We start from the raw sequence: 72,089 nt of genomic DNA on the forward strand, positions 1-72,089 counted from the left end.
ACATACTGATTTCATTTCCTTTGGATCTGTACCAAAGTGGAATTGCCAGATCATATGTGTTATGTAACCTTGAAATATTCCAAACATTTACATAGTTTGCTGCATCAGTGATACGTTTTTCTGTAACGAGAATGAGCAGTGTTTTCTTCCCTTCCTTCTGGAATGTAAAGACTTTTCAGACTCCATGTGTAAGAACTTGAAGCTACTCCCCCACCTCTCAGAAACTCCACCTCTTCTCAGGAATGTTACCCCACATTTCATCAGCCCTTGTATGTTAGTAACTGACCTCAACTACTGTATTTCAAAATATATATAAACTCAAGAGTTTGATTGACACTTTGAGAGCTTAGGCCTTGACAGGCTTACACTTGGCTGGATGCTTCTCCACATAGCTAGAGCTCAGGCTGTGATAGGTCTTGGGGCTTTGAAGCCTTACCCACGAACATCGGAACTACCCCCTAGTATCAAGGGAATGTGTCTTCATGGATCTCTGCTCTATTGGTCAAGCCAGTATCTCCTGAGAAACTGCTCATAAAAAGAAACATTTGAATCTTGAATTGGACTTCACTTCCAGTAAAGGACTGCTTCCATCCTAACTGAGCAAGTAAATTTTAGTAATTTTGGAACTCATTGACTATGCAGCTAATATACCTCATCTATAAATTGTATTCCTGAGAGGTCTTATTTTCTTTATTCTCCCCCTCTTTAAGTCTTGTGAACAAAAGAAAACAAATTCTTTCTGTTTGGCAATAAACCGTGTGTTCCCTGAAATCATTTTTTGATCATCTCTTTATTTTCACCATGCAGAATAATATGATAGTTCTGTTTTTAATTGTCTGAAGAACTTCCATACCATTTTCTATAATGGCTGTGATAACTTACATTCCAAAAACTGGTGCATAAGGGTGCTCTTATCTCCACAGCCTCACCAACATTTGTTGTCTTTTGCCTTTTGGATAAAAGCCATTCTAATAGATGTTAGGTAATATCTAATTGTGGTTTCAATTTGCAGTTCCCTGATAATTAGTGATGTTGAGCATCTTTACACATAGCTGTGCCATTTGTATGTCTTCTTTTGAGAAATGTCTATGTATGTCTTTTAACCATTTTCTACTGGGGTCATTTGCTCTTATTCTATTGACTTTTATGAGTTCCCTATATAATTTAGATATTAACTTCTCATCAAATAGATGGATTAAAAATACCTTCTTCCATTCTGTGAGTTGTCTTTACACTCTGTTGATTGCCTACCCTGTTGCGCAGAAACTATTTAGTTTGATGCGAACCCACTTATTTTTTCTTTCATTATCTGTGCTTTTGGTATTATATCCAAAAATTAATTCCAAGATGAATATCAAGAAGCTTATTCCTTAGGATTTCTCCTAATAGTTTTATAGTTACAGGTCTTACATTTAAGTCTGTAGTCAGTTTAGTTTATTTTTGTGTATGGTATAAATTAAAGATACAGTTTTCTTCTTCTGCATATGCATATCCAGTTTTCACAACATTGTTTATTGATGAGACTCCCTTTTCCCATTTTGTGTGCTTGACAATGTTGTCAAAGATCAGTTGACTAAAAATGTGTGGATTTATTTCTGCTCTATCTCTTCTCATCCATTAGTATTAAATGTCTGTTTATATGCCAGTACCATACTGTTTTGATTACTGTCCTGTGAAACATATTTTGAAATCAGAGGTGTTATGCCTCCAGCTTTGTTCTTCCTGCTCAAGATGTCTTAAACTATTCGGAATCATTGTGATCCATATGAATTTTAGAATTTTCTTTTCTATTTTTGCAAATAATGCAATCAGATGTTGATAGGAATTGCATTGAATCTATAAACTGAATTGGGTGGTAATACGATTTGGCTGTTTCCTGACCTAAATGTCATCTTGAATTGTGATTTCCATACTCCCCATGTGATGTGAGAGGCACCCCTTGGGAGGTAACTTAATCGTGGGGGTGTTTACTCTCATGTTGTTCTCCTGATAGTGAGTGAGCTCTCACGAGATCTGATGGTTTTATAAGGGGCTTCCCCCTTTTTGCTTGGCATTTCTCTCTGCCACCACCATGTAAAGAAGAATGTGTTGCTTTCCCTTTTGTTGTGATTGTAAGTTTCCTGAGGCCTCCCCAGCCAATGTGGAACTGGAAGTCAATTAAAACTCTTTCCTTTATGAATTACTTAGTCTCTAGTATGTCCTTATTAACAGTGTGAGAACAGACTAATATAGATAGTGTGAACATTTAAATATATTTGTTCTTCCTGTCCATGAATACTGGATGTCTTTCCATTTATCTGTGTCATCTTTAATTTCCTTCATTAATGTTTTTTAATTTTCATTGTACAAGTCTTTCACCACTTTGGTTAAATTTGTCGCTAAGTATTTTATTATTGTAATTGTTGTTGCAAATAGGAGTGCTTACGTAATTTGTTTTTCATAAAGTTCATTTTTATTGTATAGGAATGCCAGCAACTTTTATATGTTGATTTTATATCCTGCAACTTTACTGAATTTACTGAATTTAAAATTTATTAGTTCTAATAGTTTGTTGTTGTTGATGAGATTTTAGAATTATTACATATAAGATTATATCATCTGCAGACAAAAATGATTTTACTTTTTCCTTTCTGATCTGCTGGATGTTTTTCAGTTTATTTTATTTTATTTTGCTAATTGCTTTGGGTAGGCCTTCAAATTAAATAAAAGTGAGAATGTGCATCTTCAGCTTTTATGGAATCTTAAAAAAAAGGCTTTATTTTCCTCATGGATTATAATGTTAGTTGTGGGCTTCTCATATATGGCATTTATTGTGTTGAGGTAAGTTATTTGTGTATCTGTTTTTGAGAATTTTTATTGTGACTCAGTGTTGAATGTTGTCAAATGGCTTTTCTCCATCTTTTGAGATGATCACATAGCTTTTGTCTTTCATTCTCCTAATGTAGTATATCACATTGATTGACATGTATATACCGAGCCACCGTTGCATTGCAGTGATAAATTCCAGTTGGTCACGGTATATAAGCCTTTTAGTATGCTATTGAATTTCACTTGCAAGTATTTTATTATGTATTTATGCATGTATGTTCATCAGGGATATTGACCTGTCATTTTACATTCTTGTGGTATCTTTGGCCTTGGTATTGGGGTGATGCTAGACTCATAGAGTTCGGATGTATTCCTTTTGTTCTGTTTTTTGGGGAGAGTTTAAAAAGTATTTAATCTGTAGTATCTAGAGTGACAGAACTAATGAGATATATATACGGGAGCTTATTAAGGGGAACTTATAAAGGGGAGCTTATTAAGTAGTAGTAACTGACACAATCACAAGGTCCCAAAATAGACCATCTGCAAGCTAAGGAGAAAGAAAGCCAGTCTGAATCCCAAAGCTGAAGACCTGTAGTCTGATATTCAAGAGCAGGAAGCATCCAGCACAGGAGAAAGATGTAGGCTGAGAAGCTAAGGCAGTCTAGCCTTTTCACGTTTTTCCGCTTGCTTTATGTCCTGGCTGCACGGGCAGCTGATCAGATGGTGCCCACCCAGATTAAGGGTGGGTCTGCCTTTCCCAGCCCAGACTCAAATGTTAATCTCCTTTGGCAACATCCTCACAGACATACCCAGCATCAATAATTTGCATCCTTCAATCCAATCAAGTTGACAGTATCAGCCATCACAGTATTGGTATTCTTGAATGTTTGATAGAATTCAGCAGTGAAGCTATCTGGTCCTGGGCTTTTCTTTGTTGAGAGGTTTTGGATTACTGATCCAAATGGCTTATTTCTTATTGGTCTGTTCAGGCTCTCTATTTCTTCTTTCTTTCTTTCTTTCTTTCTTTCTTTCTTTCTTTCTTTCTTCCTTTCTTCCTTTCTTCCTTTCTTCCTTTCTTCCTTTCTTCCTTTCTTCCTTTCTTCCTTTCTTCCTTTCTTCCTTTCTTCCTTTCTTCCTTTCCTTCTTTCCTTCTTTCCTTCTTTCCTTCTTTTCTTTTCTTTTCTTTTCTTTTCTTTCCTTTTCTTTTCTTTTCTTTTCTTTTCTTTCTTTCAGATGGAGTCTTGATCTGTCACCCAGGCTGGAGTGCAGTGGCGAGTTCTCGGCTCACTGCAAGCTCCGCCTCCCAGGTTCATGCCATTCTCCTGCCTCAGCCTCCCGAGTAGCTGGGACTACAGGCGCCCACCACCACGCCTGGCTAATGTTTTGTATTTTTAGTAGAGACAGGGTTTCACCATGTTAGCCAGGATGGTCTCAATCTCCTGATCTCATGATCCACCTGTGTCGGCCTCCCAAAGTGCTAGGATTACAGGCATGAGCCACCATGCCTGGCCTCTATTTCTTCTTGATTCAGCCTTGCTAGAGTATATATTTCTAGGAATTTATCAATTTATTCTAGGTTATCCTATTTGTTGACATATAGTTATTCACAATTCCTTATAATCCTTTTATTTTTGAGGCATGCATTGAAATATCTCCTCTTCCATTTCTGATTTTGAGTCTTCTATTTCTCCTTTTCTGTCACTTTACATTTTTTTCTTTTGTAGGTACTCTAACAAAGAGTTTGCCAATTAACCTTTCAAAACACCAACTTTTAATTTTGTTGGGTTTTTTTGTATTGTTTTTCTATTAATGATTTTTTGCTCTAATATTTTCAGTTTTCTTTCTTATGCTAACTTTGGAGTAAGTTTGTTCTTCTCTTTATATTTCCTTAACTTGTAATGTCAGGTTGTTTATTTGAACTCTTTCTTCTTTTTTAATATGTATTTTTCACTATATAATTTTCTTGAAGTTCTGCTTTTACAGTGTCCCATAGGTTTTGGTATGTTATGTTTTTGTTTTTATTTATCTTAAGATTGAAAAATAATTCCTTTCCGTTTCCTCTTTAACACAATGGTTGTTCAAGAGTGTTTGTTAGTTGTCGAATTTTCTAGTTCATTACTGCTGTTGGTTTCTAGTTTCATTCTATTTTGCGAGGAAAAGATACTTGATATGATCTTGATACTTTTACACAGATAGGGGACATCTAAGACCCATGGAGGGGTTGAAGGTGGGACAATAACCTGTCCTGCTTTTTTCATGAAAACATGGCAATAGAGGCACCAATGGACCAGAAACCTAAAGTTATGCACTAGTCTTACTAGGGACCTGCCAGGAGGTATAACTGCGTCTGAATTTATGTTCCTTATGTAATCTTTGGTACCATATATGGGAGTCAGTGCTCATAAAAATTTAATAAGAAACCTCTTCCTGACCAACACAGATATCGTTTCCTCAACAGCCACTGCTGTGGTAGCCAGTAGACATTACCTAACTCCCTTGGGAAAGTTGTTTTAGACTACATAATTGCTCTAGGTTTTCTTTTTGCCTAATTTGGGGTAGTGTGTGCAATTGCCAACACCTCCTGCTGTATCTGGATAAACACCTCAGTGATTATAGAAATACAAACAAAGGAGATCTGGAAGTATGCCCACGAGTTGCAGACAGTGGGGCTAGCTGAAGGATCCTTCTTTGACCTCCTTAGCAATCTTACTTATATCACTAGGACCTTGGGCTAGATTGCAGCTACAGGCAGGCCTGATCATCCTGGTGGTAGCCTCCTGGGCCTAATGAAGTATATTTTGGCTATAGTTCAATGATGTTGCCCTGAGATTGTGTCAGTCAAGGTGTTACACAGATCCAATGAAACAAATCTCCTCCTTCAAGTATGAGGAGGCTGGTGGTAATATAAAATGTACTACCTTTGCTAAGGGAGCTATCTGGGTCTGGTTATCAGGAGAACTGCAATTCTCCCCTCTCATCCTCCTCTACAGTTTTAGTTCTCAAGAATGACTGTAGAATGTGCTGGGTATGTAACAACCTGAGAGAGAGATAATCTGGCTGGAATCGTTCTGGTTCACTTTCTATCCCTTGTTTCCCTAGAAATAAGATGTCCTTTAACACATTAGCCCATGGTGTCATGTTGCCCAGGGTGTTAGGTTCCCCTTGGATACAAAATTCAATGTGGCTACCTTCTGGGGTCGCTCAGCTGTGGAGCAAGTGGGACCTGGGAAGATGAGACTCCATCTACTCTGGGCAAATTTCCTGAGCCTTGAGGAATGAGTCCCAAGTTTCTGCTATACCTTGCTGCCTATCTGTGATTAGTCAAACCACTTCATGTAACTTGGTGTATGTGTGGGTGTTCTGTCTTACCGGACTTAGACACGCTGGTAACCAGTGTACAGTTAAATTGATTTACACTTGTGGCCAAAGAGATTTCTTTTGGTGTGGAGCTGTGCTGGCGCAGAAGATAGCATAATACCGGTAAAAATATTTCCTACCCTTGTCTATGCATTTGTCCTCAGTTTTTGTGTTGCCTTGGGTTGCTACAGCTTCTGAGATGTACTTCAGGGTTTTCCCAAAGCTATTTTCCTTAGTAGATAGGTGTTAAATCATTGCTTTTGTGGATGGATGTCACCTAGGACTTCCTAGTGCACCATGTTGCTGACATCCTATTTTATGTTATTTATTTCCAGTGGAATTTAGAAGAGAAGAAAGGTGCAGGAAGGTATTTGCTTATTTACTTTGGATTAACTATGCTCTCATATTTCCCCAGGATCTGATAAATAGAAAGTATATGTGCAACATGTTTTGGAGGCTGTTGTTGTAGTTATTGTTACTCATATAATATTTATGTTTTTGAATTATCAGCTTCTTTTTGGCAGCATATTCAAAAGATTCTATTAAACTTGCATTTTAGAAGCCCTCATCTTGTTTCTAAATTATAAGTTCCTAATTATATACTTATGTTCAATACTAAACTTATATCCAGGAGAAAAATTAAACATAATAATGATTGCATAGAGTTCCCTTCAAACTGCAGGGACAATAAATTATGGCATCTGTAATGAAAGGTAATTGTTTTCTAGTCAAGGACCCATCAGTTATTATATTTTAAAGCCTTTCCTCAGACTGTTCTTCTGTGTCAAAGGACTAGAATTAATCTTACCTCATACCACTTTCAGATATCAGTAATTAGAAGAGATCTTTAAATATTATGGCTATTGCATTATATTATAAGTATTTTATTATTGCTTTTCAGAAAGTGAAATATCTCCTGTTGAGGAGATGGGCACTTAATTGAATGCTTAAAAGGATATTTTTCCTAAGCTTTTCTTGAAGCTTAGTATCACTTCTTAATCACTGTACTTGACAAGTCAACCTTTTAATCGGAGCCTGATAAATCCATAACATAAAAAATTGCATTTCTATGCAAATGTCCTTCGGACAATGGATACTTTAAAAATATATAGGCTGGGCGCGGTGTCTCAGCCTGTAATCCCAGCACTTTGGGAGGCCGAAGTGCGTGGATCACCTGAGGTCAGGAGCTCAAGACCAGTCTGGCCAACATGGTGAAATCCCATCTCTACTAAAAATACAAAAATGGCCAGGCGCGACAGCTCACGCCTATAATCTTAGCACTTTGGGAGGCCATGGCGGGTGGATCACCTGCGGTCAGCAATTCAAGACCAGCCTGGTCAACATGGTAAAACCCCATCTCCACTAATACAAAAATTAGCTGGGTGTGGTGGCACATGCCTATAATCCCAGCTAATCTCAAAGGAGAAGTCTGTGGTATATCTGTGCATAATATGAAGGTAGAAAATTTTTAATCATAGCATGGAGATATTATCATGTGGGTCATGGGCTCTGGATAGAGAAATCTCTTGGTATTTGATTCTCATTTGATGAATCCTGAGGCTGAATACAATTCCTGTTACATGAAGTGTATGTTTCCTGTGCTGTAATAAATTAACATGAACTTTGTGGCTTAAAACAGATATTGTTCTTTGATAGTTCTGGCAGCCGGAAGTCTGACTTCAGTATCACTGGGCCAAAATCAAGGAGTCAGTAGCCCCTTGTTCCTTCCAGAGGCTCTAGAGAAATTATGTTCCTTGCCTCCTCCAGCTTCTGGTGGCCACCAGCCTCCTTTGGTTTGTTACTGCATGACTCGTCTTCAAGGCCAACATCTGTAAATCCTTCTCTGCTCTGTCTTCACATCACCATAATCTCTGTGTATCTAAAATCTTCTGTCTCCTTCTTATAAAGATAGATGTGATCTTACTTAGAGCCTACCTGTATTATGTGGAATAATCTCCCCATTTCAAGATACTTAACTAAATCTCATCTGAAAAAATCTTTTTTTTTCTGCCGTAGATAATAACAATAAAAAATTCAGGAATTAGCACATGGATATCTTTTGAGAGGCCATTCTTTTACCCACTTCATGGGGTCATAAAACATGGCCCAGTGAGAAAAAATATTTTCTTACACTCAAGGCCAGGATTAAGATGGAGAAATGGATTTGAAGAAGGTATCTGAACTTCTTTGCATTTAAAGAACTTTATGAAATGTCTTCATTGGAGTGTGACCAGAGGCAGAACTACTAGAAAGCTTAAACTTCAGGACACCTCATTTGCCAGGGACTTAGAGTGCTCCTAGCTATCCGTGCACTTGGTCAAATATGTATTTTCTTATTTAAGATCCCCCTAATTTTGTGCATGGCCTGCCATACTGGTTCTGGATATGCCCACCCCAATCCCTGTGTGGGAACCATTGCTTCCACTATCTAAGGAGCATTGCTTTCATTCCCAAATGCAGTGAGTCATTGAAATATATGCCAAAATGTTAAGAGATAAGTGAAGGATTAGACTTAATCAGATAAAACGAACAAATTGTTTAAAAAAGAAAAAAAGCACATTTGAAAACAGTATCATAAAAATTCTAGAAATAAAAATGTGGTAATTAAACTAAAATCTCAATAGAAAATGCAAAAGACAAATGCAAATTGCTTAGTAGTATTTAAATAATAAAATCTTTGAGTTGAAATGGATAAAACCTGTTCCAACAAGGGCTATTTATACAAATAATCTAAAACTTAAGATTGGAGTGAAACTGAAGATCTCAAAAGACAAAATCACAGTTATTTGACATGGAAATCTAGTTTCTCCAGCATTTCTAGTATTTTTAGTACTATATCAAGGTGAGCTTGGGAAAATATATATTTATATCTCATATATGTATAAAAATTCAATTTCAGAAAGCAACAATGAGAAGAAAAACAAAATATAATGAAATGGTTATTACTGGGTAGAGAGTAAATAGGCTAGGATTAAAGAGATGAAAAAGAAAAGAAGAATTCTCTGTGTGTAACTTGACTTACAGTTTTTACTTTGAAACAATGTAACTATTTTACATATTTCATAAAGACATTGGGAAAAAAGAAAAAAATCTAAAACTTGAATAAAAACTAAAGCAAATTAGTTCTATATCAAATTGGCAACAAAGCTAATTATAACAAGTGATCTTAAAAGACATGCATATTGAATGTAAACGTTAGCACAGAGTACAAATAAGCATGAAAAAAAGTTAAACTTCGTTGAAGACATTTATTTTAACATTGATATTATCATTAGTATTGCCATTTGAAACCGTTGTGTTTCACACACATACTATTGTAGCATAAATCAAAAAGGCAATAGGCTGTTTTTAAGAACTAAGATTTTCAGTATAAGAAATAAAACGAGGCTGGGCACGGTGGCTCACACCTGTAATCCCAGCACTTTGGGAGGCCGAGGTGGGCGGACCATGAGGTCAGCAGATCGAGACCATCCTGGCTAACATGGTGAAACCCCGTCTCTACTGAAAATACAAAAAATTAGCCGGGCGTGGTGGCGGGCGCCTGTAGTCCCAGCTACTCAGGAGGCTGAGGCAGGAGAAGCTCCCGGAAGGTGGAGCTTGCAGTGAGCCGAGATCACACCACTGCACTCCAGCCTGGGCGACAGAGAGAGACTCCATCTCAAAAATAAAAACAAAAAACAGAACATTATTTAAAGTCTAAGTAAATCATTATAATATTAAATATTGAATTACTAGTTCTTTAAGAAAAATGTACATTTTTTTGGATCTCTACTGAAAAGGGCTGGAAACTAATGTAAAACTAATTTGCATGCCAAGAATCCAGACTGTCGTCTCTAACTACCATTTTTCCCTAAAACTATTAAGGTTGGTGGGGGGAAATGGAACATTTCTAATATCAGGCTGAAAAGTTAACACTCAGCTAAGGAATCTTGTGATATAAGAAAATAGAAAGCCACTGGGATCATGCCAAAAAGGACAGAGGAGCAAACTTGAAGGGACGCTCACTGAGAATGGAACAATTTGAGTATTACAATGTATAAAGACTGACATTTATTGAAAGATATCAAGTATCTAAAATCTATTTTGGTTTCTAAGGAATGAACTTCTTCCTCTAAAAATTAATAAATAAGGGGAAAATTAAGCCTATAGTCTCCCTTTCTCTTGTAAATATTTTTCTGCATAAGAAACACAGAGAAAATTAATCATCTAAAGAAATAATACATCTAGTCAATTGTTGTAAGTGGATGATACAAGAATTGGGTAAAATTTAATGAGAAATTTTGTAGTCATTGAGTCATGCTGATAACACCTGAATGTGCTGATCAATCTTAGCATGGCTTAAATGTATCACATATATTTGTGGATATTAATGTGATGCAGTGGGAGTACAGAGCACCACCTATGAATTATTCTCGCAAAAATATGGCCTTATCTCTAGATCTAACTACAAATTTATTTTTTCAAGTAAGAAAAGTTACAAGATAAAGAACTCTCAAAGGAAGAAATCAAATATATCCAGAAACTGCCTATACTAGGGATTCAAATTCTCCAAAACTACATGGAATGGAAAAGGAAAGAGGAAAGAATAAGGTGATTGGTTCAGAATAACACCTTTTGAGAAACACAACACATAAATGCATATCATGGGCCTTGTTTTTGTTTCTATTTGAATGCATCAATTCTGAACAGACATTTTAGTCAATTGAAAAATTTGAATATGAACTAGGCCTTAAAATATGTTAACCTAATATTATTTTTTTATTGTGGTAAGCTTGATAGTGACATTGAGATTATAACACGAAACAAAAAATTCATGCATTTGTAATACGCATTGAACTACTTACTTGTAAAATAAAGAAACATCTGGAATATGTTGGCTCTAACTAAACAAAAGAATATAAATTAATATTTTAGATTTTATAATATTGGAAAAATGTAATTCTCAAAACTGGGTTATGGGTGTATGTGTTCATTATAAAATTTTTACTACTCTTATGTAAAGTAGAAACTTTCATTATAAAAAAGAACTGAGAAATGACATATTACTACACAGAGAAGCAATCATTTGACTGACAGTAGATTTTGTGGCTGCACTAATAATGGCCAGAGATAATGGACTACTGTTATATCTTCAAAGTGCTGATGGAAAATAGCTGTCAATCTACGATTCTCTAGTCATTTACAGATCATTCAAATTTGAACATGGTATAAAGGTATATCATATGCAAAGGCATTGTAAAATAAATGCAAGGAGGGAGAGTCAGTATTAGTTATAGATTTGATTAATAAAATATATACTTTTAAATTTAAAGGTTTTCTGAATTAAATAAGACATCATTAAAACCTTTTTTCAGAATTATTCTGACATAATAAAAAGAACAAGTAAAATTGAAGCACAAAAGGGCAACTATGGAGAAATTCAACACACATTAGTTTTAAGAAGAGTGATAACTAAAAGAGAATACAAAGTGAAGAGTTTTTTGTTTTGCTCTGTATTTGCATTCTTCTGAAAGCCTAAATAAAACAAATTCAAAGAAGAGCATAGATATAACTTTTGAAAAAGGAAACAGTAGATGTTGAAAACTCAGGAAAGAGGTGGAAGCAAATAATTGAATGTGTAATTTCTGGTTAAAGATGACAGGAGATCAGATCAAAAGTTTAGGTGAGAAAATTAATCTTGAACTGTAATAGTCCATCTCATCCTTGGAGACTGCAGAAGAAAAAATGAGTAAAGAGAAAATGCAGAGGTTTATTTATTGATATGAGCAAGCTTGGGGATGTTCATAGATTTCTTTATGAAGTAGAAAGCAAGGATACAACTAAAAAAAGTATAGCAAGGGATAGATATAAGTATCTAATCTGTGGCACCATTACTAGGAAGTATTAAACAACCCACTGAAGTTAAGGAAAATGAACTTGTTTGGATTTTCTTTTGCACCACTATATGAACTGCTTCATAGAGCTTGCATAAGAGCAGATACTGTGGATATTTGATCCTGGCCATCAGAATGTGTCTTAGAACAAAGAACAGTGAAATGGTGTATTGGGGAAAATGTTAAAGGGGATCAGGTGATTCACCTGTGATTAAAGAGTGGCGTGAAAGAAAGAAGGGTTTTCTGTGAGAGAGGAAGAGCTCCTTATACCTTTCCCAGTTTATTACTGGGAAAAAAAATATATATATATATAGATATATAAAATGTGTATATATATACACATATTTATATATGTATATAAAATAAATTTAAATATATAGTTTATAATATTGAAATTCTCAATTATCATATATATGTTTAAATATATAATTTAGTTATATATGTATATATACATATATGTATATATTTATATCATTTTATATGTGTGTATATGTTACATATATGTATATATAATAGATACATATTATATATAAAATATACATATATAAATACCTAAGCCTGAAACTTAAAAAAGTTTATAAAGAAAAATCATCCATAATTTTTTGAAGGGAAAAACTCTCGATGGGTATTTGAATTCAATTACTCTTTTCTTGGTCCACTTCCCTTATCTTTTACTAAAATATCCAGGTAAGAGATAGATTTGGAGATAATGACAGATTTAGGAAGTGTGAACAATGATGAACCCCAAACACTTTTGTAATTATAATGCCCTCTGGGATTGGATCAATAAGGAAAATATAACATTTCAATACATTTCTGGTATACATATATCATTTGTACCCAATGACTGTCTGTTTCTGAAGCAGTTTTTTTCAAGTAAGTCGTCCAAAAAATCCTAAATTATTCATTGCAAGTACATGTGTAAATGTTTAGGAAGAAGTTCTATGTGAATGGTGTTCCTGGGGAGCTAAAATAATAAGTGGCTCAATTACTTATATATTTGTATACTTATTTATTTACATATTTTTTATTTTGCCATAATTTTATAATTATTAACTTAAAACCTAAAAACTAAATCTGTTTCCATTTTGTTACATGTATAAAAAGCAGCAATGGTATATTATAATAGTTAAACACTTAGCTTTTGAAGTTAGCTAGAATAAATTCATCTGTTTCTCTGCTCATTTTGCTTGACTTGAAGCAAGTTACTTAACGTCTCTGAGTATGGAGTACCTCATAAATCTCACATTCTCAACAAGTTCTTAGGTGTTGGTGAAAAAATCTCACACATGTCATTGAGTCTCACTCAAACGGCATGCATCTCATACACAGACAACTATGCAGCATGTCTGTGATATTAAAATATTTTGGGAAAAGTGATTTAAAAAGTATGAAATGGCTATGGGGGAATGAGGGGCAGTAGTAAAAATAAGGTTGAGAAATACTATAATAAATTAACATTTCTATATCCAGTAACTGAAGATAAAGTTGCAGTTATACAAGTTATCATATGTAACTGATCAAAAATTTCTTTATTCAAAAAGGCAAATAATATATAGTTTTATTTAATTTTAGAATAATACAGATGACCCTTTGTATCTGCACATTCAACCGTGTATAAAAATATTCCAAAACAAAAGAAATAACAGTACAACTATAAAAAATAATATGAATAAAAACAATATGGTATAACAACAATTTAGATAGTATTACATATTGTAGATAATCTAGAGGTGATTTAAAGCATATGAGAAGATGTGTGTAGGTTATATGCAAATACTATGCCATATTATATAGAGTTTTGAGCATCCTCAGATTTTGGTATTGGTGGGGGTCCTAGAACCAACCACCTGTGGATACTGAGAAACTACCACGTTGATTCTAACCTGGTGTGTTAGTTTCCTATAGCTGCCACAAGAAATGGCCTCAAAGTCAATGGCTTAAAATAACAGAAATTCCTTCTCATAGCTCTAGATACCAGATGTCTAAAATTAAGGTATGAGCAGGCTCACACTCCAGGGTTACAATGGTTTCTTTTCTCTTCCAGCATCTAGTGCCTCCTGGTGTTCCTTTGTTTGTGGCAGCAAAACTCCAATTTTGGTTCCGTCTTCATTCCTGTATCTCTGGCCTTCTTTCCTGTATCTCTGGCTCCTCTTTTTCTGCACCCTTAAAAATTTATGTATTTATTTATTAGATTAAAACATAAAATTATATGATGTGTGTGTGTGTGTGTGTGTGTGTATAAATAAAATTTACAACATGTGGCTTTGAAATATGTATACACTGTGGAATGGCTAAACTGACCTAATTATCATACACATTATCTGACATACTTATATTTTTTTTTTGTAGTGAGAAAACTTTATATCTACTTTCAGCAATTTTCAAGAATACAGTATATTGCTATTAACTATAATCACCATGTGTACAATAGATCATTTGTACTTATTCCTCCTACTTAACTGAAATTGTAAATCCCTTGACCAATATCTCTTCACTGCCTCAATCCCCCACCCATCCTCTAGTAACTACCATTCCACACTGTACTTCTAGGAGATCAACTTCTTAAAATCCACATGTAAGTGACATCATGCAGTATTTGTCTTCTGTGCCTGGCTTAATTTAACATAATGTCCTTCAGGTTCACTTATTTTGTCACAAATGACAGAATTTCATTTTATAAGGTAGAAATAGTTGTATTTCCTTGTGTATATATGCTGCATTTTATAAATAATACTACAGTGAACATAGGGGACCAGATATCTCTTCAATATACTGATTTCAGTTCCTTTTGATCTGTACCCCATAGTGGGGTTGCTGGATCATATGGTAATACCATTTTTAATCTTTTGAGGAATTTCCACACTGTTTTCCATAATGAGTGTTTTAATTTACATTGCCATTGACAGTGTGCAATAGTTCCCTTTTCTCCATATTCTTTCCAACATTTGTTATCTTTTGTCCTTTTTAGTAATAGCCATTCTAACCAGTGTGAGGTGATATCTCACTGTAGTTTTCATTTGCATTTACCTAATGATTAATAATATTTAGCATTATTTCTTATACCTTTTGGCCATTTGGCATGTTTTCTTTTGTGAAATTGCTGTTCAGATCCTTTGCCCATTTTTCAATTGGGTTATTTGTTTTCTTACTATTGAATTGTTTGAATTTCTTATATATTTTGGATATGAATACTTTATTAGTTGTAGGGTTTGCAAATAGATTTCCTTCCATTCTATAGTTTGTCTCTTCATTGTGTTTATTGTTTCTTTTTTGTTCAGAGCTTTTTAGTTTAATGTAATCCACTTGTCTATTTTTGGCTTTGTTACCTGTGCTTTTCGGTTCATATCTAAAAAATAATTGCCCAGACCAATGTCATAGAGCTTTTCTTCTACTTTCTCTTTGAGGAGTTTTAATTTTAGGTCTTACACTTGAGTCTCTAATTGATTTTCTGTTAATTTTTGTATATGGTGTGAGATGAGGATCTAATTTCATTCTTCTGTAGATGGCTATCCAGTTGTCCCACCATCATCTATTGAAGAAACTGTCCTTTCCCCATTGTGTCAAAAATCAGCTCACCATATATAACATAATTTATTTCTGGGCTATCTATACTTTTCCATTAGTCTATGTGTCTGTTTCTATTGCCAATACCTTGCTGTTTTGATTACTACAGCTTTGTAGTATACTTTCAAGTCAGGTAATGTGATGTTCTTTTCTGTCTCTTGTGAGGATACCTCCTAGTGGATTTAGGACTCATTCTAATCAGGAGTCATTCAATTTAATGATCCCAGTCTTGATTACAACTGCAAATACCTTAACTTCATAAAGGTCACATTATGTGATTGATTCCAATTGGACATATGTTTTATGGGGATACAATTCAACCCACTTCCATTAGGATCTATGAGCTAAGATTGTGAATGGGTAATCTCTTTGAGGGAAGAGGTCTCTTGGAGTAAAGGTGATGATCCTCAGTTTATGACTTAGAAGTAGAAAGAGCATTTTATGAAGTGGTTGAATATTTAAGAAAACATATGATCACAAAAGAATTGGGATGAATATAGATATAAAAAATCAGGGTCTAGTGACCATTTGAAATATAGAAAGGAAACTATATAACTAGAGGTATAGAATGCTTACATATAAGGTATTGGCCAATGGCTGTAAGCAAGAGTGTCACAGAAGGACTCCTCTGAAAATTAGTGCCTAGATTTTAAGGCTTCTTACAGAATTAAAAGGAAATGTTACTGAGAAGTTTTTTGGTACGTTTGAAGATAATTCTCTGAAGACTATTTTAGAATCTTCCCCAAAAGATATTCCCAGAACTAAAAATGATGGAATAGACTTCCTTTTGTTGAATTGTGGCTAATAAGTTTATTTCTCTAAATTGAGCAGGGTAAGCATTATAGTTTTGTTTTTCTTTAAAAATGTTCAAGATAAGGAAACTTTGAATATAAATAGTAAGTTGTTAATAAATATTTGTACAGATATTTTAATACATTTATTTTTAAAACTGCGAACTATAAATTATACATAATTATAAGTTTTGTTCATTTGTCTGTATTCTTGGGCATTTTTTCTGAAGTATGTAGGCCGTTGCTTTATCAATTGATGAGGATATTTACGGCAAACAGGTCTGTGTTTTAACAGCTTTCAGTTCCAGCACTAGAATAGAGTGTATTTTAGTACCTTATTGCCTTCTATAAAAATATACTTACGATTAAAAACTTAGAATGTATTTTCAGTAAGCTTTCTGTATATATTTGAAGTTTTAATAATAGAAATAATAACATAAACCTTTGAAATATCATGTGGAAAATATTAAACATTAAAGATAAAATTCACTTCAATATGAGGATTTTTTCCTTTCCTTATAACAATAGTTTCAATTCAAATTTAATACATGTTTTTATACTGCTGATATTTTTAAATAAATATATTAGAACAAATAATTAAGTATAAAAATATATGCAGATACGAAAAATAAAATCATTTATAGTCCTAGGGTGCCAAATCATAGGAATTCCCAAATGCCAACCCAATGCTGTTTCTTCATGAAGTATTACTTTATGTGACTATTTGATCACTATTTACTCATTAATTGATAAATTCCTTCATCAATTTTTCACTGAACTCTCAAAAGCCAAATAGATATTAGACAGTATTCTAGACACTGTGACTACAAACATGAATAAAGCATAGTTTATCATGATGCTTACTGTCTAGCAAACAGTCTTCACATATTAGATTTAACGTGAATTATTAGTCAGTCACTGGTATTCTCCACTGATACACTGACTCATATACCATACATCCCCTAACTTTGCTTTTTGTATCCACATAGCATTTTACTGGATATATATCATAGAGTAATATATAAAGAATACATTGGATATTGACTTTTAGCCAAGAGATGTGAAGGACAATCCAGGTTCACAAACAATTTAAACTGATGAATACATATTTTTCCTATATAAAAACAACAGATATTTTAATAATTATATAAATCCCTCAAAAAAGAATTTTATCATTTACTACCTAAATTAGTTTTACAATTTAAATAAAGAAACATACATAGATTCATTTCTGTGATGTAATATTTCAAGCATTATTATACAATGAAATAGTGAGATAAATTAGTAGAGCACATAATAATTTGGTAATAAATGCCTAATGAAAAATACTGTGTCATATAAAAACTGACCAGAGCCATTCGTTATTTAAATGATAAACTTAAAACAGTTGAAAAATGAGATTGTTTTTTGATAATCAACATTAACTGGACTTAATATAGTACACTTATATTTGAAAAGCATATATTTTATTTATCATTTTTAGCTTATAATTTTACTTCTTTTGTAAATGAAATAACATTCAAATAGAAGGTTCAACAAAGAGTATATATTACTTTCTTAAGTAAAAATAACATTATCTGGTTAAGTATGTATGATCTATGTACCTTGCTATATTTTATACATTTTTAGAAAATGATACACAAAATTATTAGCAATAATTCCCTCTAGGAAGAAAAACTGGGATAAGGTAGGATGTTGTTATTTTTTAAAAATAATTTTTAAGTTATTAAGATATGAAAACATATTTTTACTGGAAGCCTAATAAGGTTGATTAATGCTTTAAGGAATTACAACTATTCCTTGTCCTCCAGACAGCATTAAACTTTAGTACGTATGCTATTGTACATGTAGTCTTAGAGATCCCTATTTCATTAGCTATTTTAACTCATTTCTAAAAATTATGATTAACACACATTAGAATAAATAACAATTCCCTTAAGACTTATTTTTTTTCTTGGTAAGCTTCAAAATACCTGAAGTTCTGATTTTTTTTTTATACAGTGCTATATAGGAAATATGCTTTTAAGTCCCTTTTTACCTTAATTAGATGATTCATTAACTTATTTGAAAAGTAACTATTGAGTATCTAATATGAGCTAGGGAAGTTTTTATTATCTGAAATTTTAGACTCGATACTTTATTGAGACTGAATATTATCATTTAAAACATTAATTTCTTTTGTTTTTAAGTCTTATTTGGATCCTAATTTCATCAATAGATTCTTGCCTCTTTTGTGTCTTCAGAATCTTTCCTCCTTTGATTCCTCTTTACATAGTAAATCTCCCTTATCATTTCATCTTGATTGCTCCCTGACTCCCTCATTGGTACTTTGCAATCTAGTTAAGCAGTGAAACTCCTCCTATATAACATTTGCTGTCCCATATTTTCCAGCTCCTTTTCAGTTAATCAGAGCTTGCAAGTGGGTTCTACACAATAGGCTGTGTACGAAAGTGACATGTGTCACTTCTGGACCAATGGATAGAAAAAGCAGCAAAGAAATCTGCAACTGATCTTTCTCTCTGCCAAAAATGTTACCACTTCATGAGATACAGGCTATATCAGACATGAAAATGACTAGGTGGATCAGAGCCCACCATTCCAAGTTGCAACCCTAACACGTGCTAAACATATGCAGACCCAAACAAATCTTTGTTGTATTAAGCTGCTGAGATAGCGTGGTTAATTTTTTAATTCAGCATAATTTGATTCATCCTGACTAATAAACCAATGACACATTTTTTTTTGCTTTATCCAGAGCTCTTCTTTCTTTTTAATTTTCTGATTTTAGTAAAATCCCAGTTTTGTTACTCATTTAGCCTAGGAAAGATACTTAATATCTCTGTTTCTTAGCCTCCTCTATAAACTGGTAATATTAATCACTGAATCATAACTTACTGTAAAAAGAGAAAACTGAAATAAATGTTATTTTTTAAATTTTTATTCCCTTGAATAACTTGGCTTCTATACCGTTTAAATCATTTAGTTGACCTAACCTTTATATTTGTTCTGTGTTTCCTTGAGTGACTCACATGTCCCTACTCAGCCACTTAAAATAAACAGCACCAAAGCACTCCACTCAAAATCTCTGTTTGCTTATTACATGTATTTTTTTTCCTAAATGATCTTTTTTTCAGAACATCAACTAATATTTTATCATCTAATCTCACATTTATCCACCTCCCATCTGAATTCCATATATCCTTGTATAACTTCCCACTGGACATCTCATGCCTTTCACAAGCTGAGCATATCCAAACATCTATACTCCACTCTGTCTCCGTAGGCCATGCACTTCATGGTCCTTGTCAGCATACCTCTTCTCAGTTTAATTATTTAAAATATTATCTTCAAGCAACATGTTATAAATTATTAAATTATATTGCTGCTATTTTATAATCATTTTCTTATTTCTCTCTATATTCACTACATTGGTCCAAGCTGTCTCTCTCTTTCTCTCTCTCTTTCTGTCTCTGTATCGCTCTCTCTTTCTGTGTATGTGTGTATGTATGTATATGTATATATGTATGTATTTATATATGTATACATGTATACACACAGGTACATACACACACACACACAGAGTACCTAGTATATAATACCTCTTAAAATCTTTCTCAATATCAAAATCCTATTCCCAAACTCTTGTCTGCCTATTCTATGTTCTCTCCAGACAGTTCTATTCTCCATTCCATAAACAGGAAATTCTAGCCAAAAATGTATGAGAATAAGATTGTAGAACTTTGATTTTTCTCAATTTCCTCCCTCCAACTATATTTAAGTGTAAGTAACCTGTCTATTGGCACTAAACTATAGAAAGATTATTTCATCAGATAGCACGGGATTGTTCCATAATCTCCCACAGAATTTGATTCCTGCATTATAGCATTATCACAGTGTGTCTTACATTTCAGTAATTAAAATGTTTTCAGTTTCTCTATTGATATGTGGCTCATAGAGAACAGCAAGAAATATCTTAATTACAGTTGACTGTTGAACAACATGGGTTTGAATTGTATGGGTCCACTTATACATGAATTTTCTTCACTTCTGCCACCCCTGAGGCAACAAGACCAACCCTTCCTCATTCTCCTCCTTCTCAACATGAAGACAAGGATGAGCACCTTGATGATGATCCATCTCCACTTAATGAAGAGTAAATATATTTCCCCTTCCTTATGATTTTCTTAATGACATTTTCTTTTCTGTAGATCACTTTATCATATGAATACAGTATATAGTCCATATAGCATACAAAATACATGTTAATATTGTTCATGTTATCAGTAAGGCTGACATGAATCAATACGGTTTATGTTATCAGTATTGTGTTAATATTGTTTATCTTATCAGTAGGATAACATAAGTAAGTTATTAAGTTATAAGATAAATAAGGCTATTAGTAGTTATGTTTCTGGAGAGTCAAATGTTATTAATATATATGATTTTCAGCTTTACATGAGGTTCAGTGCCCCTAACATCCATGTTGTTCAGGGGCCAATTGTATATTCTATTTTTCAGAATTCCTAGAACACAGTGGAGATAAGCAGTAATGTCATAAAATTTGAGATAATATATTTATCAGATTATTTGTAGAAGTTAAAATACAGCAATTATGAAAATTATGACAGTTGGGCCTATAATCTATATTTTGTAATTTATAGATTTCATTCATGAATTATGCATGGTACAAATGCATTGATTCATTTTAATAACCCTCATTTATGGAAATGAAACAGATAATGCTGATTTTGAAAACAAGTTATATTAGAGCACTATGAAAGAGAAAAGTAATTAATTTTAATATTAGAAAATCTTTCTCATTTTATTAATATATTTTTGTATATCTACTATTTTGCCACAGCATATGCTATGCCTAAAAGAGGGCAAGATATGAATGAAAAATTCAAATCACTATGAGAGACCATTACACACCCACCCACTAGAATGGATAAAATAAAAATGACTGATGATACCAAGTGTTATGATGATTCTGTTCAGAGTGTGCCTATAAGCATCTAACATGAAGAATTGTTTTACTGATAAACTCTAGTTACAACTGTAGAATTACCAGAGTTCCTGAATATGCAGATAGAACTCAAGTGTCCATATTTCGTATGTGTTTGGCATTCTTTGTTACTCTCCTTTTTCATATTTATTGTGTGTAAAATATTGTTCCACAACATGTTAGAAAAAATATTAACAATAATCAGCTGATAATGATGGCAGTGGCTGTTGCCATCATGCCAGCTGCGGCAGGTAGTCGTGGCTGGGGATACCCACTCCATGGAGCAGGTGGGAGCCCCGCCCCTTCTGAGTTGGGGTGGGAGCTCCCTGGGTGCTGATGCAGCCACCCAGTTGCCCAATCTGTGGCTGCAGACCCAAACCCTTTGCTCTAGGGAGCAGGCAGGAGTCCCACCCTCCTGGGCTGGCCCACAGTTTGTGGATCTGAGCCTCCCTATGCTCTTGGCAGGTGACTGGGAACAGGCAGGATCTACCCTCCCAGGTACAGCTGCCGCTGCCCTCCCAGGTACAGGACACGGTGTCTCTGTAGCCTGCACCCTTGGGGCCTGGGAAGCCCTCCTCCCCTACCTTGCAGGCTTGGGGGTGTCTCCTCCTGCTGCCTGGCCTCTCTTCCCTCCTAGCCTGCCCCAGTCTCAGATTGGGGGTTGGGGCTGAGCCCCGGGAACCATGAATGGCAGTGGGAGTTAAATTGATTCCTGGGCAGAAGGGGTTGGGTCTCCAGTAAGGCCCCACCTCAAGCCAGGGAGGGCCTGAAGGCTGGGGGCCACGCTATCAGGCAGGGGACCAGAGTGGGGACTCCTGGTGCCTCTTCCACCTGCCCATGGCCGCCCATGGACCAATTGGCACTTCCTCCCCTCTGAGGTCCATAAAAGCCCTGGACGCAGCCAGAGTAGGGCAGATAATGGCCAGAGGATGAAGATGGCAGAGAGACAATTGGATACCAGCTGCAGAGAGGAATACTCACTCTGCTGAGAGCTGGAGATGTTGGGATGACCAGCTCTCAGCAGAGAGGAGCTAGCTACCTTCTCTGCTGAGAGCTGCAGAAACAACATGCCAGCAGACAGGTGCCACCCTTTCCAGACCCTCCTCTGGTGAGAACTGAAAAGCCCATGGATGGCCTGCTGCAGAGAGTAGGTACACACTGCAGGTCTCCTCTGAGCTGTTGTAACATTCTATAAAGCTCATCTTCATCCTGTTCACCCTTCACATGTCTGCATACCTCATTCTTCTGGATGCAGGACAAGAAGCCGAGAAAGGCACCACTGGCCACCGAGGTTTCCAGGAAGAAAACTGACACCCCAAAGCTTCCGTAACAATCCTTTACCATCAATAGTTTGTAGGCACTCCTTTAGACCCACTGAAAGAACACGTTTGGCAGGGGACTGGGAAGTAATTACTGCAGACAGAAAGGCCTGACATTTTGGGTGTCCACTGACTGGGAGTAAGTTATGATACTATACATCACTAAGAAAGAAATATAGTGTGTTGTGGTACTCTTTTAAATTCTGGAGGCATTGTATTTATTTGACCCATTTCCTGTGTTCCTAGAAAAATTGCTCACTTTTAAAGAAATCCAAGTCATTGACATCTTTTTAGCAAATCCAATTTTCCCAATGACTCAATCTCTCTTACTTCAGAAATGATTGTTATTAAAATGTCTATAATAGACTAGTTTAAAGCAGCATGAAATTACTGCAGATATTAACAGAAGATTAGAGTGAATAGTCCTGTTCATTTGTTTGTTAATTTTGGTGGAAGAGTATGCTCCTAGAAGTGGAAATGTATTTCTGTGATTTCCTGAAGTAGTAGGAGAAATTCAGCATCATTAAACACAAATGATATGTAAGCAAATCACTGTAGAAATCTGAGATCACAGGTAAGGTTGATGTTCAGATTTCTCAAGTTTTTCATACAATGACATTTATTTGACTTGACTGTATCTTTTATTTTCTTAACAAATTACAGTGGATAAAAATACATGATCTTGCTTTATGTGTGGTTTTACATGATATGGTGGCACATGTTGGAATTAAATCTTATGAACGTGCTGGAAGAGGCACATTCTTCCATGAGGAGAAAAGTCATGTTAGTGTAAACATTACATATTGAAGTGGTGTATACTGTCATCTACTATACTTATTCAGAGCTTGCTGATGTGATGAAAAATTCAGTTTCTTTTCAATTATTTGTTTTTGCATCACAAGCATTCTCTTGAAGGAGAGCAAAATCTCTGAACAATCACACTCTCATATTTACTATGTTGTAATCCAAATATACATCTGAGTATGAATTGTTGAAATGAGTAGCACTCAATCACATACAATGACTCATTTTTAAAATGGGTTTTTATATGATTATAGTAAACAATAATATATTGTATAGTTTCAGATAGCTAGAAGGAAGATATTGAATGTTCCCAACACAAAGAAATGATAAATGTTTGAGATAATGGAGATGCTAATTATGCTGGTCGGATCACTATACATTATACATATCAAGACACCACTATGTACATCATAAATGTGTATAATTAATATGTCAGCTAAAAATAAAATAAAAGAAATGGGTAACTTTATATCCAGCATCATGAACTTTGATGACCTGGAGGTTTTATGTGTGTTAGTAGGAATGTGATCAGGTGGATATTTCAGGCTTATGTCATTAGAGGAATAGTAACAAAAGAGAGCTATAACCTCCTTGGGGTCATAGGATTTATGTGCAGAGACCAGCAGGCTGTTTCCTCATTGTGCTGTAGTTTTTTATATATGAAAGTTAAAGGAGGAAAAGTATTTCAATTATATACAAAATGCACTACTCAGAAACTATGAAGATGGAGGCTAAGTTTTTTTTTTTTTCAACCAGACAAGGGGAGTTAAAATATATACAATCCTGAAAAAAGTCTAGATAAACCAAGAAATAGTAATGAAGGAGGAAAGTAACAAGATTATAAGCACTGTAAAACATTAAATTGTTAGCTTACATTTTCTACTAGTTTTATTTCTTTTACTAAGTGTAATATTTGGAAATTACAAGAAATATCTGCTGCCAGCTTTTACCTTTCCTAAGCAGTTTTCATTGTGATCCAGTTGGTTTACAAAACTGAATTGGCAAAATAATGGAACTGAAATTAAGAAAATACTTTGACAAATGCTCACCAGCTAGTTCAGAGGTTGCCAATTGGCAAGATATACACAGCTTAATGGAATCCCATTAAAAATGGACACATGTTGACATTGTTATGATTTTTGTTTGTTTTTAAAATTTCGTTTTAGGTTCAGGGGTACATGTGCAGGTTTGTTATATAGGTAAACTCATGTCACTGGGGATTCTTGTACAGATTACTTTGTCACCCAGCTACTAAACCTAGTACCCATTTTTATTTGCTCTTTGCCTTCCTCCCACCCTCCACCCTAAGGTAGGCCCCTGTGTCTGTTGTTCTTCTCTTTGTGTCCAGGTGTTCTCATCATTTATGTCCCACTTACAAGTGAGGGGGTTTGTTCTTGCATTAGTTTGCTAAGGATAATAGCCTCCAGCTCCATCCAAATGAACTATAAGACCTAAAAAGTTTCAAGTAACTCTAAAATATCCAGAACTTCCTGATTCAATAGCTGAACCATGACTTCTGAGTTGCAACAGAGACAATTCCATAAACTCAAGGTAACTACATGGAAATACAATGGAGACATTATGGAAAACAGGGCCAGAATAACTCAGTCAGTATTATTTCTTTAGAATAATAATTTCAGAAAAAGGAAAATGAGTGTGATCAATCAGCTGAAAATTGCTCTTTTCCGTTAGGAGGTCACTGTGTATGCGAAGTGTGAAGAATTCTTAACTGCTGCTATTCAGGTGATTCATTTTCAACCTCACATCTGTTTGTTCTGAGCTTCAATTGTTATAAATGATGTAAGTATAATGCTATCTTGGATCCTAAGTAACCTGAGGAAGTTCATGGAAATACTGATGAATAACACATGAGGAAAAGAAATGCGGTGAAGCACTTTGTGACTTTTTCCTAACCTGTTATAATTTCCTGGAAGACAGGGATTGCACTGTTTTCTTCATTCTGAGTATATTGCCAACTGGTTTATCCTAATGATTCTATACAGTATCAAAAAAGAGAAAATACAATGAGAAATAGATAAAACATGCTTTTTCAACAGTTGTCATATTTTATTTTAAAAATCACCTTGCATATCATTACTCTTGCATGCCGACTTCTTATGCGATATAGTCTGTGTAAAAAGATCTTGATACAGAAAACAATGCCCCAAATGACTGTAGAGCAAAGGAAAAATAGAAGAAAATAAAGAATGAAATGACTGAAATAAAATGATAGAAACAACACTCAAAAAAATGAGGGAAATTTTCATGAGTTAAATATGAGAAAAAATGAACAGTGGCGAAACAAGACTACACATAATTCTATGTAATATTTTGGTATTCACATATTAAATATTAAGGTGAATATATGTTTATACACATACATATTATATACTGCCAGAGACAAAGAGAAGGAATTATTTTTAAATTGGAAATTGAAATACTTAAATCTCCTAGTTTGGAATAAATCAAGATTTATTTCAGAATGAGACAAACTTCTACAACAAAGGCAGTCAACACAGATTTTGCCTCACTTGCAGATTTTCATTTCATCTACCATTTTTACTTTAAATTTTACAAAGCAAAAAGCATACATTTTCCAAGATGAGCTTGTTGCATGCCAGCTGTATATGTTTTGTATTACAGTAGATATGGAAGGATTGGGTGTCTTGGATTTAGAAAATCTTCCAGCGTGCACTCCTAATCTTAATTAGTTACCTGCTACACTTGCTTATTTCTACACTATCTCATGTCTTTTCCAGTCTGTTGCCTTATAGTGACAAGCAGTGATACTACATGCCTGCCCAGGGCTTTACTTGTCAAATTGAAGTCACAGAAAGCATAGCACCTTGTTTTGGATGGAGCTGGATAAGATAAATCTTGTTTTTCTCTTCTTTCTGTTAACAGCTAGCTGCTTTTGGGGGAAAAAAAGCCTTTTTTTTTTTTTCAAACTGAATACATAAAATCTGTAAAGTTGCAACTACAGACAGTTAGCTTGCAAAGGCTGAAGCCAAATAAATTACTGAACTGTGGTGGTTTAACAGTATTTTAAAGACACAGGGATTCTTTTTCCCCCTTTTATTGAATTTAGGTCAAAGAAAGATAAATTTAAACTATAGTGCTACTGGGAGAAGCAGGACTCGTGGCTGTAAGCGGTTTGTGGTTTTGTCACTATGCTAACCTTAACAATCTATGTTACAATAATAGCTTCCTCGAAATGAACATCTATTGCTTGGTTAAGCATTATTATAATGATGAGGAAAATATATCATTCACAAGTGAAAATCCTGGTAGTATATAATACATATGTAGCTATTTCTATATTATACAATAGTATAAAATATTAATTTAATTTTGTAATACTTGCCTCTGTTATGTTTTGATATGATATATAGTGTGGAGTTTTCACTTTAAGTTTCTGTGCCCTGTGCTTAAAACTGAGATGAGAATGTTGGCAATGAGATGCATTTTATAGCTCATGTATCATATTTATGCATATTATCTTAATTGTAGCAATAAAGCTAGCCTAAGACTGTGATTGGGACTACAAATCAGAGAGATTGTCCAAGTTATCACAGTTCCAAAGTGAGAGATATTTAGCAAGAACAAGGTAGTGAAAATCTTTTCCTTCTCCACATTGTTGTCTCTAAATCAAACTCTAGTATTGTTCAGTTCATTATTAATTATTCTCATTTTTTTCTAATCTACTTTTGGAAATATATGCATTTCCAGTTGACCAGGGTGTTTAGGTGGTCTAGGTATTTAGTTGACTAGCCCAGTTGACTCGGCAGTTGCCTAGGTTATTTATCTGGGAACTACGTTTTTGTGGTGTTAGAGACCACCAGTCTAGGAAGGATTTAGTTTAATAAAAGTTTAATTTGCATTCAAATATATAAATATACATTTATACATAATAATTTAATTATGGGAAGATACTACTTAATACTCACTAAGTAATAGCCATGTATTTGGCAAAGAAGTACAGCTATGAACATAAAAGGATGACTGCTGCAATCATAGAGCAATAAAGTATAGGTAAATATATATAATGAACAAAAATATTTTTTCTTAATTGTTATAATAAACTGCAAGATACTATAAGAGCATAGAAAAGATGTCTGACTGTAGGATATATGTAATCCTAATATATATTATATAATATAATATATATATATATATATCTGTAGAAATTGAGGCACAGTAAATTTAAGTAACTTGTTCAGGGTCTCAAATAAAGTACGCGGCACTGTTAAGTTTCAGACCCACTAAGTCTATACACTAAACTCATATGCTTCACTGTCATATTGAATTTTCTGTTTGATCTTAATATCCTTAGTGAAATAGACTATATTCGTATGTTGTATCATTCCAGAGTCTCTTGAAAAATTTTCAAACAGTAACCAATAAACATTTACGCTATTTGTTAGACTCAGAGCCCTCCTTAAAATATGCAGAAGGCAAACTTAATACATGCAAGATGATTTTACAAAATCTAGATTCAGTTGTTTTTGAAGTTGATAATATGATGCTTCCATGTTTCCTAAGGAGTCTATCATAGCAATACCTTTTTAATGTGATTACAATTAATTCATTATAATGAGCAATCCAAAATTAAGTAATTGTGCTTTCAAAGAAATAGCATTACTCAAAAATCTCTAAATTTTAGATAAGCTATGTAATCACCTATTTAAGAATCAAATAACAAGTACCATCAAAATTATCCCAATAACCGCAATAAGAATCTTGTCCTAAACACTCCACTAAAGTACAAGAATAATGGATCAGAGGGAAAAACATCTAAAAACCAAAAGAGGAAATGTGTGTAGTGTGTTCATCTTAAACTATTATATTCAAATTAATATTTATTTCTAATTCAATAAAGAGAAGCTGTCCTCACATTGTGATTTATTTTGTGTCTTTTTCCTCCCTTTGATATCCCTTCCCCCTACCATTCCCAGCCTGTGGTAATCACCATTCTACTCTCTATCTTCATGACATCCACATTTTTAGCTGCCAGATGTGAGTGAGAACATGCAATACTTACCTGTCTGTGCTTGGTTTATTTCATTTACTATAATGGCCTTCAGTTCCATCCAAGTTGTGGCAAATGACAGGATTTCATTCTTTTTTATGGTTGAATAATATTCCATTGTGTGTATGTATGTCATATTTTCTTTATCCATTCATTCATTGATGCACACTTACTTTGATACCATATTTTTGCTACTATGCAGTGCATATATCTCTTTCATATGCTGATTTCCTTTCTTTTGGATATATATACCCAGTAGTAGAATGGCTGGATCATATGATAGTTCTATTTTTAGTTTTTGAGGAACCTCCATACTGTTCCCCACAGTGACTGTATTTTAAATGTATAATTTACATCCCCACCAACAGTGTACAAGGGTTCCTCATTCTCCACATCTTTGCCAGCATCTGTTACTGTCTGTAATTTTTAGACAAGCCATTTTAACTTGTATAAGATAATATCTCATTGTGGTTTGATTTGCATTTATTTGATGATTAGTGATGTTGAGCAATTCGTAATATACCTGTTGGCCATTTTTATGTCTTTTTTGAGAAATGTCTGTTCAATTATTTTGACCATTTTGGATTCTTCTTCTTATTTTGCTATTGAATTGTTTGAGCTTATTATATATTATGGTTATTAATCTTGTCAGATGGATAGATTTCAAATATTTTCTCCCTTTCTGTGAATTGTCTCTTTATTTTATCTATTGTTTCCTTTGCTGTACAGAAGCATTTTTAGCTTGATTTAGTCTGATTTGCCTATTTTTGCTTTGGTTGCCTGTGCTTTTGAGGTCTTACTCAAAAAGTCTTTTCCAAGACCAGTGTCCTGGAATGTTTCCCAGGTGTTTTTTTTTTCTCTAGCAGTTTCATAGTTTCAGGTCTTAGATTTAAATCCTTAATCCATTTTTATTTGATTTTCGTGTATGGTGAGAGATAAGGATTTAGTTTTATTCTTCAGTAGACAGTTATCCAGTTTTCCTGCTACCATTTATTAAGAAGACTATACTTTCTCCATCGTGTGCTCTTGGTATCTTCGTTGAAAATGAGTTACCTGTAGATGTGTGAATTTATATCTGGGTTTTATTTTCTGTTCCATTGGTCTATATGTCTCTTTTTGGTTATGATGGCTTGGTAGTAAATTTTGATTGGAGTTGCATGAAATCTGTAAATTGCTTTTGTTGATATTGTCATTCGAACATTAATTTTTCTAACCCTTGAGCATGGACTATCTTTCCAACTTTTTTGTGTTCCCTTCTATTTCTTTCATTAGAATTTTATAGTTTTTCTTGTAGAGATGTTTCACTCCTTTAATTAGAAGGATTCCTAGATACTTTATATTTTTGTTGCTAAAGGGATTGATTTACTGGTTTCCTTTTCAGATTATTTATTGTTGATGTATATAAATGTTACTGATTTTTGTATGTTGATTTTGTATCCTGCAACGTTAGTAAACTCATTTCTCAATTCTAGAAAATTTGTGATAGTCTTCATGTTTTTCTAGGTTTAAGACTATGTCATCTGCAAACAAGACTAATTTGGTTTCTTCTTTTCCAATTTAGATGACTGTTATTTCTTTCTCTTGCCTAATCATTCTAACCAGGACTTTCTGTGTTACATGAAATAAAAATGGGGAAAGTGGGCATCCTGTCTTGTTCCAGTCCTTAGAAGAAGGGACTTTAATTTTTCCCTGCTCAGAATACTAACTGTGGGTTTGTCATGTATGGCCTTTATTATTTTGAGATATGTTTCTTCTATAACCGTTTTGATTAGGGTTTTTAATAAAGCGATGTTAAATTATATCAACTGGGTTTTGTCTACCTATTGAAATAATAATATGATTTTTGTTCTTAATTCTCTTAATGTGGAATGTCACATTTACAGATTGGTGTATGTTTAACTGTTCTTGTATTCCTGGACTAAATCTCACTTGACCATGGTGAATTGTCTTTTTAATGTGTTGTTGAATTTGGTTTGCTAGTATTTTGTTGAGGAATTTGCATCTGTGTTCATCAATGTTATTGGCCTGTAGTTTTCTTTTTTGTTGTATTCTTGTCTGGTTTTGGTATCGTGGTAATGGCCTCATAGAATGAGTTTGGAAATATTCTCTTCTCTTTAATTTATTGTTGAGTTGAGTAGGATTGGTATTAGTTCTTTAAATGATGGCTTAAATTCAGCAGTGAAGCCATCAGGTCCTGAGATTTACTTTTATGGGAAGCTTTTTTTTTTTTTTTACTGCAGTTTAGATCTTGTTACTCGTTATTAATTTGTTGAGGTTTTCAGTTTCTTCAGGGTTCAATCTATGTAGGTTGTATGTTTCCAGGAACTTATTTCTTCTAGGTTATCCAATTTGTTGGTATATAGTTATTCAGAACAGTCTCTGAAAACTCTTCATATTTTTGAGGTCTCAGGTATGCATCCTTTTTCATTTCTAATTTTATTTATTTGGTTCTTTTCTCTTTGTTCAAAGTTTTGTCAATTTTGTTTACCTTTTCAAAAAACCAACTTTTTGTTTCATTAAGCTTCTGTATTGATTTCAGTCTCAATTTCACTTATTTCTGCTCAGATATTTATTATCTTCTGCTAATTTTGGATTTTTTTTTTGTTTTTGTATTTCTAATGGTTGAGGTACATTATTAAGTTTTTTATTTGAAGTCTTTCTACTTATTTGATATAGTTGTTTATTGCTATAAACTTCTTACTGCACTGCTTTTGCTGTAACACATGGTTTTGGTATGTTGCATTTCTTTTTTCAATCTAATCTATTTTAAGAAGTTGTCTTCTTAATTTTTTTTTTTTAAATTTTTTTCTTTTTTTTGTTTTAAAATTCTTTTTATTTTATTTTATTTTTAAACATTTTATTATATATTTTTTATTTATTATTTTTATTCACCCTTTAGTCATTCAGGAGCATGTTGTTTAATTTCCATATATTAGCTTATTTATCAAGGTTCTTCTTGTAACTGATTTCTAGTTTTATTCCATTTTGGTGAGAAAAGGCACTAGATATAATTTCTATTTTTTGAATTTGCTTAGTCTTGTTTTATGGCCTGATATATGGTCTATTCTAGAAAATGTTCCATGTGGTGATGAAAATAATGTGTATTCTGCAGCAATTGGGTGAAATGTTCTGTAAATGTCAGTTAAGCCTATTAGATATATTGTGTAGTTTTCCTTGTTCATTTTCTGTCGGAATGATCTGTCCATTATTGAGAGTGAGGTATTAAAATCCCCCAATATTATTGCATTACACTCTATCTCTCCCTTTAGATCTATTATTTTTTGCTTTATGTACTTGGAAGCTCTGATGTTGGGTGCATAAATATTTGTAATTATTATAACCTCCTAATGAATTGACTCCTTTATCACCATTTTCTAACCTTGTCTCTTTCTGGAATATTAGTTTTGTAGTCTATTTTATTCAATATATGTATAGCTGCTCCTGCTCTTTTTTGGTTTCCAGTAGCATGGACTATTTTTTTCATCCCTTCATTTTCAGACTATGTGTGTTTTTAAGGGTGAATTGGTTTTCTTGAAGCCAGAATATGGTTGGGTCATGTTTCTTTATCTGTTTAGCTACTTCACGCCTTTGACTTAGGGTATTCAGATCATTTACATTCAGCATTCTTATTGATAAGTAAGATCTCACCACTGCCATTTTGTTGCTTGCATTCTGGTTTATTTGCGATTTCTACTCCTCTCTTTCTTTTTTCCTGTCTTCCTTTCATCCTGTATTTCTTCTTCTTTTTTTTTTTTTTTTTTTTTTTTTTTTTTTTTTTTTTTTTGAGATGGAGTCTCTCTCTGTCGCCCAGGCTGGAGTGCAGTGGCAGGATCTCAGCTCACTGCAAGCTCTGCCCCCCCGGGTTCACGCCATTCTCCTGCCTCAGCCTCCCGAGTAGCTGGGACTACAGGCTCCTGCCACCACGCCGGCTAATTTTTTGTATTTTTAGTAGAGATGGGGTTTCACCGTGTTAGCCAGGGTGGTCTCGATCTCCTGACCTCGTGATCTGCCTGCCTCTGCCTCCCAAAGTACTGGGATTACAGGTGTGAGCCACGGCGCCCGACCCCTTTCTTCCTGTATTTCTTTGTGGTTAAGTGATTTTCTCTGGTTACATGTTTTCATTTATTGCTTTTTTTAATCTATTAAAGGTTTTTGCATTGTTGTTGCCATGAGGCTTACAAAAACATCTCATAGATATGTTTTTCAATTAGATGAAAATTTGTCTTAGATCACAATTAAGAATAGATATAAAGGTAAAAATACAAATATATATATATACTTATATATAAAGTGTGTATATATTTACTTATAAAGTGTGTATATATATACTTATATATAAAGTGTATATATATATATACACACACTTTATGTGACTCATATTTTGGGTTACTTGTCTCTATTTACATATTTATTGGTTATCTATCTCTTAACAGGTTGCTGTAACCTACTATGGTTTTTGATATATTTGTCTTCTAAACTTCATACTAGAGTTATGAGTGGAATGCACACCACAATTACAGCAATAGAGTATTCTGGGTTTGTCTCTATACTTAAACTTACCATTGTGTTTTATACATTGCAAAATTTTCTTTTTGCATATTAGTTTTTTTTTTTCAGTTCTTTCAGATTGAAGAACTCCCTTTAGTATTTCTTGCAATGGGTCTGGCGATGGTAAATTTTCTCAGTTTTTGATTGTCTTGGAAAAACTTTATTTCTCCTTCATATCTGAAGGATAATTTTGCTGAATGCAGTATTCTTTCATATCAGTTTTCTTCTTTGAGCTTTTGAACATGTTCCACTTCCCCCTGGCCTGTAAGATTTCTATTGTGAAATCTGCTGCCAGATGGATTGGAATTCCTTTATATGTTATTTGCTTTTCTTCTCTTGCTGCCTTTAGTACTCTCTCTTTGTCCTTGACCTTTGACAGTCTGATTATTCAGTGTCTTATGGTATTCTTATTTGAGTTGAATGTGCTTGGTGCTCTCAGATCTTCCTGTGCCTAGATATGTATATCTATCTCAAGAGTTGGTAAGTTTTCTGTTATTCTTTCCTTGAAAAAACTTTCTACCACTTGCTCTTGTTTGATTCCCTTTTGAGCATTGATAACTCAGATTTAGTCTTTTGAGGTAATTTTCTGTATCTCGTAGGCAGTCTTAATTCATTTTCATTCTTTTTTTCGTTTTTTTCCTCTGACTTTGTATTTTCAAATAGCTGGCCTGAGAGGTCACTGACTCCTCAGCAAGACCCATTCTCCTGTTGAGAGTCTCTAATGGGTTCTTCAATTCAGCAAATGCATTTCTAATTTCTCAGATTTCTGTTAACAGAGGCAAAAAAGGCAGAGTCACAGGCGAAACACAAGTTTAAAAGGTAATCTTCATAATTATCCTCTTTCAATTTTTTTAAAACAATAACACAAAAACTCTGCAGATATGTATGAGCATGTGTGTGTGTGTGTGTGTGTGCATCACTGTCTATACCTGTGGACTAAGTTATGTATGTGTGTGCCTAATTTGTTCAACATTAACTTGGCATTAAAATTCCTGGCTTTCTTTTAATTGTCAAGGGTTCCTACTCAAGAAGAAATATCTAGGCATGATAATTATCTATTATGTTAGTATCTATTTTTAAACTGTCTCTCCTGAATCCTATTTTTAACTTCTCTCAAATTTAACTATTGAATAGTGATTTAGAAGTTGCATTGTACAGGCCAGGCGCGGTGGCTCACGCCTGTAATCCCAGCACTTTGGGAGGCCGAGATGGGCGGATCACGAGGTCAGGAAATCGAGACCATCCTGGCTAACACGGTGAAACCCTGTCTCTACTAAAAATACAATAAATTAGCTGGGCATGGTGGTGGGCACCTGTAATCCCAACTGCTTGGGAGGCTGAGGCAGGAGAATGGCGTGAATTCGGGGGGCGGAGCTTGCAGTGAGCTGAGATCGCGTCACTGCACTCCAGCCTGGGCGACAGTGCTAGACTCCGTCTCCATTAAACAAAACAAAACAAAACAAAACAAAACTTGCATTTAGAGTTAGACAAGCCAGAGTTATTCAGGCAACTCCATCTCTTCTCAGGTATGTGATTTTATTTACAGCTGATGATATTGAATATTTACTATGTGAAAAATACTATTTTAGGATAAGCAATATAGCATGAAACAAGAGAGTATTTCTAGTCTTATGGAATCTGCATTTGAATACAAGAAGTATCCCGTTAGTTCTCAATGTCTCCATCTATAAATGAAGACAGCATTGCACCTAGGCGTAATGTTGTTTGAATTAATAACTTCTATACTGAACTTAGCCTATCTTCCAGTAGACTGTGTTCACTCAAGAAATGTTAATATTTCTGACACCAAAGGACCCATTTTGCTAAATCTCATAGATGGTCAGAGGAGTTTCTAAAATTTTATTTCTTGATTTAAAATGTTATGATTATTTTTCTTTAGTTTTAATCTTCTTGTGACCGAATTTTGCTTTGCTATTTTGATCTGTAGACAATTAATGGTAAATCTATTAAGAGAAGAAACTTTCTTTTATTTTTCTTTCACCAGCTTCTTTTCTTGAATCACTATACTTTAAACAATAAAAAAAATGTTTGTGGAACTAGTTAATAAAATAATAGGCTGTTAAGTAACATTACATATCATTGTGATCTTATTAATTTAATTTTTAGCTAGTTCTCTTTAGCAAGAAAATACTCTTTTAAAAACTTCATTTGGGGGCTTAATTTCAATCAAATCTAAAACTGTCTAGAAGGCATACATCTTAGTCCATTTTCTTTGCCACAGCAGAATACCACAGACTGGGTAATTTATAAGGAAAATAATTTCTTTTCTTATAGTTTGGGAGGCTGAGAAGTTCAAGATCAAGAGGCTATTATTTGGTGTGTCACTAAACGGCAGAAGATATCAGATGGCAAGAGAGCAAGAACATGTATGTCATCCAATGTCTCTCTTTCTTTTCTTATAAAGCCATCAGCCCTACCATGGGCACCTCACCCTGATGTCCTTATCTAATAATAATTACCTCCCAAAGGCCTCGTTTCCAATCAACATGTAAATTTGGGGATTACATTTCCAACACATACAATTTAGGGAACACATTTAATCCATAACAGCATTAGGTAAAACCATTTGGTGAGAATGTGGCCGCTAGTCAAGCTAGGTGGATTCAAATGACAACTCAGTATTCCAGAAGACATATGACCTGGAAAAAAATCCTTAACCACTCTATTGCTTTGTTCTTTTCATCTCCACAATTGAGATAATAATATGCTTCATAGAGCTGTTAGGGTTTAATGAAAATATTCAAGGTAGCTCATATAGAATAAAAATAAAGCTAGCCTCACAGAGAATTATTAACATTAACACCAGATGCTGAATATAAAAAATCATATACACTAAACAACTGGATTTATTATACAAGGTACAACAATTTATATTTGCCAACATATGTTACAAGTAATGACAAAAATCGCAATTACTTTTGTGTCAACCTAATAAAAGAAATCTTTATGACTTAATCCACAAAGGCTTATATTATACATATAATATATATATATCCCATCAAATCCAGAGGTAGATAGTACAGAGCTGCCATGTGGGCTCCAGAGTTACATAAGGAACTCAGTCTGTTTTCTTTATTTCTGGCCATCTTTAGCCCAAGGTTTCTATGCTCAAAGGACCACATGGCCCAATGTTGCTGCTGAGGCATGAGGCCATTGACATAGAACATATGTAAGATGAAGAGGAAAATAGCAGAAAGGTGTACCTCAGAGTTGGGTTAAGATCTTTTATGAATATTTCCTAGAAGTACTGACAACTCAGCCTCTTATAGCTTAGCAATCTTTCTGTCCTAAAGAAGCTGGGATAATGCCACTCTAAAGAAAATCAAGTTTCAGTCTTAAAAGGTAAGAGACATATTGAATAATCAAATAGCAGGTGTCTTCTGTAACAGGTTTTCTGTTAAAAAAGGATTTAAAACTTAGCTAAAATTAGCTTAAATAGAAAATTATTCAGATAAAATGGAAATCTTGCAACAGGACACAAATTTTAAAGTTTAAAAGTTTAGACTTGTATATACAGCACATTACACAGTTCAACTGTTAAATATTCAGAGCATTTTAGCAACAATTGTCACCATTGTTACAGGCTTTGCAAATAATTTATATAACTACTCATTATGTAGTTTGATCCAAGGTTCTAGCTCACACTGGTAGTCAATTTTCACACCACGCAACTCTAATAGAATGACTATTGCTTAAGTGATAAAATCAGGTAGTTATTTAATATTTACATTATAGCAACATGAAGCAAATAGAACAAAGACATACCACAAACCCAGGAGCAAGAAAAGTTGACATTATATAGTCAGAATTTTAAAATTATCATTACATTATATTATCATCATAATAAAGAGAAAAAGATGTAGAGAGATTGAGAAATGCTGTTCCCCAACATGTCTGTCTAAAATGACATGGCTGTTTTTTTGAGGCAAAATATCAAGAAACAGCTATGGTTACCATGGTAACTATATTAAAAATAAAAAGAAAATGTGGAATGTTTTCAAGTGATAAGTACATTTAAAACGGTCACACCCGCTCACTGAGGAATCAAATATATCTTGAAGCTTAAGCTTAATATTGAAAGAAATGTGTCATTGAATGAATTGTAAATTCTAAATGGTCTAATCTTTCTTAAGGGAAATAAGTTTATTTCATTAAAGGGTGAGAATTGAAATGTAATAATCATTAAAAAAACTTATATTCTGATAGTTGAGTATTTTACTGAAAATTAACCAAAAACAAAATCTTAAAGAAGTGAAATAATTTATCATAAATTGCAAGTTATGTCAACATACCATAAAAATTAGCAGAGGCTCACATGAGCATACTTGGAACTGTACTGCTTTTTCTTCATTTTAAATTGATTATATGGGTAAATTCTGAATGTACTTGCTATAGTCATGTCTGCCTTAATAGATTAGATTAAATAACAAACACTGCTTTCAATGCCTGCAACTCCAGTTCTCCCATCCCATTTAATGGCATTACCATTCCTCTAGATACATAGGGCCAAAACCCTATGTTGTCAGTCTGAATCAATTCTCAACAAGCTTCTTTGAGCAAAATATATCCTGATTTCCACTACTATGCTCTCTTTATTTCTAACCTAATTCAAGCTAACAGCAGATCTTCTCTGGAGTGAACTTATCCCTCTGCAAACCAAAAATAAAATCCTAGGCCCTCTCACCATCTGAAGACTCCTCTCAACAAGGGCATTCCAAAGTTAACCTGAAAAACTGGTTCAGGCCATGATGGGAAGGGGGAGCCAGACATGCGTCATTATACCCTCCTCGCTTTTGGAATTACAACAGACTCTTTAAATCTGATAAGAAACATTTACAATTGTAAATGTAATCGATTATCTCTGGAGCCTGCTACCTGGAGGTTTCATCTGCGTGATAAAAACTTGGTCTCCACAACCCCTTATCATAATCCAGACATTCCTTTTTATTCATAATAACTCAATCAATTGCCAATCAGAAAATCTTCGAATCTACCTATGGCCTGGAAGCCCCTTCTTTGAGTTGTGCCACCTTTCCAGACCGAATCAATGTACATTTTACATGTATTGATTGATGTCTCAAGTTTCCTTAAACTGTATAATACCAAGCTGTGCCCCATCAAACTTGGGCACGTGTCATTAGGACCTCCTGAGGCTGTGTCATGGGCATGTCCTCAACCATGGCAAAATAAACTTTCTAAATTGATCAAGACCTATCTCAGATACTTTTGGTTTACACTCCTAAATGATCTTCCTGATTTTCCCCTTCCCTTTTTACAGTCTATTATCCACAAAGAAGCTTGAACAATCCTTATAGCTTCAAATTAAATCATGTCACTTTTTCTCTAAACTCTCTCATGGCTTCCCGTTGCACTTAGAGTACAGTCCACATTTCTTATTTTGGTCAGCCTCTATATGATCTAGCTGTTATACGTCTATTGAATTTATCCCCTGACTCTAGCAATTGTAATCTGGCAAGATTAGTTTCCTTTTGCCTTTGAGCATCCAAGTTAGTTTTGCAAATAGACCTGTGCACTGTGATCTCTGATTAGGAAGATTTTCTCCCCTTCAACTGGCTCCTTCACCCTGTTTACTTTTCACTTAAAATTTCCCAGAAAGACCTTTTTTGCCCTGTCTACAAAAGAATAGCTTACTGTCATTTAGCCACATGACTTTTTCTGTTTTACTTTTCTGATGATATTATAATTATGACTAGCTACAATAATAGTATTTATTTAATTTTTTAAATTAATTTAATTGTTTTTGTCTATGATTATTTGAATGTAAGCTCTATCAAAGTCTGCTGCTTTTACTATTGTCTCTTCAATGTTTGATCACTGTCTGGCATTCATTAAGAATTCAGCACACATTTTTAAAAAGATAGATTTTAAATTTAATAAAAATTTTACCAAAAAATAAGCATAATGAATGCTAGAATCTACTAGTAAATGGCAAGATTTATGGTAATTATAATGATATCCAAAAATCACATTCATTTCAGAAATGTAAATTACCTAAAATTTGTATCAAAATACATGTATTAGAAGGAGGCAGAAATCATTTTATCAGTTTTCCGTAACAAATTATTAATGACAAGTTATTAATACCCAAGCTAAGAAAGGATATTGAGACAATAGAACAAGATTTAAAGTCATCAGGAAAAGAAATAACGTTGAAAAGTGAAGCTTAGAGAAGGAATTTGAAGTTTTCCAGACAATTGCTATAGCAAGCCCTCAGAAAACTAAGAGCACTTAATGTGCCAGATGAAAGAATAATGCTTAAAGGAAAGAGAAATTGATGGAAGAAAATAAATAACAGAACATCAGTAAAGAAAAAGGCCCTTTAAATTTCCTGAAGCCATCAGTAGCTTCAAGCAAATTATCCTGTCTTAACTTCTCTCAATGAAACTTTGACAGAGAAACCTAGAAATAACATACAATAAAGTGAAAAATAATTCCAAAATCAATATTAGAACCAAAACAATAAAAATAAAATCTTCCAGAAATTACTGAAGAATAGGCTGGGATGAAAAAGTATAGACCTTTGCTGAAAGCGCCTTTCACTCAAAAAATAGTCTAATAATTTGATATTATTATTCCCCTTCTCCCTCAGTATCAGATTTTAATATACCATTACTTTTTAAATCTATTTTTCTTTCTCTTTATATATTTAATTTTTTAGTACATGCTAAAACTATTTTCTAAATCAAAGTCTTGTTTAAAATCCAAGCTCTAGCTCATTCTAGATGAAAGACACTAGACAAATTCCTTCACTTATCTGATAATTTCCTTATGAGTAGAAGGGAAACAATGATATCTCTATCCCATGTGGTTTTTGTCTTAAGTTACTGTTTCCTGAACTTATTGATTTTAATATCCTTTACACATTTGAAAATTATTGAGACTAAGAAATATTGTTTATATGAAATATATATATATATATTTACCACATTGGTAATTTGAACTGAGAAAATTTAAAAAATATGTATGTCTTAATTTATCTAAAACAATAATAAGCCTGCTATGTATTAATATAAGATATATTTTATTTAAAAAGCTGTATTTTCCAAAGAAATAGTGAGAAGACTGGCATTAAGTTACATTTTTGGAAGTATCTTTAACATCCAGCTTAATAGAAGACAGACAGCTGACTTTTTGTATCTGCTTCCACATTTAACATTTTGCTGTGTTTGAAGTATATAAAGAAACTCTTATAGTATTTTAATAGTCTTTTTATATAATTTTAGATATTGTTTTTTGATGTGATATACCAAAGTATATCAAGTGGCAGGTTTTTTTTTTTTTAACTTTTAAGTTCAGGGGTACATGTGCAGGTTTTTTATATAGGTAGATTACATGTCATGAGGGTTTGGTGTACAGATTATTTTGTCACCCAGATAATAAGTATAGTACCCAACAGGTAGTTTTTCAATCCTCTCCCCTCTCCCACCTTCCACCCTCAGTTAGGCCTCAACATCTGTCAGTCATTCCGTTCCCTGTTTTGCATCCATGTTTGTATTTAATGTTTAGCTCTGACTTATAAGTGAGAACGTGTGATATTTGATTTTTGGTTCCTTTGTTAGTTTGCCCAGGATAATGGCCTCCTCTATAAGTGGTACTTGGTTTTCTGTTTCTCCGTTAATTCGCATAGGATTGTGGCCCTCAGCCCCATCCATGTTGCTGCAAAGGACATGATGTTGTTCTTTTTTATGGCTATGTAGTATTCTATAGTGTATATGCACCACTTTTTTTTTTTTTTTGTAGTCTAGTCTACTGTTGATGGGCATTAAGGTTGATTCCATGTCTTTGCTATTGTGAATAGTGGTGCAGTAAGCATGCATGTTTATGTGTCTTTATGGAAGAACAATTTATATTCCTTAAAGTATATACCCAATAATGGGATTGCTGACTTAGGTGATACTTGTGTTTTAGGTTCTTAGAGAAATCATCACACAGCTTTCCACAATGGCTGAAACGATTTACATTCCCACCAGCAGTGTATAAGCATTTCCTTTTCTCCACAGCCTTATCAGCATCTGTCACTTTTTAACTTTTTAATAATATCCACTCTGACTGATTCAAGATGTTACTCATTGTGGCTTGGATTTGCATTTCTCTAATGATTAGTGCCGTTGAGCACTTCTTATATGCTTGTTGGCTGTGTGTATCTCTTCTTTTGAAAAGTGTCTGTCTGTTCATGTTCTTTGCCATCAAGTGGCAGTTTCTTAAAGAAGAGAAATGATAAACTTGTCTTCATCAAAATTTTAAAAATTCTGTTTTTCAAAATACATCATAAATAAGATAAAAAGTCCAGACACTGATAGAAAATGATTTCAAGTCACCCATCTGATGAAAGATTTATATATAAAATATATTAAGAGCTCTCAAACTTCAATAAGAAACAAAATCACCATATAAAAAATAGTCAGTGATTTGGGCATTTACTTCACTGGTGGAAGATATACAGATGGCAAATGAGCACATGGAAAGATACTCAACATCAACATTCTTCATTAGCAATGTGCAAATTAAAAGTACAATATGAGAAACCCCTAAACACCTACTTGAATGTCTAATTTTTAAAGAACTTCCAAGTGTTGGTGAAGATGCAGAGGCATTGGAACTCTTATACATTATTAATGGGAATGTAAAACTATACAATTCCCTGGAAAAACAGTTTGGCAGTTTCCTAAAATGTTAACCATACACCTTCTATGTGATCCAGCCATTCTACTCCTAGGTATTACCCAGCAAAAATTAAAAGCACATAGCCGATCAAATTGTGTTTATAAACTTTCATAACAGCTTTATTTGTAAAAGAAAAAAATTAAATGATCAAATGCCCCATTACAGGTGTCTGGATATACAAAATGTAAAATAATTATACAACAGCAGAATACTCAGCAATAAAATTGAATGAAATGTTGACACACACAACAACATGAATATAAAAATAACTCTGCATGTAAGAAAAGCAAAAAGCATATACTATAAAATTACATTTACATGAAATTGTAGAAAATGCAAACTATAATGAAGAAAACATTGGTTGCCAGGGGACTGGGAAAGGGACAGGTGGCTTGGAAAGGTGAGAGTGATTACTCAAGAGCATGGGGACAGTTTTGGGGCTGATAGATTTGCTCATTGTCTTTATTGTAGTAATGGTTTTATAATGCTTTATATATGTCAAAAATTATTAAACTGCCTGCTCTAAATATGTGCAGTTTATGCTATGGCAATTAAATCTCAGTAGGCATATTAAAAATAGGCATATGCTAACAAGTGTCTAAATTTAATAAAATGTAGTAATGTTCACTTTCTTTTGGGACATTTTTAAGTGAAACTAGATTTTTTTTTCTTTTTAATCAGCCAATGTGTGGCAGTAAGGAATACAATGACTCCTAATACAGTTCAGTGTCACTGTCTTGTTTTGTGTAAAGGAATCAACAGTTTAACCACTATTGCTTTATCACCATCAGAGCAAATGTTAATAGAGTGGTCCTAGGATAAATCAGGAGATTAAAAAACTACTTAACATTTGATTATGTCAGCAGTCTTTAGTTCTTGTTGCTCAGCATCCCACGCCCCACACACACCAATACACATATATATTTTCTTCAGTGATAATTTGGGACCGACACTGAATGGAAAGAAGCAAGCAAAACAGCAAGTCCAGCCATATTTGTAAATCTATCCATAGATCAAATATTAACTTGCTGTTTGCAGCTAAATCGTTAAATTGACAAGCTACTGTAATACTGAAAAGTGGTGGCAGTGCTATGATTTGCTTTACTGATTCTTTCATTCAGCAATGTTTCTGTTGTGTCAACTAAGGAATAAATTATAGTTTCTCAACTATTTTGTTGCTTCTCTAGCCAATGACAACTTACTCTCTGAGCTGCTTTTCTGGCTCCTTAATTTGTAGTTGAAAATATGTAACAAACAATTGTTGGGGTTTTTAAATGTATTTTAATTTTTTATTTCCATAAGTTATTGGGGAGCAGGTGGTGTTTGGTTAAATGAGTAAGCCCTTTAGTGGTGATTTGTGAGAGTGTGGTGCACCCATCCCCTGAGTAGTATACACTGATCCCTATTTGTAGTCTTTTATCCCTCACTCCCTTCCCACTCTTTTCCCTCAAGTTCCCAAAGTCCATTGTGTCATTCTTATGCCTTTGCATCCTCATAGATTAGCTCCCACTTATGACTGAAAACATATGATGTTTGGTTTTCCATTCCTGAGTTACTTCACTTAGGATAATATTCTCCAATCTCATCCAGGTGGCTATGAATGCCATTAATTCATTTATTTTTATGGCTGAGTAGTATTCCATTGTGTATATATATATATATATATATACACACACACACACATATACACTATGTATATGTATATGTGTATATATACATATATAGTGTATACATATACACTATATATATATCTCACAGTGTCTTCATCCACTCATTGATTGATGGGCATTAGGGTTGGTTCCACATTTTTGCAATTGTGAATTGTGCTGCTGTAAACATGCGTGTGCAAGTATCTTTTTTGTATAACAACGTTTTTTCCTCTGAGTAGACACCCAGTAGTGGGATTGCTGGATCAAATAGTAGTTCTACTTTTAGTTGTTTAAGAAATCTCCACACTGTTTTCCATAGTGTTTGTATGAGTTTGCATTCCCACCAGCAGTGTAGAACTGTTCCCTGTTCCATGCCGACATCTAATATTTTTATTATTTAATTTAGTAATTATTTATTTTATTTAATTATTAAATAATTAATTATTATTTAATAAAAAATTTAATTATTATTTAATTCTTGCAGGAGTAATGTCGTATCTCACTGTGGTTTTGATTTGCATTTCCCTGATCATTAGTGATGTTGAGCATTTTTTCCTATGTTTGTTGGCCATTTGCATATCTTTTTTGTTGTTGTTGCTATTGTTGTTGTTGTTCTGAGATGGAGTCCTGCTCTGTGGCCAGGCTGGAGTGCAGTGGTGTGATCTCGGTTCACTGCAACCTCCACCTTCTGGTTCAAGCAATTCTCCTGCCTTAGCCTCCTGAGTAGCTGGGACTACAGGTGTGTGCCACCATGCCCAGCTAATTTTTTCATTTTTAGTAGAGACAGGGTTTTACCATGGTGGCCAGACTGGTCTTGATCTCTTGACCTCATGATCTGCCTGACTTGGCCTCCCAAAGTGCTGGGATTACAGGCGTGAGCCACTGCGCCCAGCCTCATATCTTCTTTTGAGAATTGTCCATTGATGTCCTTAGCTCACTCTTTGATGGGATTGTTTGTTTTTTTCTTGTTGATATGTTTGAGTTCATTGTAGATTCTGGATATTAGTCCTTTATCAGGTGTATAGATTGTAAAGATTTTTCCCACTCTTTGGGTTGTCTGTTTACTCCACTTACTGTTCCTTTTGCTGTGCAAAAGCTCTTACATGTATTTAAGTCCCAGCAAATTATCTTTGTTTTTATTACATTTGCTTTTGGGTTTTTGTCATGAAATCCTTGCCTAAGCCAATGTCTAGAAGGGTTTTTTCCAATATTACCTTTAGAATATTTATAGCTTCAGGTCTTAGGTTTAAGTCTTTAATCCATCTTGAGTTGATATTTTTATAAGGTGAGAGAGATAAGGATTGAGTTTCATTCTCCTACATGTGGCTAGCCAATTATCCCAGCATCATATGTTGAAATGGGTTTCATTTACCCACTTTATATTTTTGTTTACGTTGTCAAAGATCAGTCAGCTGTAAGTATTTGGGTTTATTTCTGGGTTATCTATTCTGTTCCATTGGTCTTTGTGACTATTTTTATGCTACTACCATGCTGTTTGGGTTGCTGTGGCCTTATAGTATAGTTTGAAATCAGGTAATGTGATGCTTTCAGATTTGTTCTTTTGGCTTAGTCTTGCTTTGACTATGAGGGTTCTTTTGATTCCGTATGAATTTTAGAAGTGTTTTCTTCTAATTCTGTGAAGAATGATGGTGGTATGCTGATGGGAAAGAAAAAGCATTTGACAAAATCTAACATCCCTTTATGATTAAAACTCTCAGCAAAATAGGCATACAAGAGACATACTTCAATTTAATAAAAGCCACCTATGACAAACCCACAGCCAATATAATAGTGAATGGGGAAGAGTTGAAAGCATTCCCTCTGAGAACTGGAACAAGACAAGGATGCCCACTCTCACCACTCCTCTTCAACATAGTACTGGAAGTCCTAGCCAGAGCAATCAGACAAAAGAAAGAGAGGGCATCCAAGTAGGTAAAGAGGAAGTCAAACTGTCACTGTTTGCTGATGATATGATCGTTTACCTAGAAAACACTAAAGACTCCTCCAGAAAGCTCCTAGAACTGATAAAAGAATTCAGCAAAGTTTCCGGATACAAAATTAATGTACACCAATCAGTAGCTCTTCTATACACAAATAGTGACCAAGCTGATAATCAAATCAAGAACTCAACCCCTTTACAATAGCTGCGAAATATATATATAAGAAGAAGAAACTACTTAGGAATATACCTAACCAAGGAGGTGAAAGACCTCTACAAGGAAAACTACAAAACATTGCTGAAAGAAATCATAGATGACACAAACAAATGGATAAACATTCCATGCTCATAGATGGGTAGCATCAATATTGTGAAAATGACCATATTGCCAAAAGCAATCTACAAATTTAATGCAATTCTCATCAAAATTATTGGTTATTTAAGAGCGTATCACATCTACATTTATCATTTTTCTTTTTTAAATTTTTAAATACTGAAATGATTGGATTTGATGTGACATTGAAACTTAGCACCATATATTATTTGAATGCATTCTGCTGTATAAGAAACAATCATGGAAATTATTAATATTTACAATGACAAGAAAAGCCATCTTGTTAATAATTTTGTTTCTATTTATTAGAAGTTTTTCAGCATTTCCCTTCCATACATCAGAGAATTCTGTATTATATCAGTTCATCTTTTTTTCTAGCATTTTTAGATATAAGTGATACAGCTATATGTTGAGAAAGTACTTTTTCTAATATTTTATTAAGCTAATAATTCATCCTAATTCATCCAAAATAAAATGAATTTTATTGTTGAATAAATCATTACTAAAGTGATAAATTTTAGACAAGATTTTTGACATTTTTTAAAAAGTATAAAAAATACTATGATGAAACAAGACAATAAGAGAATTTTTAGAATTACAAAATAATAATTTATTGGATAATAATGATTTTACAGGGATTGCAACAGGTATAATTGGATAGATAACTGATTACCTAGATAGATGATAGATAGATAGGTCATAGTTGAAATACTGATAACTGAGTTTAATCTTTGAAAAATCACATAGTTATACTATAAATCTACTAGCTTAAACGTTTCAGAAAACACAAGTGCATACAAGCATAAATTCAGGTATCTTCTGTAAAACTCCACATGGGAGTATAAATTGGAAAGTTAAGAGTGAAAGGAACATATAAGAGATTACTATTGCTGTGAAAATATTTTGACCTTGCAAATCCTCTGAAAGGATCTTTGGAGACCCCACTGGCTCTGAGGCAACCTTCCAAGAATCACCTTAGGTGAAAAAAAATAAAAAAGAATAAGAATATCCTGTTTTTAAAGGGACTATTGTGAAGTGCTCTTGAGTGATATGTTTTCCAGGAGATGAGGACTGAACAAAGAGGGAATGAAAAGTACTAAGGATTCCAATGAAGCACATCCAAACCTGGGGAACATTGAGGGTGGGCAGAGTTGTCCTGAATTGAAAGAAGGAGGTCATGCCTTTGTACCTCCATATCAGCTAATTATGAGCTATGCACTGCCCAATCCAAAGGACATAAACTTGGTTGAGGCAGTTCCCTGCCTCTGAGGCTTATGAGCCATGAACAGTCAGTATTCCTATAATTGGGAATAATGGGGACTGTATGTGTTTGTGTGCATGTGTGTGTGTGAGAGACACACACACATATGCACACACACATACACACACACACAGAGAGAAGAATGATTATATGCCAAGAAGATATAGCACAGTTCCATACCAGAAAGGTAAGAAATAAGAGATTTTTACTTTAATAGGGAAAATGTCAAAAATATGCGAGAACTGCTAAAGACAGATATTAAAGTTTAATGAGAAAAAGGATCATACTGACTTAGCTTTCCATGTACATATCTTTAGTCAGCTGACCTATTTTAAGGCCCACTTCCCTCTACTGACTCTTATTTTACCTCCAAATCTCAAAAAGGAAGACTCAAGATTTATTGTGTAGATTAATTTTTGTTTCTGTTTTTGTTTTTTCCCTCATTGCTGCCCCCTCATTAGCATATTTCAGGCTATGAATGGCTTTGTTTCATTCATTATTGTCCTCTCAATCTCTTTTTTCTAGGAATTTATTAAAATCACTCATTTTCTGAAGAATCCTTTGTTTATCTTCTAACTAATGGGGTCATTTCATTTTGTGGCTTTTTGGGGACTATTTCATGTGATTTTCACTTTTAGAATGAGCTTATAAGCATTATTTCTATAAAATATCAATTAACATATCAAATAAAACCTGTCTACACTTACGAGATGCCATATCTGAACACTTCCTAAAAGAGAATCTTGGACACCATCTACCTTTCTTCTGTTTGCCATCATCAGGTTTTGCAGAAATGTGACATGTGTTGCACCTCCTCATCCCTGAGTTTAGCATCAGACAAGCCATACCATACATATATCTTTCTTATTTAAAATATTCAACTGTTACCTGTCAAAAAGGAAATTTTGTATTTAAATGAAAATGATATTTGTAGAATGAAATAAACTAAAAAAAATACCTTTTAAGAGAAGATGAGAGAACAGATATTTTCTTCAAAAGGAAATTCCACAGAAAACTTTTCTGTCTGGCAACAATTAAAAAGAAAGATAAAGAGGAAACAGAGTAGTATCTATTTGGAAAGAAGAAAGAATAACAATACTAAAATAGTGCAATGTCTAAGCCACACAAATAATTAAGGTAGACAGCATAAAATATGAAAAGATTGTTAATTATTTTTTGGACAAAATATAAAATTTAAAAAATTAGTAGTTTCTGTTGTGGGAAGTCAGGGACCCCGAACGGAGGGATCGGCTGAAGCCGTGGCAGAAGAACATAAATTGTGACGATTTCATGGACATTTATTAGTTCCCCAAATTAATACTTTTATAATTTCTTATGCCTGTCTTTACTGCAATCTCTGAACATAAATTGTGAAGATTTTATGGACACTTATCACTTCCCCAATCAATACCCTTGTGATTTCCTATGCCTATCTTTACTTTAATCTCTTAATCCTGTCATCTTGTAAACTGAGGAGGATGTATGTCGCCTCAGGACCCTGTGATGATTAACTGCACAAATTATAGAGCATGTGTGTTTGAACAGTATGAAATCTGGGCACCTTGAAAAAAGAACAGGATAACAGCAATGTTCAGGGAACAAGAGAGATGATAACCTTAAACTCTGACTGCTGGTGAGCCGGGCGGAACAGAGCCATATTTCTCTTCTTTCAAAAGCAAATGGGAGAAATATCACTGAATTATTTTTCTCAGCAAGGAACATCCCTGAGAAAGAGAATGCATCCCTGAGGGTAGGCCTCTGAAATGGCTGCTTCGGTGGGCGGCCATCTTTTATGGTCGAGCTATAGGGATGAAATAAGCCCCAGTTTCCCATAGCACTCCCAGGCTTATTAGGATGAGGAAATTCCCACCTAATAAATTTTGGTGAGACCACTTGTCTGCTCTCAAACCCTGTCTGTCTCCTGACAAGATGTTATCAATGACAATGCAGACCCAAAACTCCATTAGCAATTTTAATTTCACCCCTGTCCTGTGGTCCCGTGATCTCGCCCTGCCTCCATTTGCCTTGTGATATCTTATTACCTTGTGAAGCATGTGATCTCTGTGACCCACACCCTATTCACACACTGCCTCCCCTTTTGAAAATCACTAATAAAAACTTGCGGTTTTACCGCTCAGGGGGCATCACGGAACCTGCCGACAGGTGATGGCTCCCCTGGACGCCCAGCTTTAAAATTTCTCTCTTTTGTACTCTGTCCCTTTATTTCTCAGACTGACTGACACTTAGAGAATATAGAAAAGAACCTACATGAAATATCAGGGGTGAATTTCGCCCGATATCTGGCTGAATTTCCCCAATAGTTTCACAATTTTAGTAATAATCTGCTTTATCAGAAGGAATAACAATCACAATTATTGAATTAATGGCTTTAACATAGTTGACAATAATTAACAGCAAATAGGACTTGAGTTTTTGAAGTATCTTTTCAATAATTATACACATTACAAATTGTTCAGATATCATTATCAGTTATAGATGATTTCATTTTATTTTGAAGATGCATCCACTATGGTGCTTTGGATCATCAGCTGGGATGGTTGTAGAATGGGTACAGTAGGGACTATTGACTGGAGTGTATGTGGCCTCCCAGTATGGCAGTCTCAGGGCTCTAACAGGAAGTATTCCCAGAGAAAGTATTCCAGCAAAACTGTAGAAGCTGAATAATGAAACTTTGTCATATACACTCTTCAGCATCCACATTATTTGCTGGAATACCCCAGTCAACACCGCCTGTCCTCAGCCATCCCAGTAGGAGCCAAACATGTAAGTAAGTAAAACAAGCCACATGGAATTGAATTGCCCAGCTGCAAGTATTTTAACCAGCGATTACAGCTGAGGCCCCAAACATTATGAAGGTGACAAGATCTGTCTTCACTGTCCCATTTCTGAATCTGTAACTCAGAGATACCATAAGAATAATAAAATGGTTTAGACCATTCAATTTTAGCGTCGCTTGTTACACAGTAACAGGTACTGCAAACACCAGAAAATAGCAAATTGAGTGATAGCAACCAAAATTTGTTGGTTATATTATTTCAAAATAATATAGCATTATCTATCATAGAAGAATATATATACAGCTTAGAATTGTCTGCAATCAATACATTTGCAAATAAATACTTGTAAAAAATTATGAAAGAGTATTCCAAAAACATTATTTGCCCTTTTAAAGTAAAATAAAAACACCATAAGCCTTCCCTTAACTCTGTAATAGTGTTGATTTAAACATATTACAAAAAATTTCAGCCAATCAATCACTTGCAAAATGGTTGGTCTATAAAGTTACATGAAATTATTTTGTTTCACAATTTGCTTTTGATTCTCCCTGTTGCAATGATTTTGAAAATCTTGCAGAGGACAGACTTTAGATATAAAGTAAACTGAAGCATTTACTCTTTCCTATTCAACATAGTGTTGGAAGTTCTGGCCAGGGCAATCAGGCAGGAGAAAGACATAAAAGTTATTCAATTGGGAAAAGAGGAAGTCAATTTGTGCCTGTTTGCAGATGACATGATTGTATATCTAGAAAACCCCATCGTTTCAGCCCCAAATCTCCTTAAGCTGATAAGCAACTTCAGCAAAGTCTCAGGATACAAAATCAACATGCAAAAATCACAAGCATTCTTATACACCAATAACAGACAAACAGAGAGCCAAATCATGAGTCAACTCCCATTTACAATTGCTTCAAAGAGAATAAAATACCTAAGAATCCAACTTACAAGTGATGCGAAGGACCTCTTCAAGGAGAACTACAGACCACTGCTCAATGAAATAAAAGAGGATACAAACAAATGGAAGAATATTCCATGCTCATGGGTAGGAAGAATCAATATCATGAAAATGGCCATACTGCCCAAGGTAATTTATAGATTCAATGCCATTCCCATCAAGCTACCAGTGACTTTCTTCACAGAATTGGAAAAAACTACTGTAAAGTTCATATGGAACCAAAAAAGAGCCCGCATCGCCAAGTCAATCCTAAGCCAAAAGAACAAAGCTGGAGGCATCATGCTACCTGACTTCAAACTCTACTACAAGGCTACAGTAACCAAAAGAGTATGGTACTGGTACCAAAACAGAGATACAGACCAATGGAACAGAACAGAACCCTCAGAAATAATGCCACATATCTACAACTATCTGATCTTTGACAAACCTGAGAAAAGCAAGCAATGGGGAAAGGATTCCCTATTTAATAAATGGTGCTGGGAAAACTGGCTAGCCATATGTAGAAAGCTGAAACTGGATCCCTTCATCTTATACAAAAATTAATTCAAGATAGATTAAAGACTTAAATGTTAAACCTAAAACCATAAAAACCCTAGAAGAAAACCTAGGCAATACCATTCAGGACATAGGCATGGACAAGGACTTCATGTCTAAAACACCAAAAGCAATGGCAACAAAAGCCAAAATTGACAAATGGGATCTAATTAAACTAAAGAGTTTCTGCACTGCAAAAGAAACTACCATCAGAGTGAACAGGCAACCTATAGAATGGGAGAAAATTTTTGCAACCTACTCATCTGACAAAGGACTAATATCCAGAATCTACAATGAACTCAAACAAATTTACAAGAAAAAAACAACTCCATCAAAAAGTAGGCAAAGGATATGAACAGACACTTCCCAAAATAAGACATTTATGCAGCCAAAAGACACATGAAAAAATGCTCATCATCACTGGCCATCAGAGAAATGCAAATCAAAACCACAGTGAGATACCATCTCACACCAGTTAGAATGGCAATCATTACAAAGTCAGGAAACAACAGGTGCTGGAGAGGATGTGGAGAAATAGGAACACTTTTACACTGTTGGTGGGACTGTAAATTAGTTCAACCATTGTGGAAGTCAGTGTGGCGATTCCTCAGGGACCTAGAACTAGAAATAGCATTTGACCCAGCCATCCCATTACTGGGTATATACCCAAAGGATTATAAATCATGCTGCTATAAAGACACATGCACACGTCTGTTTATTGCGGCACTATTCACAATAGCAAAGACTTGGAACCAACCCAAATGTCCAACAATGATAGACTGGATTAAGAAAATGTGGCACATATATACACCATGGAATACTACTCAGCCATAGAAAATGATGAGTTCATGTCCTTTGTAGGGACATGGATGAAGCTGGAAACCATCATTCTCAGCAAACTATCACAAGGACAAAAAAACCAAACACCACATGTTCTCACTCATAGGTGGGAATTGAACAGTGAGAACACATGGCCACAGGAAGGGGAACATCACACACTGGGGCCTATTGTGGGGTAGGGGGCTAGGGGAGGGATAGCATTAGTAGGTATACCTAATGTTAAATGACGAGTTAATGGTTGCAGCACACCAACATGGCACATGTATACATATGTAACAGACCTGCACGTTGTGCCCATGTACCCTAAAACTTAAAGTATAATTAAAAAAAGAAAATCTATTTTTTCCCATATAATAATAATTTGAGAGAGGAATTCTGGTCTGTTTTTATTATATTACTTTGCATTTTTCTTAAGATATTTTAAGTAAATTACTTTGAAAAATTCTAACAGTAATTGCATAAGCAAATCTGATTTGATAAATCACTTAATATCTGCATTTTGTGAGTTCAATTAAAATATGAGACGCTTCTCAAATAAGTTCAAAAATTTTCCAAGTAGAAATTAAAAACAAGGAAATGGAAGCTCTATGGTGATTATTTCATAATAATTTACAAATAATATTGTTTTATTCAAATTTATTTTATCTTTAAGTATATAGAAGAGGAAATATTGAAAGCATCAGGTCTTTGGGGACAAGTTTCAACTTCAAGATTATTTCTTATGAAGAAGAAAAGCATCTTTCAAGATCTATTCTTACACACCTAAATCTATAAAATGTTTCCAAAAGCAGTTGCTGTTGCTGTCTAGGGTGAACTGAAAATCCAGATTCATTTGCCTTGTCATTGTTCTAATTTTGACAGCCTTAGACATTTGGTTGCTTAAAGCAAAGGCTGGCATTGGCAAATGAGAACAGGAAAGCTTGGGTTTGCCAATTCAATGCAGCCATTTAAAAAATATATATTTCCACATATATAACATTTTTAAAGTTGCAGCAAGCCCTGCATATAGCTTTTTTGAGGTAATAATAATATGTAAATGAATATAAGTAAGTTCAAAAACCATGCTAGAGAAATATTATAATAAAATATAAGGTACTTTTAAAAGATAGTGTTGAAGATGTCAACAATACTTTAATAACTAAAATTAAAATCTATGCTCTGGTACTTAAATCTTGCTACAAATTGGAAAGTTGAAATCTGCATCTAAAAATTATTTGGAAAATAAATATGTAAGTATTGTACACTTATTTTATTGAACTTCTTATTAAAGAAACATGCACAGTGAATTAATAAATGAATATGGTTCCCTAGAGATGTGTGGATATCATTTTTTCTGCATATAAATCACTTCTTGGTGTGAGGTTCTAGCTCCACATCAAAGAGCATGGAGCATAGTAAAGTGTAACTGTGGAGGTCATAGACAGGGTCACTTTTCCAGATGGTGGTTAAATTGCTGTAGTTTTAACTTGGAGTTACTTTATTGTATTCTGAGTTCTACTTATTTTATTAAAGGAAAGATCATGATAAATTTTCAAAGGATTATCCGTAAAATAGATCAAAAACAAAAATGCAGACTGCCTAAGCTAAAGTTTAAACACTTATAGAATGAAGTTTAACCTGTATAGTTTTTCTGACTCTTATTTCCTCAGTCTCAATTTACTATTTATCAATTATTTCCTGTATTATCTCCCAAAATTACTCACTGACTTTACATCTTTTCCTAGTTTTCATTTTTAATATATTTTTTCCTTATTATCAATCAGGCATATTACAAAATTAAATGGAAATCTTTTGTTGTGACACTCAATAGCCTCATGACCCACTAGAAGAATATTTGATCAAATTTAAGCCTGGAGTTACGATTTATCGAAGGCCATAGTAAGAAACCTAAAGGGAGGAAAAGTAAAAATAAAAAGGAATTGGTGCAAAACTGTCATCAGAAAACATATGCTTCTTTATCATTTATTCTTTCAGCACATTACAATGAACTTTTATTGAGGCATAATTTATACACAATAAAATACTACAAATTCATCATTTTATGAGATTTGATAAATGTATATATCTGTATTTCTCAATAAAGATATTGAAGATTCCCATAACCCCAAGAATTTCCCTTGTCAACTTTCACAATATTGCATTCTAATGACTGTATGTCTCTTTTCCAAACATAGACCAATAAAACCTCTTTGAGTAAAGGAGACACATCTTGCCAATGATTGTTCCCTAGCATTGAGTATAGAACCTATATCAAAGTAAGACACAAATCCTTCTAAGCAGACTTCGTGACTAACATCAGGGAGACCAAACAAAAGACAGATGGCATTGAGGAGGACAGAGAGGTGAATTCTGCAAAAAGGGTATGAAATGAGAATGAACATACCATGTGAAAACATAAACCTTGTATATACCATAAAAATGTCATTAGTTTTAGGTAATATATAATTATAATTAAACTTTTATTGCTATAATCTCTCTAGTGGAATTCTTTATCCCTGGAATTAATGATTTTATTGGGCTTTTATATTAATCAAGAACAATGTTCTTTGCAAGTAACACAGAAAAATACATTTCCAAATATATAAAAGTGTAATTATTAGAAAATGTATCTAGAAAAAAATAAATAGTAACCCCTGGAATTGAACAGAACAAGTGACTCCAAAGTCATTAGAATTTTCTTTCCTCTATATTATCTTCATTATTTTTCTGTGTGCTCAAACTCTCATCATCACTCAGTGTGCAGAAGATGATATGACTAGTGGTATTTCAAGGATTATTTTCTAATATCTACATTACTAAAGACAAAAGTGGCTCCTTTATTCTGACTTAGTTTGAGATACACTGAGGACATGAATTGATTGGACTGATTTATGTTACAAGTTAATTCTTATAAGTAGGTCAGTAGCTCAGAATTTTTATTAGGAAATCATGGCAGAAATAGGAAAGGATACTTTCAAGCCTACTTATTCGAAAATATGATTCTTAAAGTTAAATTAGGTTTATTATCATATGAAGTTGCTCAGAAATCTTTCTTTCTAAAGAGAATATAAATTATTTTGGGGAAGATACTCACAGTCGTTAATATAACCCCAAAAAGAGTACAATGTCTCTTCTTTGGTGGAAAAAGCACTCTGCACCTGAGGGAACAGAAGAAAGTTACATCAGGACATCCTTGGAATAAAGTGTTCTACAAAAGAGTGAGAGTACCTCTAGAAATTCACACGGAATCAAATGATATAATTGCTGGACCTCAGTAATGCAACCCAATAGGAAATCAGGATAAAAATTAGATCAGACTTGGTGGTGGTCTAGAAAAAAATATTTTGTAACAAAGGTGACCTCCTTGAGGGTAATCAGATGGTCCAGTTTGCACTGAAAGACACAAATAACAAATCCAGGCATGGTACCAGAAATTTTATATAGTGTCACTAGGAGCCATAGCATTTTCAACTCATCATCTTACCATTAAAGGGTATTCCTATTTATTCCCAGACTCTGAAAGCTGTCAGAGTAGTGACCCCCAATGACCCTTTCTATATCTATCGATGTATGTCCTGTCTAGTCACCTCCCCATTGAACCTGAGTTTGACCATGTGACTTGCTTTGTCCAATAGAACAAAATCAAATGTAATACAAAAATAGATATTAAAAAACTCTTTTTGCATTGGGACTTACTTATGCCCTAAAAACATTTCCAACAGGTGAAGAAGTCCAGGCTAATAAGCTGTAGACATTTTACTCAGATAACATCTAACATTAACCACCTACTATGGAAGTGTGGCCACCTCAGGCCATCAAGCTTCAAATAAGCCACCACATGACTGCAGCTATGTGAGAGCCTCTTGTAGAGCGCAACAGTAGAAACATCCAATTGAGTCCAGCTCAAATTGCTGACTCATAGAATCAGGAGACAATAATGTTGTCCTTGTTTTCCGCTACTAAATTTTGGTATGTGTATGTTATGTGTATGTGTGTAATTACAAATGCACATCTGAAATAGAAATAGTACCTTGGTGTGCTGTCATAACAAAAAGTTAGAACATGCAACTTTGCTTTGAGGTCAGCTGGCAGATGGAGGCTGAAAGAAAAGCTAGGAGACTGATACTAGCAAAGAAAAGCAGGGAGGAGACCCAAAGTCTGAGGCTGTGGAATTGCAACAAACTGTTACTGTCTCTGTCAGAGCTGTGGGGAAACCACTGTTGGAGGCTGGGATGGTGAGAACCCATGTGTGTAAAGGCAGAACAATTGGCCAACATAATTCCTGCAGTAGGACCTTGGATGACATTAACTGTACCTAATGACTGGTGTATCTGACTAAAGACATGTTCTGGCAGAAATGCAAAGTAACATGTGGCTTCTTTTAGCTATGCAATGACTTGTTGGTTTGGAAAATAAAGCTTTTCATCCTCAGTCTCTCAACCTGGCAATGATTTTCAAAACGTCTTTATTTGAGTATGACTGATACACAAATATCTGCATATATTTAATGTATAGAAATTGATGAGTTTGGACATATGCATAAACTCATGCCATCACCGTAACCAAGGTAAAAAAAAAAATACCACTATCACCTCGAAATGTTCTTTGTGTATGTTTTGTGGTCAGAACATTTAGCATGAGATATGCATACCCTCTTAACAAATTAAGTGCACAATACCATATATTAACTATAGGCAATATGTTTTACAGCATATCTCTGGAACTTATAAGTAGTCTCAAGCTAAAGGTTAAAGCAAGGATGTCAGAGTAAGGCCTTTTCTTCAAACCTCAAAACCATTTAAGGCTATGCCTGATAGATCTTCCCAGCTTAACAAACTGGCTCCTAAAAAATCATATGAATATTGTCACACATTAAACTGACACTCTTAAAGGAGAGAAGTTTGTCATAAAATGAATTATGGATGTGACTTTTGGAGCATAGAATGAATCCTCCCCAAATTCACTGAAAAAACAAAGTTATTTAAATAAATGTCATACTAAAACTCCTTCCAGCTTGGACTCTAAGGGACGGAGGAAATTCAAATTAAATGAGGCCTCTGGCCCCACTTTTGAAATGCATACTGTAGACTCAGAGGGTTGCTTTCCTGAAAATATGAACCACGTCATAAAAAATGAAGGAAGGCCCAAAGGTAGAATAAAAAATGACAGAGAAAGCTGGGCTAATTACCACAGACCCATCGCCCTAACACAAAACAATTTATTTTCTCACACTGTCCATGGGTTAGGAGTCTGGGTGTCCACCTAGCTGAGGCCTCTGCTCAGAGTCTCACCAGGCTAAACTCAAGTGTTGGCTGGGGCTTGGGTTTCTTCTGAGGCTCAGCTGTCTCTTCCACAATCACTGTTTGTTGGCAGAATTCAGTTTCTCATATCATAAAATGAAAGGCCTCACTCCAAGAGGCGAGTTATAATTTCCTGCTACATAGTCTTCTTTACAAATATAGTTGGCTTCCTTCTATGCCAGCAGGAGTGCGTCTCTTCAATGCATCCCTGTCATTTAAATGTCTGACCTGTTTAGACCAGATCCACTCAGGGTAACATTCCTTTTAGTTAACTAAAAGTTAATTGATGAATAACTTATTCATAAGAGATATAGTTCATCATAGTCATAGGTCCAATTTACATGAAATGAGAGGGGATTATTTAGGGCATGTATACCAGGATGTGGGAATCTTACGGGCCATCTTAAAATCCTTCTTACCACAGAGTGAGATCATTGTTTGGGCATATGTGGGCTGAATAACTTGACATTTTACTTCATGGGTCATTGAATAAATAGTGTATTAGTTCATTTTCATACTGCTATAAAGAACCACCTGAGACTGGATAATTTATAAAGAAAAGAGGTTTAATTGACTCACAGTTCCCCATGGCTGAAGAGGCCTCAGGAAACTTACAGCCATGGCAGAAGGCAAAAGGGAAACAAGGCATGTCTTACCGAGAAGGAGCAGGAGAGAGAGAGAATGAGAGGGGAAAAACTGCCACACACTTTTAAACCATCAGATCTCATGAGAATTCACTCACTATCATGAGAACAGCATAGGGGAAACCACCCCCATGATCCTGTCACCTCCCCCAGGTCCCTGCCCTGACAGGTGGGGATTACAATTCAATGTGAGATTTGGGCAGGGACACAGAGCCAAACCATATCAAGTAGCTACCTCAGAAGTGCCTCACCTACATCCAGACTTGATGTACTCACAAAATCACGTATGGTGAGACTGACGCCATGATTAAGTAAAACTTTAGGTATCTTAGGAAGGGGTGACTATATATTCCCCATGAGGAGTTGTTAATCACTGGGTACAGGAACACATTGTGCTAGATTGTTGCAGCAATACCTCCACTCAATGCATCACACTTCTCTGTATCCATGCACTTGTGAAATTTCCTTCCCGTTTACATTGGATTTGCCTTGCCTTGACCAACAGAAATCAGCAAATGTAATACAGTAGCTTGAAAATTGCTCGTGCTTTAGGTTAACGATCAAAGAACTGTAAACTTACATTTAAGTCTAGATAGCAGATTAATTTCTCATAGTAGTATGGGTTAGAGAATCTAAATCATGTACTTCATTTGTATTATAATATTAAATAAAAATATTATAGCTAATGGGGGATATGTTTATCATTGTTGGACAAAGAAAGAAATTAAAAATATGGAAAAAGTAAACTCCTGGAATGAATCTTCATACTATTGGATAATTTTAATATGTAATCTATGGTGTTTAATACATATATTTAAATAGCATTAAGTGAAATAAACAGGACACAGAAAGACAAATATCACATGTTCTCACTCACGTGTGGGAGCTAAACAATTTGATCTCTTGGAGGTAGATAGTAGAACAATAGATACCAGAATCTGGGAAGGGTGTGTTGGGGGGAAGTTTGGGGGATGAAGTGAGGCAGGCTAATGAGCACAAATATATAATTAGATAGGAGGAATAAGTTCTAATGTTCAATAGCACAGTAGGGTGACTGAAGTTAACAACAATATATTGTACATTTCAAAATAATCTAGAAGAGAGGATTTGAAATATTCACAACACAAAACTATGATAAATGCTGGAGGTGATGAATAGCCTAAATACCCTGACTTGATGATTACACATTCTCTGCATGTATCAAAATATCACCCGTACCCCATAAATATGAACAAAGAGTACGTGTCAATAAAACATTTAAAAACATATGTAATTACTTGTCTGCTGAGATGGTCTAGAGAAATTGACATCCCAGTAGCAAAGAAAATACAAATACCAGATCTAGATTTCTAAATATTATTCTCTTCTTAAAGGAAATAAAGCTTCTTGAAGAAATTGCTCTTCCAAGGGGGTAGAGCATGGATGATAAAAGATTAGCATGAAATACCTTGCTATGGCAAAAATGAGAAAGTACTCAAAAATCGATTGGGATAGGACAAAAATTTATAGGACTCTGAGTTTTGGTTAATAGGTACAAAAATATAGTTAGATACAATGAATAAGACCTAGTACTTGATAGGAAAACAGCATGGCTATAGTGATTGATAGGAAAGCAGTGGCTAAATTTGTTGTACAGTTTAAAATAACAGAGAGGCTACCATGGGAATGTTTGTAACACTAAGAAATTATGAATGCTTGAGTTGATGAATATCCCATTTATCATGATGTGATTATTGCACAGTGTATAGCTATCAAAATACCCCATGTTTCCCATAAATATATGTATCTACTATATACCCATAAACATTAAAAACTAAAAGGAAGGAAAAAAAGAAATGACAAGGTAGCTATTCTATTCATATTTTATGGTGAAGACATCAACCCATTTAATAGAAGAACACTTCATATAAAATATTAATTAGAAAAAAATAAAGTATCAAGAATATGATTTAATCTTAACATTTTAAAAAGCAAACACTATGACACTGTAGACTCTAACAAATGTTTGTTTTCAGCAACTTTGTGAAATAAATTTTTAGTCATACTAACAATCAATTAAAGGAAATTTGTTATTTCTTCCAAATGGAATCTAAATGTGAATACATCTTTTTTCTTCTTCATAAATTATTTCAATATTTGATTTCAATTTTAATAGTAGCAAAATCTCATATAGTTCTATTTAAACACCCTCATACAAAATAATTAAATCCCAGCATCAACACTGTCAACTGATACCATTATTTCCTTATCTGTAAAGATGAGGAAACTGAGACACAGTAATTTTTGCAAATTATGCAGCTAGCTAATGACAGAACTGGGAACGGAACGAAGGCTATCTCATCCTTGATTTTAGGCTCTTAACTATTAGGTTGTTTGGCTTTTAATAATTGTGGCAATTATGTAATAACATCTTCCAAAAAGTACTCATCAACAGCTGCATTTCCCCTAAAAACCCTGGATAAGGAGTTATCTGTACCTTTGAAAACATCATAAGAGTATCAGAATCTTGATTTATTTATTATGACCTAATTTGCTTCTCTAACTACTATGCATTTTGGAAATCCATTAAAGCTATTCTTGCTCATCTAAAAAAGTGAAAAATGACCTACTAATAAGCAAAGGTGACTTGTGTTTTTCGTACACTGCATAAATTATTATAAACTGAATTTTGTAGTGTCCCAACTCTGACACAGTCAAAGGATGTTCACATTAAATTGAATCATTAATTTATAAACTTTTTAGTAACAATACTTGTAAACTAATTGTTTAAAACAGTCTAAATCATACTTAATTATATGTTCTTCCATTGGATGTTGAAAACTTCTGGATATATTTTAAAGCAGTATACAGTTTAATTTTCCCTAAAATGAACAAAGATGGCTTTAAAATTATCAGTATAATTTTTCTGCCACTATCTTTTACATATACCAAATATTCTGAAAATATATTGCTTAATTTTGATATTTGCATCCTTGAAATTAAAATAACAAAAATGGATAATGACAATGTATATTTATATACATATTATATATATATTATATATATATACACACACACGCACACACACACACAGACAGTATACAACTGTCAATCTAAGTTGAAACAACCACAAACCAATGAACATCAACCAACAAAAGCCTCTTTATTTGGGAAGCTTTTTAGCCTAGGCACTAACACAAAGATTCATAACATTCTTACATGCTTTCAAATCTATTCCTTTATGACATAATTTTCCTCTGAAAATGTTATCAGAGGTCTCAAACTCATACATACCTTGGAAGAAAGAAGTATCAAAGGTGATAGGGTTTTTTTTTTTTTTTGACAGGAAAAAAGAAAACACATTTTTCTTCTCATAACACATTTATCTTCAGGATGTACTCCAGAAACATTAATTATATAAATGTAAAATAATTAAAACTCTATGAAAAAGAGAATACTTATAAAGTCCCAATATACCAGCTGTTTGTGTAAATTTTTAAAATAAAATAAACACAATTCAGCAAGACAAAATAAAAATATATGGAAAATAATAAATGTACATAAAATTTTAAATATCAAAAAATACATGGAACTGAAGAAACCAATGGAAGTGTGAACAAATATTTTAACATAAAATATTCACATTCATTGTAAAAAAGTTAAATATTAAAAGCATTCAAATTACAAACTTAAAAATATTTTTATGAAAAACCCTACTAAGTATTTATTTTATTTAATCATTGGATAATTTTTTTTCTCATTAAACATTCTTAGTGGGTCTCAAAATTCTGTGACAGATTTTTGCTCAAGCTGTTTCCATTAAAAGTACGTGCATACCTGGCCGGGCGCGGTGGCTCACGCCTGTAATCCCAGCACTGTGGGAGGCTGAGGCAGGCAGATCACAAGGTCGGGAGATGGAGACCATCCTGACTAACACGGTGAAGCCCCCTCTCTACTTAAAAATACAAAAAAATGAGCCAGGCGTGGTGGCGGACACCTGTAGTCCCAGCCACTAGGGAGGCTGAGGCAGGAGAATGGCGTGAACCCAGGAGGCGGAGCTTGCGGTGAGCCGAGATGGCGTCACTGCACTCCAGCCTGGGCAACAGAGGGAGACTCCATCTCAAAATAAATAAATAAGTATGTGTATACCTATGGAAAAAACCTGCACTTTTCTGCACATGTATCCCAGAACTTAAAGTATAATTTTAAAAAAAAGAAAAAAAAATACTGATTTTACAAACGAATAACTTAAAACTGCCACACGCAAAGAAGAGAATCAAAGTGGTACTCAAAACATTTTCCTTTCCTTCTGAAGATTTTACGATGCATTGTTATCATTAAGCAGTCTTCTACTATTAAACTTAAATGGCCAGTTTAAACAGACAGCCCTGATACCATTCCTCCACCACTGATTAAACCCGGGGTGGCGGGTATTAGGGATAATATTCATTTAGCCTTCTGAGCCTTCTGGGCAGACTAGGTGACTTTGCCATCTCCAGCAGCCTTCTTGTCCACAACTTTGATGACACCCACAGCAATTGTCTGTCTCATATCATGAACAGCAAAGCCACCCAGAGGTGGATAGTCTGAGAAACTCTCAACACAAATGTGCTTGCCAGGAACCATATCAATGATGGCAGCATCACCAGACTTCGAGAATTTAGGGCCATCTTCCAGCTTTTTACCAGAACGGCGATCAATCTTTTCCTTCAGCTCAGCAAACTTGCGTGCAACGTGAACCATGTGGCTATCCAGTGCAGGGGCACAGCCAGCGCTGATTTGGCCTGGATGGTTCAGGATAATCACCTGAGCAGTGAAGCCAGCTGCTTCCACTGGTGGGTCGTTTTTGCTGTCACCAGCAACACTGCCACAACAAACGTCCTTGACAGACACATTGTTGACATTGAAGCCCACACTGTCCCCAGGAAGAGCTTCACTCAAAGCTTCGTGGTGCATTTTGACAGATTTTACTTCAGTTGTAATACTGACTGGAGCAAAGGTGACCACCATACCAGGTTTGAGAACACCAGTCTCCACTCGGCCAACAGGAACAGTACCAATACCACCAATTTTGTAGACATCCTGGGGAGGCAGGCACAAGAGCTTTTTAGTTGGACGATTTGGTGGTAGGATGCAGTCCAGAGCCTCAAGCAGCATGGTTCCACTGACATTGCCATCCTTATGGGTGACTTTCCATCCCTTGAACCAAGGTATGTTAGCAGTTGGCTCCAACATGTTGTCACCATTCCAACCAGAAATTGGCACAAATGCTATTGTGTCGGGGTTGTAGCCAATTTTCTTAAGGTGCTGAATTGATTGCCTCGTATCTCTTCTAGCTGTAGGGTGGCTCAGTGGAATCAATTTTGTTAACACCAACAATTAGTTGTTTCACCCCCAGTGTGTAAGCCAGAGGGCATGCTCTTGGGTCTGCCCATTCCTGGGGATGCTACCTTCAAATTCACCAACACCAGCAGCAACAATCAGGACAGCAGAGTCAGCCTGAGATGTCCCTGTAATCATGTTTTTGATGAAGTCTCTGTGTCCTGGGGCATCAATGATAGCCACATAGTACTTACTGGTCTCAAATTTCCACAAGGAGATATCAATGGTGATACCACGTTCATGCTCAGCATTCAGTTTATCCAAGACCCAGGCATACTTGAAGGAGCCCTTTCCCATCTCAGCAGCCTCCTTCTCAAATTTCTCCATGATTCTTTTGTCGATGCCACTGCATTTTTAGATCAGATGGCCAGTAGTGATAAACTTGCCCAAATCTACGTGTCCGATGATGACAATGTTGATGTGAGTCTTTTCCTTTCCCATTTTGGCTTTTAGGGGTAGTTTTCATGACACCTCTGTTCTGGCGGCAAACCCGTTGTGGAAAAGGGGGACAATTATTTTTTAGTACCTAGGTATGCTGGACACTAGAGTAGGAATGAGACCCTATAAGGCGGTGAGCTAAAGAGACATGCTCCCTACCATCAAAGAATTTATATTTTAATGTACATATTAAGAATGTGAACAGTTGAATATATAATGAACATTATAAAAAACATGTGAAGGTAAAGACACTATTCAATAGTGTCTATTCAATGACACTCGAAAATAGTTTCTATACTATACAATAGAGAGTTGTGGGGTTTGCGTTGGCTTCCTGTGGCTTCCTCCTGTGATTTCTGCTGGATCCTCTCCTCTTCCAGACCAGCCTTTCAAGGTAGAGCACTTTAAAGCTTAGTCTTACAAATTATTCTCATCACTACTACATTCTAATACTGTGATTTGCCTGGAATCAATAATGCTTCCATCATTGGTATAATCCTATTACTTATAATATCACATATATCTTGCTGAATCCAAATTTTTATCTCATTCTAATATTTCCCCAAGCTGTAGGCTCATATATCTTTACACTAAGCATTCACGTCCAAACAGAAATATTGATATCTCAACCCCATTCTACCCCATCCCCAAATTCTTTATTTCATTATTTGTTAATCTCAATCACACAGTTGCTCAGGACAAAGATCTTGGAAGCATCCTAACTGCTCTTTTTTTATAATGCAACAGAATATCTGGTCATCTGCCTTTAGAATATAGGCCAGGTCTGATCACTTGTCAACAATTCCACTGTTCCTATCTTAATCCAAGCCACCAGTGTCGCTTTTCTGACTATGTAGTAGCTACCATATTGGTCTCCCTTTTTACATTTTACAGTGTATTTCCCCTACAATCTATTATCAATACAACAATCTAAGTAATCATTTCAAAATGCAGATTGGTGGTGACTCTTCAATGTCTACAATCAATCTTTACACTTCGTGTAAAATCAGAAATCTTTACTGTGTTCCAAAATGCCATACATGTTCTGGCCATAGGATTCTTCTCAGGCCTCATAATCTGCTGTCCTTCTGGATGGCTGTGATCCAGCCACACTGGCACCCTGCTCTTGAAACTGAGCAGATGTTGCTTTTATAGAAGTCTACATTAATTCCCTCTAGAGAGAGGTTCGTATATTTGTAACTCCATCATCAAGACTAGGTTCTATATATAGGCATTTTCCAGAGACTTATTATTGATAATAGTGCATGACACACATCCTTTTTGAGTTAGTTTCTTTGTTTCCATAATGTGAAATTTTCATTTCCTTCTGTAATAAGATGCTATCTTCCCAAATAAAATAATTGACTCTGACTTATTTCTGAAAGTTTATAATTTTTCTAAAATGTCATACAATCTTATTCTAAATTTGTATCAGATTCTAAGATCCGATTATTGGGAAATGCTTTGACTACAAAAAAAGTTTAAAGGAAATTGCTTTATGAGAATAGTCATCTAAATTAGTAATACATTGTTAGTTTGTGTATACTCAATAAGGAGAAAACAGTCATCTTTATATCCATATTATTCTCCAAGTTTCAGAAAGGTAATCCAGTTGCTGAGAATTCAACAGCCCCTATGATATTAAATGGAAATGTTCATGCAATTACTGACTTTATGGTTCTTAGTTTATTCCTGAGGGAAAGTCAATAAAAGAATAAAGGAAATATACTTCTAACTCTATTGGTTTTAATATGAACATTTTGTTTAATTGCTAATATTGTTTAAACATACATCTCTTTCATCTTAAAGCATTGTTATTCACATCCTCCTCTTGATCAAATAAGGAACTAATTCCATTGAATTATCTTAAATATGTTAATAAGTAAACAATAAATTAAATGATTGTTCCTTTAGAGCCTCTGGCATTCTCTCACATATATCTTCTTCTATTGTCCATATCCACTTTCTTCTACTGATAATATATTTCAGTAAAAATATTCATAGCCATCATTCTCCTTGATGTGGAGCAGATTTTTCCATGTTAGTAAGTGAATGATTATTACCCTTGGTTCTACTTTTGCCCGACATCAGTTTTTCATAGGTGTTCAGCTAGGCACTTGCGGCCTAATCTATTCTTCTCCACATACCAATGAGATACCATCTGGATACAACAACAACAGAAATTCAGTTTTCTAAATTGAAGCTCTGTAGGAATTAGTGATAATGGTTTTTAATTCCTCACCTGACCAATATTAATCACTCATAGTTTCTATGTAATGTAGCTATCCTTTTTTATTCTATATATCTTGTGAACTAAATGTTTTATCTATCAAAGCATACTGCAGAAACAAAGAAGCTAAAAGAGAAAAAAGAGAAAGAAAGAAAGAAAAAGATCTGCAGGCAGTAAGGGAAGAAAAGAAGAATGGAGCCACAATGAAATAGAAGAGCTCCTGCTTTGTTCCTGCTGGTCCAATGTTTGGAAACTGGCTGGTGCTCTAATTGTATCTCACTGTTTCTCTTTATTTTGGAACAAATGGCTAGAATGACTAGCCCAGTCTCTGACAATTTGGCCTCCATCAGTGACACTGAAGTATTTCCCTCTTCCTCAAATTACTAATAAAATCTAAATAAGCTCTGCTCCCACCTGCTTAAATTTTACATCTACAATATCTGGAGATGAGCCAAATTTATTTGCTATAACCCTATTCATCTTGGAATCTAATTACCAGACACCTCCCTCAGAAGCCTATGCTCAAACTCCATCTCCCACAGTTCCTATTAGTGTGTGGGGAGACACTGACTTGTATCTCCTGCCCCTATTTTAAATTGTATCTCTAATTCCAGGTTAACATAAGACCTGCACATTCTATCACAATCTACCTTCAGAGCAATGGAGAGAAAGATAAGATTAAAATTTCAAATACAGCAAGTCTGCTTATCCCATTGTAAGGGTTTTGATTTGGAAGGACTGGGATCCTGAGACATGAACTTGAGAAACTGGGGTAGATGCACTAGAAAATTTTGAAAACCTAGACTTGTTTCCCTCATAGGATCTTCAGAAGCAGCCCACTCCTCTGCCTCTCAAGACAGCATGCCTCCCCCAGCATAAGTCTCTGCTCCCCCTCATGGCCAGAAGATCAACAAAACAGGATTGTTCACAATGTAACTTGATAAATAAATTGCTATGTTACCTGAAGGAGGAATGATACTATATCGTTAAAGATCTGTAGGAGTAAGTCCACATGTACTTGTATGAGCTGGGAGAGAATGGATCTGGTAAGAGCTAGAACAAGAAGGGCAGAACATAAAATTTGGTGAATTTTATAAACATGGAAGAAATCTCCTGTGATAAGAAAATAAACATCCTGATAAGGATGCCAGAAGATAGCATCATTATGCTGCTAGCAAATCCCTGTGAAGCTTAGAGAAAGTAATGATCCACCCTAAGTAAACAGAAATAATAGAACTATTGTGGCAAGTTGAAGAAATATTCAAAAAAAGCCATACAAAACTGAACATGTTTTAGTGGATACCATGTAACATCAAGAGCCTACCAACTGACTATGGTTTACTGAAGACAAATCATAGTTGGTAGGAGATACCTGGGTGAGAAAGGTACTGGAATTAATTGAGAAGTGGAGGATGTTGTCTGCAGGCAACTTGGAAGGAGATACTAATACAGAAGTGACCATCCAGATAGCAAAGGGCATGACATAAAGGAGGTGATAATGATAGTGCTTAACCATCAGTAGCAAGCTGTTTGCAACTGTTGCAAGGAGTAGCAAGATCTTAGTCACAGGCAGGTGACTAACCTTTAGAGATATCCAGGGATGGTAAGTGTAATATGGTTTCCATAGAGACAAGATAGAGAAGAAATTGGCAAAGGGTTTGCTTAATCTATATAAAGGAAGAGACTGTACAATTGATAGACACCTCAATTTAAAGTCAGAAGCTTTATGCCAATTCAGATCTGAGTTTTCATACCTTAAATTGATTGACTCAAAAGATGACCAGGTCCCCAGAGAAAAGGACCTACAAAGTCATGGTAAACAAACACTGTGATGATTCCCTGCATCCTTCCCCCAGGGGACTTATGGCTATTTGTTAGAGTGACTGTATACACAGGAAATGAAAACATCAAACTTTGGATTTGCGAAAAAGACTCTGGATCCACGGGGGTTAGTGTTTCCATGGCCTGACACAACAAATGTACAATTAAACATAAGTAGCTATGACTGCTTTCCAGTCACTTTTGTTTCCTTGTGTAAAGAATCACCAATCTGGCCTCAGGAATTAATGCTTTGATTACACACTGTGGGAAGGTTGCTAAGAAATGTAAAATGTCTGAAATTTTTACCCTGCTTGCAAAATAAATAGTTACCCTGACAAAGTTTCATAATTCTGGCAAAGAACATGAGACTCCTAGGTCACTTATAAGGAACTTTATTACTCAGGGCACAGTATGAAAAACCACCAATCTTTCAAATCAGGGTGCTTGCAAACCACCTAATCTTTGTCTTGGAATGACATATCTTTGTTAAACTTCTCAGGAAATCCATGCATCCTCCACCCTGGAATGAGCCACTGTATCTTCCAGTGCTGTTTACCTTACAAATATAACTGAAAAGACGGTCCAAAAACACAGTATGATAAAGTCATGCACAAATGAAAAAGACTCATAGAAAATTGTCTCCCATTAATACCCGACACTCATTTCTATACCATTTAACTACTGATGAATTTTCTCACAAGTGTACCATCTGCCTGCCACTTTGACTCTGATTGATATGACTGCCAGGGGCTAGGGCTAAATCAGTTTAATTTGTGTTATGCAGCATTTAACTAAAGCTACTATTAACAGAACCCCCTAACAGCCAAATGAATTATTGACTTCAGCACTGTCCTCCATATTCCCAGTTGAATAAACCCCATAAAGCTAACAGTGTCTACCTTAGAAAGTCAGGTGGCATTCTACTGTAGTTTTTGTATTAACTTTTCTACCAAGTCCAAAGCATTAATACAGGTACAGCGGGTTACATTAAAGATCGCCTAGATACCACCATGGACAACAACAAGGACAATTCCAATACTGCCTAATCCGGATAGCTTCCAGAACTAACACAGTATTTCCTTAAACACTAGAAGGAGTCTTACAACCAACCCTAAGGTGAAAGTCACTGTTTTTTGGTGGGGAGGCAACTTAATACCCAGCTTCGAATATAAGAAATATAATCCCAATGGCACACAAAGGGACTCCTGGAAAGAAAGGGTTATTTACAATTGTCAGAGGCCTCCAAGAAGAGTTACTCTGATCCTCAGTTTCATCATGAGGAAATGTCAACTAACTGTTGGCATGGACGAAGAGAACAGATTGAAATGAGTAGTTCCTTCAAAAATGAAGCCCAGACTCAACCATTTGAAATGAACTAGGAACCCTAGGGTCTACAGGTTGGCAGGAGAAGGGGTGAAAATTGGAAACATTGTCAACTTGTGACCCACGGGTCAGACATAGAGGATCACAACAAAAGCTTTTGGTTTTTGTAGTGCATATTGTAATGTCCTATTCCCATAGGAAGAAAAACTTTTTTATTTCAAATACAATTAGAAAAGTTTAATTTTTAGAAACTTAAATGCTAAAATGATTTTTATATCTCTATCACATATAGCAGAAATTGCAGTAGACTACCAAAAATTCATCTATAAATTAGTTCATTTAAAAGTCACATTTTAAAATTAAAATACATACTTATTCTCTACATATATTATGCTGTAATTAAAATGACAACTTGGGCAATATTAGAACTCTGATTTAATTGAGGGATGTTTGGCTGATTACAAACAATGTATTCATTTTTTAAAAATGAAATTCTAATTAGCGTTGGCTTCCTGTCAAAATCAGTAATTAAGAAAGTTGTCAAAGTCAATCCTATTATTCATCTTGATAATGAAATTATTTAAACATCAAACATAAACATTCTATTAAAATGAAGAGTATAATTGTTGTTAACATTGCTCACTGGGCTTAATAAATATATCATATCAGCTGCATTATCCACCTAAATACCCATACACAGATGCTTGTGATTAAGAATTTGTAAACTTATCAGAGGCTGAGATTATTTTTAAAATAATATTTAAATATGCTGATTTGGTACAAGTGACAATTGTGGGTAAATAAGGCTCCATTTTTTTTTTGAAAGCAAATTACTATGGTTTTATGAGCTCTACTTATTTAAAGTGCTGGATTTATGCCTTTTGGCATATGTCCATGAAACTATTATCCATTGCCAAATATATCCATTGCCCATGGAAGTTTTATCTTGCCTATTTAATTCCTCCTTTCAGCCTTTACCCATCCCTTTTTCCAACCACTGTCAGCTTTTCTTCACTATATATTGGTTTGGATTTTCCAGACTTTTATATGAATGCAATTAGAGATTATGATTGTGGCTCAATTATTTTACTCCCCTTAATTATTTTGAAACATTGAGATTCGTCTGTGGCATCTTATAAATCCATAGTTAATTATTTTTTATTGTTGAGTAGTATTCCATTGTATTGCTATATTCATTCATATTTTGTTGGACATTTGGGTTGTTTCTAGGTATTGTTTTATCCTACTACAAATAAAGATGATATGAACATACATGTTCATGTACAAATCTTTTTATAACATATGTTTTTGTTTATCTTGGATAAATACCTAGAGGTGAAATATCTGGATCATATGGTAAGTCTATATTTACCTATAGTAAACAAACTCATATTTCCATTTCTCCTCCTGTCCACCTTTATGTTATTGTTACAGGATTCCTTTGGTGCTGCTTCACCAGCTGGAAATCTCTGTGGCTGGGTTCTCTCTGCCTGCTCAGCCCAGCAGGCTGAACTGAGCTTGCACTTGCTCAGATCTTGCACCTGCAGTGGCTTGGTACTCAGCCCGCAGCTGGACCGGGCATGCTACAAGCAGCTTCTGCATTGGGCACTGGTGTCTAGACAAGAGGAGCCTGGTGGTGCCTAAAACCTTGGAGATGCCAGCAATTGCAAAGCCCCAAGGAATGTTGCAGCTTCTGCTTGGGGAGTCCTGAGGTCTGAGCCCCCAAGAGATGTCACTGTTCTTCACTTCCATAGCTCAGCGAACATGCTACAGCTCTCTTTCTCCTGTATTTCAGTGAATGATAGCATGTTACAGCTCTCTATCTCCCATAGGCTGGTGGACAGGAGCATGTTAACAGCTCTCTTTTATTCCCACTGCCCATAGCTCGGCAGGTTTCAGGTTTGTGTCCTACAACCAAGAGGAATAAGGTGTGTGGACACCAGAGAGTGAGTAAGGCAGAGAAGAATTCTATTGAGCAACAGAAGGAACACTCTCAGTTGTGAGAGGGGACACAAAAGTGGGTAGCAGTCTGTGTGGTTGAGTCCAGGGTTTTTATGAGCTTACAATGGAGAAATGAATGCTGATTGGTCCATAGGCAGTCTTTGGAAAAAGCACTATTCATTTGGATAAAAGGCATCATCCAGAAGAAACAAATCGAGAAAGAGAGGGTAAGGCAGGAATGGAAGTTCTCACTCCAGTCATGGACTCTATCCAGAACTCGCAGTTAGGATTTTAGGCTTCAGGCTGTCTTTGGCTTGAAGGTCAGGTTTCACCAGGGACCTGTCCCTGTCTGCCTAGGAATTTGTCTGTCTCCTGTCACTATTGCTATTACTGCAGTACCTTTACTTTTTAATTTGTTATAAATCCCAGAATATATTTTCTTCAGCCTGCAGTTATTTAATTTTTAAAAAGATTTAAATTATATGATAAACTCATATGCATATGTGTGTTTGTGTATATATAAATGTGTGTGTGTGTGTGTGTATATATATATATATCTTATGTCATTCTGGTTCACTCTCCTATATATATATATATATATATATATATATATATATATATATATATATCTATCAAAACTTCCATCTTTCATTATTTTTCTTCAGCCTGAAAGATGTTAGCATTTCTTAATGTGGATCTCCTGGTGATAAATTATTTCAGTTCTTTTATTTCTGAAAAAAATTTCTGTTGTTTCAATTTTAAATGATACTTGTGGTAGGCATAGAATTTTATGGTGATGGTTTTTGTTTTGTCTTTTTGCTTTCAGTTTTTTAAGGGTGCTTCTCCAGTGCTTCTCCTCTACATCCTTGCTTACCTTGTTTCTGACAAGTGATATCTCCCTCTGCCTTTTGTCCCTTTCTGTATAACATGTCCTT

The 72,089-nt window shown here is 34.7% G+C and overlaps 1 long non-coding RNA gene and 1 pseudogene across 1 annotated transcript; both read right to left on the bottom strand.

The window, feature by feature from the left end:
• Positions 1-32,286: 32,286 nt before the first annotated feature.
• LOC134729393 (uncharacterized) lies at positions 32,287-55,254 on the bottom strand. Its single transcript, XR_010110398.1, has 2 exons — positions 55,191-55,254; positions 32,287-33,867 (listed from the first exon to the last, which is right to left on the bottom strand). It is a non-coding gene; the product is annotated as an uncharacterized LOC134729393 (long non-coding RNA).
• A 7,211-nt stretch (positions 55,255-62,465) lies between these two features.
• Positions 62,466-63,842, bottom strand: LOC100969889 (putative elongation factor 1-alpha-like 3; annotated as a pseudogene).
• Positions 63,843-72,089: the final 8,247 nt, after the last annotated feature.

Source organism: Pan paniscus, chromosome 1 (genome assembly GCF_029289425.2).
Source record: "Pan paniscus chromosome 1, NHGRI_mPanPan1-v2.0_pri, whole genome shotgun sequence".
NCBI classification, from domain to species: domain Eukaryota; kingdom Metazoa; phylum Chordata; class Mammalia; order Primates; family Hominidae; genus Pan; species Pan paniscus.